The 69,263-nt window shown below is 48.9% G+C and overlaps 4 protein-coding genes across 6 annotated transcripts; 1 reads left to right on the top strand and 3 right to left on the bottom strand.

The window, feature by feature from the left end:
- Nucleotides 1-10,701: 10,701 nt before the first annotated feature.
- Nucleotides 10,702-11,930, bottom strand: LPAR5 (lysophosphatidic acid receptor 5). The gene has a single exon (XM_010567553.1). The coding sequence runs from the start codon at nt 11,812-11,814 to the stop codon at nt 10,702-10,704; it is 1,113 nt and encodes a 370-aa protein (XP_010565855.1). The 5' UTR covers nt 11,815-11,930.
- A 10,635-nt stretch (nt 11,931-22,565) lies between these two features.
- LOC104831758 (protein Wnt-4-like) lies at nt 22,566-24,783 on the top strand. The gene is made up of 4 exons (XM_010567554.1): nt 22,566-22,797; nt 23,252-23,383; nt 23,539-23,681; nt 24,316-24,783. Exons 1-4 carry the CDS (start codon nt 22,674-22,676, stop codon nt 24,781-24,783), a joined length of 867 nt encoding a protein of 288 aa, XP_010565856.1. The 5' UTR covers nt 22,566-22,673.
- Nucleotides 24,784-25,768: 985 nt separating this feature from the next.
- Nucleotides 25,769-40,972, bottom strand: ACRBP (acrosin binding protein). Its single transcript, XM_010567555.1, has 10 exons — nt 40,948-40,972; nt 39,712-39,924; nt 36,324-36,418; nt 36,092-36,205; nt 35,558-35,964; nt 27,233-27,365; nt 26,830-27,009; nt 26,584-26,751; nt 26,425-26,511; nt 25,769-25,882 (listed from the first exon to the last, which is right to left on the bottom strand). The coding sequence occupies exons 1-10, from the start codon at nt 40,970-40,972 to the stop codon at nt 25,769-25,771; spliced, it is 1,536 nt and encodes a 511-aa protein (XP_010565857.1).
- Nucleotides 40,973-49,982: 9,010 nt separating this feature from the next.
- ING4 (inhibitor of growth family, member 4) lies at nt 49,983-66,036 on the bottom strand. Of its 3 annotated transcripts, XM_010567556.1 has the most exons (9): nt 65,972-66,014; nt 59,919-60,185; nt 53,158-53,229; nt 52,796-52,962; nt 52,492-52,606; nt 52,061-52,169; nt 51,585-51,732; nt 51,116-51,177; nt 49,983-50,895 (listed from the first exon to the last, which is right to left on the bottom strand). In XM_010567556.1, the coding sequence occupies exons 2-9, from the start codon at nt 59,956-59,958 to the stop codon at nt 50,856-50,858; spliced, it is 753 nt and encodes a 250-aa protein (XP_010565858.1). In that variant the 5' UTR covers nt 59,959-60,185; nt 65,972-66,014; the 3' UTR covers nt 49,983-50,855. The 3 variants fall into 3 exon arrangements, 2 of the variants coding, with proteins under 2 accessions (XP_010565858.1, XP_010565859.1); XM_010567557.1 differs by lacking the exon at nt 59,919-60,185 and having other exon boundaries at nt 65,972-66,036; XR_774331.1 differs by lacking the exons at nt 59,919-60,185; nt 65,972-66,014 and having other exon boundaries at nt 50,031-50,628; nt 50,722-50,895; nt 53,158-54,103.
- Nucleotides 66,037-69,263: the final 3,227 nt, after the last annotated feature.

Genomic DNA, 69,263 nt, shown 5'->3' on the forward strand with positions numbered 1-69,263 from the left:
GGTGACACTGCTAACAGACCAACCGTCATCTGAAAAACTCCAGGTTTCAGGTTTGCCCTTCTCTCTTTCCGAAGAAATATTGCAGGCTTTGTGCGTGAAGTAGCTGTTTCCAGCTATCGGGCCTCATTCCTCCATCCGCCTCGCAATTCAGACAAAAGCTTCTGAGAAGGCATGACCTACGGCAAAGCAAGTGCTGTATTCCTGCCTTATTCTGAAGCTGCTAGGGACAGCGATGTGACTGATCCCAGAGTGGCGAGTTCAAGCTGCAGATCTTTGCAAGGAGAAAGTTACCAGCAGAGCTGGAATTAGACTGTCTGGGCATTCCTGCTGTAAACCATTCCGTTGCTTATAACTTTTACGATTGGAGTTGAAATTTTCCATTCTGGCTGTCTGCCTACACCTGATTCTTTATAATTTTTTTTTTCTTTTTAAATATGGCTTCAGCCTGAACATTTCATCTACTCAGGCAAAAAAAAAAACCAGAGAAAAACATTTTGGTTTAGACTGTTAAAGTGTATGTTAAAATGAACAGCCCTTTACTATGAACAACTCCATGAATGAACATCCTCATCCGCTCCCTTTCCAGACTCCTTGGTAATATCACAGAGACTGAACCAAATGAATGAAGACTCATCTGTTTTGAAGTCTTTGGTTAACAAATCCTACACTTTTTTTTTTTTCTTGGGGGGGGGGAAGTTAGCAGACGAGATAGAAACCTCTTGATGTAAAAAAGGGCAAGGTGCTCCCAAGGTCGGTGCTGTACCTCTTCCTAATTCCTACACGCTCTGCCTGCTTCCCCTTACCATTACCATACCTGCCCTCCACACTGGCTTATTGCCCAGGCTGGAAGGGGTTTCACCAGAACTGCTGATGGGGCAGGTGACCGGGATGCCAGAGCTGGATGGGGTCCATCCAAAATCTGCTGGAGGCTGTGACTCTTCTCCGTTACCCATCCTCTTCAAAAAATGTGATGCCACAGGGGATAAAGTGGGACAAGCTGAGAGGGACTGAGCCCTACAAGGTGTGCCATTCCCGGACATGTTTCTGTCTCTCCAGCAACACCTGATATGTTTGCTGACAGATGCAGTCACCTAGACTTGAAGTAGAAACAAGGATGGCTTTAAGAACCGCCCCCAGAGCTGCACATAGGAACAATGTCTGACGTTAAAGTTGGTCTTCAAGTCTTTCTGTTATAATCTTCTTTAAACTGGTTCTTTCGTCAACAGCTGAATAAAATCCACCAGCCAGCCAAAACAAGGATATTGTACCTTACCAAGTTTCCATGCAGGAGTTGTGTGTAGAGCCAAGTGGAATCTCTCTTTCTGTAATTTGACCCCTTTTATGGATGCTCAGGCTTTTTTTTTTTTTTCTTTCTTCCACTTCACCCTTCCGAAAAGCCGTGGGAGCAACAAAATATAAGAAAGAGATGCTGACTTTCCTTGACCATCTCTCTCTTCAAAACTGTAGCCTGGGAATCACTCCCCAAGCTATTTGGGGAAGGAACTTGAGCTGGATTTGATGCAGGTTTGGTGCAGGATGAGGAGTATTAACTGGCACTCGTGAGCTACATGAGACGGGGAAGCTGCAAGCTCCAGGTGGCTGCAGGTTCAGGCACAAGCAAAGCCCCATCCCAGACTCCAAAAGCATCCATCACTGTGGCATGTGTCCAAAGAGCCGAGACAAAAGGCCGTTCTGGACATTTTCCCTGCCATCCAAGCACAGAGACGGTGCTATGAAATCCTGTGTTATTGGTAGGTTCGCTGTGCTGCCGGTGTCTCAAAGTGTTCCTCTGGTGGGTAGGAGCACAAGCATCTTCTCCGGTAGGTCTCAGAGCCTTTCTTGTTCACTTCAGGCTTTGTTGCAGTGCAGTGCCTGACGTCTCACGGGCAACCCTGGCAATCTGAACTATAAAGCAGGACAACTACCCTCCACAGCACTCAGCTGCTAACGAGAACTCTGCACGGGGAAGAGCTGTCTGCCAGACTCTGAGACCCCCACCCACCACCCCACTCAGCCTGACAGGCAGGAAAAGTGATACAAAGCTCAGACGGATCAAACCTTCAGCGCTGAGGAGGTTATTTCTCAGGACCACTAACGCCATCTCCACGCTAAACCCATGCCACTAGGAAAGACCTTTTTTTTAAAATTGTTTTTTAAATTGGTGAAGGCTACCCCCTATAGAGGGCTACAGAAGTCACCCCGACAGAAAGAGAAGTGGTGGAAAAGGCAGGCACAATCAGCTTCATCTCATGTTTTGGTGTCCCTGGGAAGTTGCTCTCCCAGCTGAATTATGGTTTTGGTGCAAAGTGCCTCAGGTTTTTGGAAGAGAGTAGTTTTTCTTAGTACTTTCAGACTGCATGTCTAGAAAATGACATGAGGAAGGACAGCATGGAGGGAACAGAGTAGCACAGGGTCAGGTTTGAAGAAAGCAAAATGGAGAATTCTGTGTACGACAGGGCCTTCTCAAGCTTCAAAAATAGCTCAAGTGATGAGCCTGACCATTTCCCTCTGAAGCATTGATGTCACCCTGCCTGTGGCAATGATCTACTTATCAGATTGATGATATATTGCTACTGGCAGTTACTCTGAAACAGCTAAAGTCAATAAATACCATTTCTAAATTAAGTAGCCAGAGAATTTTCCTATTGCTTCTCCTATATTTAATTCTTCCTTGTCCAGTAAGTCACGGTGTCTCACCCACTGGCTTTCCTTTCCCTCGCCATTAGAAAGTACAAAGTGCAGAATGACAGAATGACCCGTGTCACCTTTCTGTCTGTCTTACTCTTTTACTTTCTAAATTTCTCATTCATATTACCTCTGAACTAAGATGGCATTTCCCCCTCATTGCTTATAGCCGTGGGCTCTTTGGCCAGGTAATAAACTTCATGCAACCAGCTGCTAAATCTCACTGGTATTTTTCTATCACTGTGTTTCTTCCCAATTCCCCACATTGCTTCCCTCCTCCGGAGGCAGGTCCTTTCGGAGCACCAAGCGTGTGTGTTGGTGGTTCAGGTTCCACTCCAGATGCGCACATAAGGCAACCAGATCACGAAGACAACCTCCGATTCCCAGGCCAACAACTAATGCCTCGCTACCCATTGCAACGCACCCCAAACCCGAGCCAGCCTGTGGCAGCGCCGGTCCTTTCCCTGCTTACAAATTGTCACCAATAATTTCGGCAAGCGCTAATGAAGCACCCTTACTGTGGCTGCAGGAGTCTCTCGCATGTCTCCCGGATTAAGGTCGCCCATAGCACCCAGATTCAGGTCTCCCATAGCATCCCCCCGCCCCGGCCGCCCCTGCAGCTCCGCAGCCTGCCGGGCACACGGCGATGCTTTCAGCAGCTGCACAGCAGCGACTGCTGTCCCTAAGCCATAGCAGCATGTTTCCCCAACACTTCTTTTTTTTTTTTAACCTCCCTGTCCCCTCTGAATAGGCCCTAACCAGGGGATTTGAGTGCTGCAATCATGCAAATCGTCCCACCGGGTTTTTTGTAATGCTAATTATATCAAATGCATGCTCGTCAATGAGAACGCCTAATTCCCCTTGCTCATTATCTAGATGTTGCACACTGATATAGAAGCATCTGAAAAAATTCATCTCCTCGCAACACAGCATTTGTGAACCCCTTGCCGCCACCTTCGCCGCCCCTGCCTCTGCCCCAGAGCCCCCAGGTGATACTGGGCATCAGCACATGCACCAAATTGTCTCCCAAAGTCACCAATCCTTTGCCCCTTCTTGCAAAGGCTCTCGGCTTGAGACTTTGGCCTTTGATTCGCAGAATTGCTTAGGTCTTGTATTTGTGACTGAAATCAGTCGGAGCGACACAAAGAATGTATATGTGCTATATAGCACTCTGAAAAGTGACATCCAAAGTAATTCAGAACATACATTTTAGCTGCTGTTTCCTGCCTATAAAACAGTAATAATACCATATCGGCTTATGGGCCTCTTGTGAAAGAAGTTAATTCAAATTTATGAAGCTGTTGGATGCAGGGATGATAAATACTACAGAAAAGCATGAGAAGATCAGTAGCCCCGTTTGCAGAATGGAGTTCAGCTATGTGCATGCAGTAAATAGCTGATGGATTTGTATACTGCATGTGGGGGAAAAAAAAAAAAGAAGAAAAATAGCAAATAGCTACTTTTTTTTTCTCTTTCTGAGTGGTGTTCTTCCTACGCGGGGAACAAAGAAGGGACTTCGTGGGGAAAACAATCTGTCATTGCGTAACCAAGGACAACCGTGACACCTATGCACAAGGAGCCCACAAGGAGAAAACTAAGTCTGGCATTTCTGAACCCAAAGTGCAGGGCTTCGAAACCTTTTTTTTTGGGGGGGGGGTTGTTTTCATTTATGGCAGCGCTCCCTAAATGCGCGAGTTCAGCATTTGCCAGGCTCTGATCAGGTAAAACCCTCACGGAAGACGCTGGCCTGCGTGATGGGCGAGATGACTTTCAGATCCTTTTACTGGTGTTGCTTCTCTCTTCTTCACCTCGTACTGGGGTGCTGCTGTCCTGACGGCAAAATTGACTCCCCTTCTCCCCCCGCTCCCGGGCAAGAAGCACTCGCACCCTTACTTCCTTCTGGTTTACAGCTTCTTCCCTTTATTACCAATTTTTTTTTTTTTTTAAATTGCTTTTCCCCAAAGGCTGAGAGGACAGAGCAAGAATCAGAGCCGTGCCCTGCTGCACGACAGCGCAGGGCAATTAGCCTCGATGGCCGCAATCCTGGCCACGCCCCCCCCGGCTGGCAGCCACTACCCCCCCCGGGGGACACTGGGGGCCCCCCCCGACCCCAGCCCGCCCGGGGTACCCGCTCCCCCCCTCCCAGTAAAACCAGTTCCTGCGCCCTCAGGGTCCCCGCTCCCTCACGGCTACATCTCGGAGGGGGCCGGTGCTGCGGGGAGCTGCCCCCCCCCGATCCTCCTTCCCCTTCGGCCGTCTAACGGGAGCCCCCCCCCAATTTTCTCGCCGCCCCCCCCGGTTGGGCCCCGAGTCCCGCAGCCGCCGCCGGGGGCCGCTGTCGGCCGCGGAGAACGCGAGTGGGGCGGGAGCGGCGGGGCGGGGGGAGCCGTGTTTCTCTATAGATTGGTTTGGATTTGGACACTCTTTTGTTGTTTCAGATTAAAAAAAAACAACAGCGAACCAACCCGGATCAGAAAGCCAGCGGTAACGTTGGTCACAACGACGTTTTTCGCCGCAAAACGTGCTTTTGGGGGAAAGCGCTCCCCTCGGTTCGGCTCGCCCCGGCTAACGGCTGGCGGGGGGGTTTTGCCCACGCAGGGACTCCTGGAGGGCGAGGGGTAAGAGACCGCCACCCTGCAGGGATCCCTCTGAACCCGGGACAGCCTGTTCCAGGTTTGGTCCTGTCATCTCTGTCCGTTCCCGATGCGGCGACAGGTTGCTTTATAGCCCAGTGATGTCTGTACTGGTTTTCTCCTTTTTTTTTAACCCCCCATCTTTTTCTTCTTTTTTTTTTTTTTTTTTCCAGACAGAGTCAGAAAAGGTCTTTCATCATCACTTTGTGGTGAAAAGTTTGATCCTTTCCCTCCACCCCTTCCCCTCCCGGAGAAAAGTACTTTCTTGTTCCCTTGTATTTCAGGGAGTGAAGCGGAGAGTGACTGCCTGCGCTGCAGGCGGTGGTATTTGCAGGGCAGGGACGTTTTATAGCTGGCATGGAAGACTAGATCGCCGCTGCCTTGTCACTGTTACTAGCTGAGTGAACTAGGTTAAAGCAGTGATAGCTATGTCTGGCTCCCAAATATCCTCAAAGAAAATCAGCAGCATAGCAGGTTCTTCAGTGATATGACGCTATTTCTTCTTATTTTGCTTGGGAGCCCTTAGAGACCGCTATCTCGCCGTGCAAGATGCTACGCAAGCCAAACAAAAAATGATCCACGCCCAAAGATCTCTTCGAGTGTAAGAGCAGAGACAACGGATGACATGGAAATGTAGGAAACCCTGAGATGATTTTGGTCAGCAGGTCGTACAGCGGTATCAGCGCAGCAGCAGCCTGGCCTCTGCCGAGATTCTGTTAGCATTGCAGAACACACGAGTTCGAAAGAAAGGCTTCAAAATCAACTCATGAAACGCAAAGCTGAGACTGACCGCTCTCGGTCACAGGATCAAGGACTCGGGCTGCAGCTGGAAGGCAGGCAGGGTACACAAAGTATATATAATCCAAGCGAGAACAGCTCTAAGAGGGAATGATAATGAAGAAGCTGGAAAAATGCTTGGGATATCCGATCAGCATCTAAACCACAAGGTCAGAGAATCATACAATTATTTAGGTTGGAAGGACCTCTGGAGGACATATGTTTCAACTCCCAGCAACTGGGGGGGAGAGGGAATAATCTCCCAAGCTCAAAGCAGGCACAGCTTAAGTTGCTCAGGGTGTTTGTAATCCAAAAGACATGTTTTGTTGGAGGGATACATCAAGCGGTGGGAGGCATACACCCAGTATGTGGTGGAAGGAATACAGACAGTAATAAAAAGAATTTGAAGGTTAAGTCTGGCTTGCTCTGGGACTTCTGAAACAACTTTTCAAGCTGACTTAGAGAACACAGAGCGTCAGTGGGTTTCTAGAAAGTGTAAAATACATTTAAGATCACGATTAATAGTTGTAACAATATGTTTCGATATCATCCAAATAAGGCACCATTTCCAGAAGTGACTGGCACGTCTGTTCTGGAAGCCAAAAGACTTGAAATCCTAATGTATTTATGCATTTTTGCAGATACCTTGTCTGAGCCATATAGAATAAGCATTCTGTGCTCCTTTGCCATCTCTCTGACCTTTCACTTGTTTAGTCTTACTTGATAGGAAGACATTTGTTTGATGTTCACATCTGAGAGTGACACAAGTGCAGGGAAGCAGCAAATGGCATCTTTTACCCCTGACATGCTTAGGAATACTAATTCAAGAATAATCGCAGTAGGACGTAGAGGGTCAATTATAGAAGTTGAAAAGGCTTTGCTCAGCTTATATTCTCATTTAACTTTCCTTTCTTGAATACCATTGCTTTACGTAGTTTGTTCCTGTTGTTTTAAACACAGGCTTTAAAGTGGTTCCGTTTTGTAGCAGTTGGTATTGTTGGACACCATCATACCCTAGGACTTTCAGATTTGTTTGTTTGGCTTTTTTTTATACATACTTGTTAAACAGAAGCTATAAAGCAAGATAGGGTGAGTGACTCATTTCACTGAGAGACAGTACATGCATGTTCTCTTCTTTATCACCGCGTGATGGAATAAAAAATTCAGGCTAAGAAAGGCAAAAACGCAGAAGCAGAAGACCTAGCAAACACTGATTCTCTCTGGCAGACATGAAAAATATCCAAAATCCCCTCCAGAATCTAAAGCGATTAAATTTGACTAGAATCCTCAAAAATGAAACAAAACCAATGCAAGCTGAAACAGACTGAAAACCCAAAGGACAAAATGCAACAGCCCGCACTGGGCACACCATTGCCTATATATAACAATTAAGGAAAGCCTTCAGAAACCCAAAGTCAGGAACTTTTCTGCTGTGTGTGGCATGACCAATAGCCCCCATTATTGTTAAACTGGTTGATGTGATTCATTAAGAGATGAGCTTTTCAGTTATTTATAATTTTGTCAAAATATTTGAGCTAAAATTTTCTCTGCTGGAGGTGGAATATTTATAAAATGTTCCAGGTAAAAATAGTTCTGCTATTTTCAGGAATTAAACTATAAGAAAAGATGATGTTTTCTGATGTTCTTTTTGAGAAGTTGTGTTTTGGCGGGGGGGGGGGGGGGAGGAGTAGCCTCTTCCGAAAGAGTGGCGTCCGCCACCTGACATTTCATTCATGCCTGCCAAGAGAAGACGGAGCCAGACTCTGCTCGCAGTGGTCCCTGGGAAAGCACAGGAGGCAACAGCCAGCACTTGCAACAAGGGAAATTCCTGCAGAGCATTAGGAAAAGCCTCTCCCCAGGGCATGTTTCAGCACCGGCTGTGCTGTGCGTGCCCCGAGAGACGCTGAGGAATCTCCATCCTTGGAGGTGCTCAGCACACACCTGGATGAGGCCCTGGCCAACCTGAACTAGCTCGGGGTCCTGGGTGCATCCTCCCCGCTCCTGGGGCTTTGGCTGTGTGAGCTCGGGGCCAGGTCAGAGACAGGGCAGTTGAGGCTGCCCCTTCCCTCTGGTGACTTTGGGGAGAGTTTTCAGAAAGCTCTGCTGGAGCCTCAGCCAGGGCTGATCCCCTGCCCCAGGAGCTGCTTTTAAGCTGGTGCTCTGGCCCTTGCCTCCTGCCTGAGCAGTCTTGCCCGTGCCTGGCCGTGCACTGTGTCGATCTAGACCCACGGACAACCTTCCTGGCTTGACCCGAGACCTGCCTTGTCACGACGGACTCATCTGGCAATCACCGGACTGTTGCTCACCCGGTTACTGCCTCCAGACCTGACCCTGATGCTGACTTGACTTCTTAGATTAACCTTGGACCTGCCTCGTCACCACAGGCTTGTCTGGCAATCTAGATTCTCGGCTGAACCCGGCTGTCATCACTCTACCAACCACATCTACCCCTTGCTGGGGAAGCCCTTTCCTCTGCCTTATCACCACGGTTGGCTCTTGGCTGCCGTTCCTTTGGGGAGCAGCCAGCCCTCACGGACCCCAGCAGCCTGCTGTGAGCAGGGAGTTGGGGTAGAGACCTCCAGAGGTCCCTTCCCACCCAAATCTTTCTGGAAATTTATGACAGTGCTCTAGCCAAGTTAAAAGGAAAGAAAAATTCAACTTCTCTGGGCAGGGAGGAAAACATAGCGGTGAAGGCTCTCGGTGCTCAGGTGCATGGCGTATTAGATCTGGGGAAGGGAGAAAGGACCAGAGGAACAGGGACAAGGAAAGGGGTCTAGGTAATAGGAAGGTGGAGGACGATGTGGAAACGGACAGCAGTGCAGCTGCTGTAATATCGCTCCACTACCCCATAAATCCTGGAACAAAAGGGTAACATCAGACCCTAGCAGAAGGTACGCACACAGCTCTGCTTCCTCTGCAGCTGCACTATGTCACAAATGACTCACATTCACATGGCAGTCCTGAATTTTCGAAACAGAAATACCTACTGCCCCGCAAGCCCTCCTCCACCTTTCTCACTGCATGTCTCAGACACAATTAAATGTCCTTCCTCTGCAGACATATTTCAAGGCTGGTCTGCTGGTGATGCACGGGCCGAGAAAGGGGACAGAGCTGGACTACCTGGGGTGTGTGTCTCCCAAGGCAGCCTGTGACGCAAGGATCTCTCTGTGGAGAGGCTCATCATCTTCTACAGGTCTTCTCAAAGACCTGCTTCTACAGTAGTAGAGATCTGCAAGGGAGACTGGAAAGATGGATTTAAAACCCCATATCACCTAAACTGTATTGTAACACTAAACCACAATGCATTGCAATCCATTTATTCCCGCAGCAGTGATGAGGTAGGGACTTGAAATAAGATTCATTGCTCTTTTAGAAATCTAAGAACCAGGCCTTTACTCTGAACAGCATTTCTTGTCACTTTCCCTTACCATTCTTTTAACGTTTTCCAAAAAATTCAAATACACCCTAATGGACCCACTCTGGGATAGCCCGAGTCCTGCTGGAAGCCACAGAGGGGCTGTTTTGCAGTGCAAGTGGAAAGGCAACCCTTGGTCACTAGCAGGAGAGCATAACTGGGGGTTCTGGCACTGCCGCTGTACAGCTCGATCTCTTGCTGCTGGGGAGATTTATAGGGCTTTCCCATACAGTGTGGGCTGAAAAAGCATGTACAAACAGTGCAAGCAAATATATTTCACTGCAGCCTCATTCTGTGACATCATTTCTTTTTAACAGTGCGAATCACTCAGACCTGAAATCAATCACCCTAAGGCCAAGCGACAAGGAAGGCCAAAGCACTAGTGTTAATGGGAGCTTCAGAAATGACGACAGTGTTGGTATCTTGTCTTTTTTCTGGGGCCATTACGAATGTCGGGTGTATTTTTAAGTACGCTAGCGTTTCCCAAGACGTTTGGCTTTAGGTAAATGTATAGCCATTGTATGGCATGTGTGTGCACAGCTGCACAAGCGCATTTGACATACCTCCTAAAGGTTGTTTTGCTAAGGTCTGTGACTTACTATACAACTAGGAACCTCTTTTCTGCAGGAGTACTAAACACTCAGCTATTCTCCTTGACCCCAACAAGGGTTGCTAAATACTTAAACTCTTTTGGAAAACTAAGACACTTATTTAGGCGCCCCAAGCTGGACTTAAGACCCAAATCAAAGCACCTAGTTAAAAAAACAACAAAGTTGCCCTCAGTCATTATGACTAAATTCATTCTGTCCGCAGCGAGTACCCATAGCTGTGTTCCGATTATCCCCAGAACTGCTTCACGCTGCAGTGCGGCCAGGAGGTGCTCAGGCAGGGTGGGCTTGCTATAGGAATCTATGCTGACCAGAGCTGGATGCACTAGGTTTGCTTCAAGTCCTTGTTCCCCACTATGTTTCCTGTACCAAAAGAGTCAGGTGAGACCACGTCACCAAGACATCTCCGTTTATTCAAAACAACCTTTCATCTTTCAGCTTTGTATCATCACGTTCACCCACGTACAGTCTGCTGCGCTCCCTCAAACAGTTTGCTAAGTTACCCTGAGCTGTTTCCCACAGTCTTGCTGTAATTATTGAATGGGTGACTCTGCAACTCTGCAACGGTGTGACCTTTCTGTGGTTATATTTCCGAGTCCTCGATAGGGCCATTCAAAAATACTGCAGTAGGAAGCGATGGCAAAGATTCATTGGGACAGATGAAGTCCCCCAGTGGGAACTGTTTCACTTTTGAGACAGCGTGGCCTCGGGCTGACTTATTGTGCACAACCTGCTTCTTAAGCATCCCTATCTCTGAGTCCCAGGCTTGTCCCCGCCGCAGTTTCTTAAAGGTGTTACGGAAACCCTCAGTACTGAAGTAGTAGATCAAGGGGTCCAGCGTGCAGTTCATGCTGGCCAACAGCATTGTTATAATTAATACTTGGCGCACGGAGACCTGTGTTTCTTGCTCAGCCTTCACCACCCGGGCCTTTATCATCCCATAAACTGCCAGGGTAGTGTTGTAGGGCACAAAGCAAATGATGAAGATGACCAGATTGACCAAAAGGAGACGGATGGTCTTCTGCTGTCGCAGGGTCTTCGTCTGGCTGTCCTGGCAGAGCTGCTGAAAGATCCGAATCGAGCAGTATGTCACAGAGCTGAGAGGCAGGAGAAAACCCAAAATTTCAGCCAGGACGACGAGGGGAAAGAGGTTATTCTGCCACATGTTGTCACTAAAGCTTTCAAAGCACAGATAAGCGGTCTGGTTCTGCAGCTCGCAGTGGTTTTGCTTGTGGACTATGGCTGTGGGGATGGAGCCCATGAAGATCACAACCCAGACGATCAGGCAAAGGAGCTTGGCCACCTTGGGGCGCCGCAGATGCCGCCAGCGAAGCGGGTGGACAATGGCAACGTAGCGATCCAGGTTGATGCACATGAGGAAGAGGCAGCTACCATACATGTTGATCTGGAAGACAGAGCCAGAGACCTGGCACAAGGTGTTACCAAAAGGCCAGTGGTGGTTGGAATAGTAGTAGAGTCGCAGCGGCAGAGGGAGCGTGAAGGTGAGGTCGCTCACGGCCAGGTTGACCATGTAGATCATCACTACAGACTTCAGGCGCAGGTAGCGGATGAATATCCATAGGGCCATCACGTTCAGCATCAAACCTGTAATGAATATCAGGATGTAGCCGGGCAGGAGGAGGTAGTGGTGAAAGCTGTAATCCTTGCATGTCCGAGACATATTGGAAGCTGACATGCCCAGCGGGAATCAGGGGAGGGTCTTGCTGAGATGGTTGAGCCTGCTGGTGGGCTAAGGAGGCACAGAGAAAAGCACTGAGAGAAGTCATTCCCCTCTAAGAAGCGACAGGCAGGTCATTCCCCTCATTTGCAGCTGGGAGGTGGATGGGCACATCTCTCTCTTGACTGGTGCTGCTTTGGATTGCTGGTCCGTGGTCATCTGGCAGGGGTGGTGATGTAGTCACCTAGAGTCAGCTTCTGCCGCTGGTTCAGCAATTCTTTCTGGTGGTTATGGGGAAGCTGATGCGATGGAGGGTCATTGCCAGTTGTCAGCACAATTCCTGGTCAGAGTGGAAGACCAAGACAGAAGAGTTTAAGTTAGAGAAGGAAATCTCTTGAAGTATTAAAATCCCACCATGGTGGCTTCTGCAGCAAGAGCTCACAAAAAACCCACAAGACTAAGAAAAATGGACAGTAGAAAAGTGAGTAATTATATGGCAGAAGAAGCCAGAGCACAGAGGAGGTAATTGTTGTACAGAATCATTTATTGCTCAGCCCCAGAAAATGAACGTTGCTTTGATCACTGCTGGAAGCACATGTATACAAGAAAGGGACAGCACAAGAGCACACAGGGGAAGTAGTCAAGCCAGCTCCAGAAAAAGAAAGAGAAAGAGAGAGAGAGAGAGAAAGAAAAAGAAGAGAGCAAGCGTTTTGAGGGAAAAATGCTGACTGGAACGAACTTTAAATAAAAACTGCATAGTATTGTTTTATATGAGAGAAACAGGACTTTGTACATCCATTGCAGATAAAAAGAATTATACTACAGTTAGACTTGACTCCACCCTAGCTCCTTTTCCTAGGTGAAACAACCCACACATACCCGAGTCCCAGCTAGTTGGAATTCCTTACTTTTCTTACATTCATACAGTTCCTTTAGTGTTCTCACCTGCATGGGACCAGTGGTATTTATTTGGATTGCATGTCCTCAGATCGTTTTCCCACTTACAACACCGTAAAGCATGTCGCAGCCCATGTCCCACAAACACCGAGCAGCACAGCCAGGTAAGGGAGCGCACAGTAAAGAAGGAAGGGCCATGGGATTCGTGTGGACAAACACACCTGTGACTCCAAAGTAGCGTGAGGCTGGTAACCCCTTTAGATACTAACGGTAGCACTGTCCTGCCAAACGCTGATCAACTGGAATGAGTCCAGTGGAAGGCCACCAAAATGGTCTGGGGGCTGGAGCACTTGCCCCAAGAGGAGATGCTGAGAGAACTGGTCTTGTTCTGCTGGAGAAGAGAAGGCTCCAGGGGATATAAGAGCAGCCTCCCTGTATTACGTTTGCATGGCAATATTTTGGTAGTGGCGGGGCTGCAGGGGTGGCTTCTCTAAGATGCCAGAAGCTTCCCCTGTGTCCGATGGAGCCAATGCCAGCCAGCTCCAAGATGGACCCGCTGCTGGCCAACGCTGAGCCCATCAGTGATGGTGGTAGCACCTCTGGGAGAACAGATTTAAGAAGGGGGATAAAACCTGCTGTGCAATAGCAGCTGGAAGAGAAAGGAGTGAGAATATGTGAAAGAAATCCCTGTGCAGACACCAAGGTCAGTGATGAAGGAGGAGGAGGAGGTGTGCCGGAGGAGGCTGATGCCCCTTCAGCCCGTGGTGAGACAGCAGGCTGTCCCCCTGCAGCTCATGGAGGTCCACAGTGGAGCAGATCTCCACCTGCAGCCTGTGGAGGAGCCCATGCTGAAGCAGGTGGGTGCCCGAAGAAGGCTGTGACCCCGTGGGAAGCCCACGCTGGAGTAGGTTTGCTGGCAGGACTTGTGACCCCATGGGGAACCCATGCTGGAGCAGTCTGTGCCTGAAGGACTGCAGCCCGGGGAAGGACCCACGCTGGAGAAGTTTGTGGAGGACTCTGTCCTGTGGGAGGGACCCCACGCTGGAGCAGGGCAAGAGTATGAGGAGGAAGGAGAGGCAGAGAGAATCTGTGACAAACTGACCGCAACTCCCATTGCCCATCACTCTGCAGTGCTGGTGGGGAGGAGGTAGAGAATTTGGGGGTAAAGTTGAGCCTGGGAAGAAAGGAGGCTTGGGAGGAAGGTGTTTTAAGATTTGGTTTTATTTCTCATTATCCTACTCTAATTTGATTGGTAATGAATTATGCTAATTTCCCCAAGCTGAGTCAGTTTTGCCTATAACGATAATTGGTGAGTGATCTCTCCCTGTCCTTATCTCGACCCATGAGCCTCTTGTTGTACTTTTCTCCCCCCGTCCTGTTGAGGAGGGGGAGGGATAGAGCGGCTTGGTGGGCACCTGGCGTCCAGCCAAGGTCAACCCACCACACTCCCCATACCTGCAAGGTGGCTACTGGAAGAGGACAGAGTTAGCTCTTCACAGTGAGGCATGGCAGGGGGACAGGAGGCACTTGGCATAAATTGAAGTAATGGAGACTCAGTCTGGATATAGGGAAAAACGTTTGCACCATCGGGCATTGCAACAGGTTTTCTAGAGAGGTTGTGGAGTCTCCATCTTTGGAAGTTTTCAAGACCAGACTCTGTAAAGTCCAGAGTAACCTCATCTGATCTGCTAGTTGACACTACTTTGAGTGGGAGGTTGGGCTAGAGACTGCCTTAATTATGCTGTGATCCTAAAATTAGACATCTGCTCTCAAAGCTGTCACGGTGGAGCAGGGGTTGGGAAGTCTGACACAGTTCCCCACAGCTGTTTGCAGGGGTTAGATAGACACTCCCTCACAGAGCCCACGTAGATTGTGATTTACTTCAAAAGGAAAGTAGAATTATCTGTCTAGAGGAAATCTTTATGTAAGGTTGATATTACTGTAAGAGGAAGCTACTCAGCAACTTGACAGGCATGACAAGCGTGTCAGATCTCCTGGATGGCATTGTGGGGCAATGTACAGATCTAGAGGGAGGATCTATTAAAGACAGAAGCGTGTGCTGACCTCACGGGTAGGAAAAGATTAATTCTGGCAACAATACGTTAAACAATGAAAGTGGAAGTCTAATACGAGAGCAGATAGCTATCAATTTGCCCATTCTTTCCTGGTGTTGGGCAGGTCCACCACCAAGACAGGTTTCTTAGAGGAACTTCTACTTGTTTGTCAAGCTGTTCTGAGTGGATTTCACCCTTCTTGGTGGATGAAAACTTTGTGTGAAGACTTGCATAAGTTTAAAATATAAGATAATCCAGCAAGACAAGACAAAAGTGCAAGAATGTTGTTGGTTTCAAGTGAAAAGATTAAATGCCTCAAAAAATCTCTAAGAGGATATGCCAGCTTTTGCTAGACCCAAAACCCTGCAATGACTGCAGGCTGGACCAGTGAGACCTTTGTCTTGACCGAGGCAAAGTGAGTGAGACTGAGACTCTGTGAGAGACCACGACCTGCTCTAACATGTGTGCCTAGACCAGCCAGGTGTCAGGTGAAGGTGACTTGTCTCCACAGACAAGCTATTTTTATCAAAAGGTATTCAATAAACACCTCTAGAGAATATAATACGTAAGCACAGTCCACACTGTGTGAGATCAGTGGTCTATCTACAATTCGTATTCCATCTCAAATCATGGATGGTGAAGGGATAATGTAAGAACAGCGCAATCATGTAGTGATGCTCCCTCAAGTTCTCTTCCTGCTTCCAGCCTATTTTAGCCCAGGGATTTCCCAAGCCAGAGGTGACCTATTTGTATTCAGTAGTCCTCGGGGAACTTTTCCTTCATGACTTTTTCCAGTTGCTTTTTGAGTTGATGTACAATTTACCATCTACAACATCTGTGCCAGGAGTGTCAATGAGTTCCACAGCTTAATCACATCTCAGGTGGAGAACCACTTCCTTGTACTAATTTTTGAATCACCACCTGCTAGATTCAGTTCAGTGCTGGAAGACAAAGTGGAAAAAACATACCTGTTCACCTTCATCTTATCACTGATGACTTTACAAACATCTATCATATTCCCCCTCAGTAACCTTTTTTTTTTTTGAGGCTAAAAGGTCCTTGTCTTCATAGTTGTTCCTCACAGAGGAGCTGTTCTGTACTTTTGAATGTCCTTATTGCCCTCCCCAGCACCTTTCCACTTCTGCTACAGCCTTTGTGAGCCCTGCAGTGGGGTGCTCAAAACCCACATGATATTGATAATGTGGATGCACTGAGCTGAGTAGACATAGATCTCATTTGCAAGAGGTAATGGTCAGTTCAGTTTGATTTTTCTCATTACTGCTAGATGAAATTTCAGCTGTTATTTTAAGGCCAGTCACTCACACTTCTCTTAATCTCTGCAGTTCTTCACAACCAACCCTCGTCTTTTCTAACTTGAATAATTTTGTCTCCAACAGATTTGTTATTTTATTATTCATCCCTCATGAATAAGTCAAACAGTCCAAGCCCCAACACTGGTGTCTTATAACTCCACTGGGAAAACCAACCATCTACCCACATTCTCTGTCTTGTCTTTTAGGCACCTTTTATCCAGGTAGACACCTTTTCGCTGAATTTCTTTAAGCACCATTGGTGCAAGCCCTTTTGAAAGCCTTTTGGAAATCAACATGGGCCACTGTTCACATGCTTGTTGACTCCTTCAAAGAAGGACTGAGAGACACAGCATCCCTTTATAAAAGCCATGATGACTCTTCCCCAGTAATTAGATGTGACTGCATGCCAATTGATTTTTTCCTTTATTATAGCTTCTACTAATTTCTTCAGCACAGACATCAAGCTCCCTGGTCTGAAATCCCCCAAGAGCCTTTTCTCAAATTGTGTCTGCTAGTGAGCCTTTAAAAGCAGTTTTAAGCTGCCATAAAGAGAGTTTCTGCTGTGGAAATCTCCCAGGCTTTCCTGCCATCAACATCAGTGCAAGAAATCTGTTTAGTTTTTTGCCCATCATCACCTTTTCATTTTTTCTGAGTGGTCTTTCCTGACATACTAGCCCTTCAACCTTTGAGACATCAAACAGCAGACTTCTAAACTGGCAGCAAAGATCACTGGGAGTGGAAAATAGATTGGGGTTTTTTGAGGGGAATTTTTTTTTTGGCGGGGGGTGAGTGGATGGAAACACAGAAGTAAGAATCTGCTAACAGTGGTGTTATTGAAGCTAAGCTGATAGTCTCAAATTTGATGTAACAGATACTGTAATCAAGACCTCAGAGATCTGTAACGAGATGAGTACATGCACGGTCCTTGGAAGCTGTGGGAACGGAGCGTTTCTCTGCAGAGCTCTGAAGGTACTGTTTTGACTGTCCCTCGCTGTAGAGGGAAGCTACGGGTAAAGCAGGCTGGTAGCAGGGAGACAGAAGAGCTGAAACTGGTTAGATTATCCTTGTTGGTTAATGCCTGAGAGCCACAAGCCATGTTCTTTGTGGCTGCCTCTAAAAGAACTTCAAGTACTCGTTGTTCTACGCGAAAGCCGCTGAGAGGTCTCAAGTTATCAGCTGCGTAAGGAGGCAGGGGTACCACAGCTGAATCGTCATCCTCCTCGTGATGAGATGCTCTCTTGAAATCCTGAAGGAACTTTCTGGTTTGTGACTGACCTTATGTGGCCCAGGAGGTGGAGGAAGCATCTTTTTACCTCTCAATGAAGACCAATATGAGCCCCTGAAGGCCATCTGCCCAGACCATGGCCTTTTCCCCAGCAGGGACAGAAAAGAGCAATTCGAACTCTGTACTTTTGAACACCCTTATTGCCCTAGGTGGACAGATGCTACCTAGGCAGATGCTTCTTTCTGGTTTTCAGTTGGAAAATGGATTTGTTGCTAGTATTCTTGCTCTGGGAGGGGGGAATGACATAGACATGACACGTGCACGTGCACGCACACACACACACACACGCTATGAGCACCCGCTGCAGGGATGAGGAGCTGCAGAAACTAGAAGGAAAGGAAAACACCCAAGGAAAACACAGCAGTGAGGGAGGAAGAGGTGCTGGTATAGGTGTGCGACAGGGGCAACATCAGCTCCCGTTGATGTCTGAGGGGAGAGGAGAACATGATGCTGGAGGACGGGCAGACAACCCCAAAAAAACCTAGCTGAAAAGAATGCACCATCCTCCCCTCCCACCCACCCCCCTCCTGTGACCACCCCACTCCCCCAAGCGCTCGGGAATTGCCCAGGTCCCTGGCTGGTGTAGGGTGCCGGACTGAGATGAGCCCAAGGTGGGCACCTCTTGCCAGAGGCAACAAAAGAGCTGCTAGGCAGGGAGGCCCCACGGGACATGCAAAACCCACGGGGATTTTGATTTTTTTCTTTTGGGGGGTGGGAAACCCTAGCTGAACTTGCATACAGGGGCTGGAACAGGCAGGCGTGCCCTGAGATTAGATGTGTGCCTGGCATCTCGTTGCCCGGTCCTGGGCGTCTTCTCTCCTGACGCTATCTCACCAATAGGCACTGACTCCGAGCACCGTAAAAATGACGAAGGAGCACAGCGTGGTGGGATACAGGCTTATGCACGGGGTTGAGAAATGAGGTGGAAAAAGACAGCTAGAGAAATCTTGCTGAGTATGCCGCAGGGTCAGTGTTTCCAAGAGCGACTTATTTAAACTCTGGAGCGCTTTGGGACTGCACTGGGGATGCAGACAGAGAATGTGGCATTGGGGTGCAGAGCAGTGCAGCTGAAAAAGCAAACTGCGTGAGCTCGCTTAGTAAATCTGAAACTAAGAGGAAATAACATGAGGAGACCAAACCTCAAAAAACCTACTCAACTTTGCTTTAGAGATAGAAGGTATATTTTTTCATAAATGTGGATGCTTTTTACCTGCTGTAGGTGATATTTAAGCCCCACTTTTCACCTTTTTTATAACCAATTAGGTTATTGTGATGATTAGAACCTTGAAGACATTAATTCAAGACTTAGGATGGCTTGTTTTTAACGATAGATACATGACATCGAAGCTGAGACCTTTGTATTTAACTCGTGGGATCTGATCACACTGCTGCTGCCTACTGCCTAGAGGTGTCACCCCCCTTCATCTCCTGAGGGCCTCATGGAAGAGGACTTCCATCGTGGGCGCCTTGGCAAGTAAGTTCTGCAGGCTGCCTGTGCTTCTAGTATCACAGGATCCCCAAGAAAGCCTCCATTTGAACAAATACTGAGATTTACCTTGCACCTTGAGGTTCACTGGGCAACTGAAGAGGCGTAGAAGGTTCCCCCCAGTGCCCCGTGGTCAGGTCTGGCAGCACATGTGCAGCAGCTCAGGGGACCAGTGCCCAGTGTGCCCAGACCATCCAGCTCCCCAGATGTTTCCATCTTGCTTACCTCTCTGCTGGTGAGGAGCCAAGGGCGCACGAGGGCTCGCTGGCTAGCAATCGCCGTCACTGCGGAGGTCTCGATCCAGGCACCGCAACTGCAAGGAGCTTGAATCAAAACAGAACGAGGCGGGCTTTTTGGCTACTTGTTCATCCAAATCACAGCTGTCCCCTACCGCACCATGGCTGGTTCAATGTCTGCCGTGCCGCGGTTCATCCCCCCTCCTTTCTCACTTCCTGATGTGCTTCTGGCTGGCCACAAAGCATGAACTTTGCTATCCAGAGCTGATAAGCTAAAACACATCCTATGCAAGCAAATGTAATCATGAAAGAAGCAACACCCAGGTGTCCTTGCAACTGAAGGAGACCTGCCCTGGGTCATAGTGCCAAATTCTCGCTCATTTTTGCTCCCATGCTAACTCGGCCAACCCCAGGACTGACAGGGGAAAAATTAGAACATCCCCTCCCCAAAATATTGCCAAACAAGAGGTAGAAGTTAAATAGAGGAAGTGAGAGCAAAGTTGGTTTAATCACCAGCCAGTGCAAAGGCTCGGAGTCCTGTCAGTCCCCCCATGGGCTTGGGCACTTTGGGGCTGAGCTCCTGCCCGGGGTCCCAGCTGTGCACTGCTGGCACGTGGCAGGGACCCAAAAAGAACCGAGCTCTGAAGAGGTGCCAGCGCCTGCGGCAGGCAAAGGCATGTTTGCCACAAATGTCAATCCCTGTCGTTCAGTGCTCCAGGAGGCACGATGTTGAGAAAGTACAAGGGCTGATTTAGCAGGACATCTGCAACCTAGCACTGCCAAGTAGAGTTGGGAAGGGATCTGCCCTTCTGCAGAGCCCATCTGGCACTCTGCTGCTTCAAGTCCTGTTTCTGCTTTGCCAGTCCCAGCACACCTGGAAGAAGATGCGGGTCATGGGGACACTCCGAATCCTGCTGTTGTCCTTCCCCGGGACCAGCTGCCCCGAGAAGAAGGTGCCGTGCCTGTGGGCTCCCTCTTTCTCCGCCATCCTTGCCCGGCTCCTCCATCTGCTGGCTGTTGCTGCTGGTGTTTGACTTTCTCACTCCCTGCCTGCCTTGTTCTGCCATCACTGCCTTCTCATTCAGGGAGTGACATGCCAAGGGATATATGTTCCCGCTGCTCATAAATCCTCGGAGGGTACAATAGCACCCGAACTACTGATCTCACCCTGCTGCTTTTTAGTGCCTCTCTTTTTTTAACCAGACCCTCTTTCTCACTTCCTAGTTGCTGGGTTTTTTGTTCTCACAGCTTTTTGTCTTTCTTCAGTTCCCATCAAGGCTCTGGTACTGATTAAGGCTTGCAGATATACCGGGGGCGGGGTGTCCTTCTTCCTTTGCAAAAGGAGTCTCTGACAGCCCCTGTGGGAAATTTCACCCCGCCTGCAGCCTTCGCCCCCCGCACCCCTGTGCACACACCTGGCTGAGCCTGGCAGCCCTGGCTTTACCGTGTGTGTCAGAAAAGGAGGACACGGTGGCACTTAGCCCGGGCAACGAGCCCGCGCTGCCCCACAGCATCCCTCACCCAGCCGGGTTGACTCACCTCGCTCGGTCTCGGTGCATCAGCCCGTGAATTCTGTCTCCCCCCGCCCGGGTGGGTTCACACCTCTGCCCCTCGCTGTCTCTTGGAGGCTCAGCTTGTGGGGGAAGAGCAGCACAACCCCCGGCATTTCTTCACCGCTCTCTGAGTCGACAGCAGGTAAGACCAGATTACCGGGGTGTGTGTCGGAGGCTACACCCTGATGCTGCAGATCCCAACACGCCTGCCGCCCCGGAGTGCTGGCTCCAGAAAGCAGGAGCAAGGACCCAACAGAACGAGGGATGCGGGTAGCTGGGAAGGCAAGGAGAAGGGTGGAAAGCGTGCTACAACAGAGGGGCTGCTCAGGTTTGAAAGGATGATTGATAAACCCCAATATTCTCCAGCTCACTCCATGCAGGGAAATGTGGAAAAGCACAGCAAAGGGGTGAATCCACATGCAGGGCCGTGGTGGAAGAACCATAGCAGGGCCAGAGCAGCCGTGTTTCACTTTCTGAATGATTCAGACAGGAGAAGGAGAAACTTCCAGGCTGCGTGAGAAGTTTCTCCTTCCAGGGCAGTGGGGACAGCTGACACTTCCTAGGCCTGCTGGGGGAACGGCAGGCTTTCCTCCCAGGACATTTCAGCTCCCCAGCCACACAACTCACATTTTCCTGGACTCCCAGGGGCTCTTAGGAAAGGGCTGGCCACTGAGAAGAGGGGCAGCTTAGGAGAGCTTAGTTATGCCTGCTTAGGAGAAGGACAAGGACTGTCCCTCTTGCCGTGGGGAAGAAAATGAGGGGGGTGAAGGGAGACCTGCCAGGGAAAGAGTTAAGAGAGCCGGGGAGCAGCCGGGTTGCGTCTGTTTGCCGTAGCTATGTGGGCTGCAGGGTAGAAAAGAAGAATCTCCAGCCTGGAGGAGGCAGATGAGGGAGGGTCCTCAAGGACGGCGGCTGGGGATGAGGGAGGCGGCAGGTCTTCCCCTCTCTGCTCCCCTGAGCTATCACCGCAGGGAAACTCTCCGGCTCCCCAAAGGGCTTGGTGAAAAGTGATGAGGAGTTGATGGTTCTGCTTGGTGCTGCCAAGTTTTTCTTGTGTGGAAGGATCTGTTTACAGCTGACTGGGTCTTGGGCTGCTCTCTGCTGCTGAAGTGACTTGACTGGGGAAGAAGGCAACCAGATCGTCTGCTGACAGGACTGCAGAGACCGGGGGGTCTGACACTGATGCTGTCCCCAGCCATGTGAGGTCATTCCAACGGATTCCCGCCCCACAGCCCCAGTTCAGAGCTCTCCCACGATGCTGCCCCAGCTGTAGGTGGGGAACAGCGCCGGCGTGGATGCCCTCACAGGGCCAACCTGGCAGGTTTCTGCAGGACGCTGTGTCTCCGATGCTGGCAGGCACACCGTGGTCATTGCCCAGGGCAGGGGCTACGCGTGCTTTGCAGTGCCGGACCGGAGCTGCCGGGAGAGCAACTGTCAGGCAGAGGCAGTGGGACATCGCAGGAGGGGATTCAGGCGGCTGCCGCACCGTGGCTGAACGTGGAGTTTTGCCAGGGACGGGATGGAGATGGTGTGGCTGTACGTGGTGCTGGTCCCAACGCAGCACGTCCTTGCCGTGACCTGGCTGTGAGTATGTTTTGCACTTGTACTGTCTGGATTGGAAAGTCACCTGGGGTGGTGTTGCCTCCCAAGAAAACAGACAGATCTGTGAGAAAAGGGTGGAAGGGGGAACCTGGGCAACTTGAAGGCAGCACATTAGAAGGGGCATCTCTGGGAGCGTGAAGGGAGAGGGACGGCGAAGCTGAAGAGGCGCAGACCGGGATGGGGAGCAGGAATGTCCAATTCGGCACAGACAGGAGGCGGCACATCCCCTTCCCTGCCCTGTTTCTGCGCTAAAATAAGGCTATAGAGGGCTAGCCCCCTGTAGACACGGCCCTGGCTCTAGCCCAGCTGCAACTGAATCTCTCCCCTGCCCCACAGGTACCTGGCCAAGCAGCCTTCTCTGCGGGCGGTCCTCCGGGACCCCAGTGCCTGCGAGGGTCTGCCGGGGCTGGTAGAAGAGCAGGTCCGCGTTTGCCGGCGGCAGGTGGGAGCCATGGACGCGGTGAAGCGAGGTGCGGAGCTGGCCGTCGAGGAGTGCCAGCACCAGTTTCAGTCTCGCCGGTGGAACTGCTCCATGCTGCAGGGGCTGCAGGTCTTCGGCAAGGTCGCCATCCAAGGTCAGCGAGGGGGAGGTGGCGCAGGCAGAGTTGGCGTGGGGTCCCTTCGGTATGCCCACGGGGTCCCCTTGACGCATCAGCCTTTCCTAGACTAGAGTGCAAGTGCCACACTGGGACCAGCCCGAGAGTGGCCAGTGCCTTCCTCCACATGCTAACAAAGCTGTCAAAACAGAGCAAACTGAACCAAATGCACATGCTGCTGCAAATATTAATATTCTGGCTAAACTTCTTCCTCATTTGGCCAGGCTTGGCTCTTTGGTCCCGTCTGGACCATTCTGGGTACCATCTCTGCATACTGATAGATCTTCCCCTCCACCCTGCCACCAGCCCAGCCCTTTGGAGCAGCAGCTCAAATCAAACCTTATTCTCTGAAGCTACAGTCCCTTTTTGTTGCAGGCCAGGGAAAAAGGATTTGCCTATGCCCCCAAAACAGCCATTTCTCACCCCGCTGCAGGCACGCGGGAGTCTGCTTTCATCCACGCCATCTCCGCCGCCGGCGTCGCCTTTGCTGTGACTCATGCCTGCAGCCGTGGGGAGCTGGAGAAGTGTGGCTGTGACCGCAAGATCCGAGGAGTCAGCGCCGAAGGTGAAGGAGGAGGCTGGTGGCAGGGAGGGGATGGCAGAGGAGAAGATCCATGGAGAAGACCCTCAGCAGGGGAGGAGACACCTCCCTTCTCCTCAGCCCTTTGGGAGCTCCTGCCAGGGCTTCTCCTTCATCTCATGGCCGCTTTCCCTCTGCAGGTTTCCAATGGTCGGGCTGCTCTGATAACCTGTCTTACGGGATTGCCTTTTCTCAAGCCTTCGTAGACAACCCGGAGAGGAGCCACGGCATCTCCTCCAGCCGAGTGCTCATGAACCTGCACAACAATGAGGCTGGGAGGAAGGTAAGTGCAGGAACAAGGGCTGGGAAGCAAGCCTGGCTTCAGGAGCTTCTCTCTGGCTAGGCAGACCTCAGTCCAGCCCCTTTACCCTGAGGAGCAGCCCGGAGGGGTCCCAGCCTCCCCTACCCACCTCTGTGCAGAGTCCCTTTCCTCACTGAGCCCAGCTGGGATTTACATCCTTTGGCCTTTTCTGCAAAGGAAATAAAATTTCCCTGCTCTGCTCTAAACGGCTTCCCTGCCCCTCCAGTCCCTCCTTTGCAAAGACACCATCCTCTGCAGGGGCCATTGTCAGATCTGGTCCCTTCCTTGAGCATCCTCTGGCTCTGGGCAGATCTGTTCCACTCCCCACCACCCCGTGGGTCAGAGCAGATCCCCGTCTCTTCCCCTGCCTCAGGGATTTCTCTTACAGATGCAAGCCAGCCTGTTTCCCACAGAGTGAATCCCCTTCTGTTTCATACTGGCCTGGCTTAAAAAGACTTTTTTTGCTCCCTTCCCTTCCCTTCCCTGGGGCTGATCCCATCCTCCAGCCCCACAGGAGGTGTGGAGGGGCAACGGCAGCTGCTGGGGGGCCCGCAGGCATGGAAGTTGTAGGGCAGGGTGTCCCGGGTCCGGCTGGCAGCTGCCTCCTGTTCCCCAGGCTCTCCTGGCCCACATGAAGGTGGAGTGCAAGTGCCACGGCGTGTCGGGCTCCTGCGAGGTGCGCACGTGCTGGAAGGTCATGCCTCCCTTCCGCAAGGTAGGCAACGTCCTCAAGGAGAAGTTCGAGGGGGCGACGGAGGTTCACCCCAAACAGGTCGGTTCCCGCAAGCTCCTGGTGCCCAAGAGCTCTCGCTTCAAGCCCTACACGGCTCACGACCTGGTCTACCTGTTGGCCAGCCCAGACTTCTGCAACCGGGACCCCCAGCGCGGGGTCTTCGGCACTTCTGGCCGCCAGTGCAACCGGACATCCCCGGCCATGGACGGCTGCGAGCTCCTGTGCTGTGGCAGGGGCTTCCACACCGCCCAGGAGGAGGTGGTGGAGCGGTGCAGCTGCAAATTTCGCTGGTGCTGCTCCGTCAAGTGCAAGCAGTGCCGGCACCTCGTGGAGACGCACAGTTGCCGCTGAGGGGGACCGTGCCAGGGCGGTGGGAGGCTGCCGGGGGGACTGCGAGGTCACAGGGAGAGGACGGTCCAGGGAAAGACACGGGGAAGCAGGGGAAGGTGTGGGGGATACACACAGCCTGAGAAGGAGCGGAGGAGATGTGGGTTTTGCTGCCCTGGCTCCGGGGGTGCCATCGGCTCCTCTGTGCTCCCCACCCAGCACGCTCTCGCCAGCCTCACTGGGCTTTTTGTGGTTTGAATTGTTTTTCCGGATGGAAGGTTGGAGGACACAGGCCAAATAAACCCTTAAACTTTAGAAATAAACCAGCTGCAACGGAAAGCAGAGTGCGTACGTTAGGTCCTTCCTCACACGCTGCGTTTGGGACCTGGAGGGTACCTGGCTCTGCTCCCTGCCGTGGGATGGAAGGGGACGAGGCCACCCTGGAGTCCTTGTGCTCGGGGGACACATGGGCTGCAGCGAGTGAGAAACACCAGGGTGCGGAGCAGGGGGGCATGGGGACCCACCTCGGACACGAGGGGGGTTACTGAGGGGTCTAATGGAACGACGGCATCAGAGAGAAGGGAGCAAATCAGCTTTGTGGGCCGAATGGCCTCTTTATACATTAAGACTCATCCTTGGGAGAACTACAGAAGGGCGAGAAGATGGCTGGGAATTTCAGACAAGGACGCTTGGGCCAGTGGCTCTAAATCCAGATTCCCAGGGCTGATGCCTTCTCTGGTGTTCAGCTGCTCCTTTGGCTGCAGAAAATGTTTTCAGGAGGAGTTCCAGCAGGTGCCACAGTGAAATGCTGTTGAGCCAGGCTCCCCTCACGCTGCCGCCAGTGCAGAGCGGGTGCTCGGAAGGTGAGATCTGGCCACGATGAGCTGGCTGGCCAGCAAGGGGTCTGGGAAGAGCTGTCCAAGTCTATCCAGGTTCTCTGCCCCACCACAGCCCCAGAGAGCCTGCTTGGGAGCCCTGTGCTTCCCGCGCATCCGCCTGGTACTGTGCATCACCCCTTGGTGAGGCTGAGGAACCTCTGACGCCAGAGCCGCACCTCCTCCTCTCCCTCCTCCTCACTCAGCACCCGGTACGTCTCCTTTCTGTGGCAGCCGCGGCGAGACACCTACAAGGGGAGACTGAGTTCACAGGACTGATACCGCTGCCCATCCTTCCCCCCCGAGGACGGAGGACTCCCATGACGGCCGGCATCTGGAGGCTGGGATGATGGGGCACCAGAAGGAAGAGGGGAGAACCTGCTGTGAAGTGGGAGGGAGAGGATGATAGCTGACCTGTGTGTTTCCTAAGACACGTGCTAGTCCTCTGTCCTGCTCTGGTGTTTTTGGTTTCTGTTACCACCCAGTGGATGCAGGGATATACAGGGATACCCCGATGGGCGAGAGGCTCCCCGCAGCTCCTCTGCCTCAATGTTAGTGGCTGTCTCCGCTGCCATCTCTTACAAATCCCACCGCCTCAATTACATGCCAGCTGTGCTTGGGTCACTATTTGTCACCTCCCCACCCTGCCCCCCATAAACCACATCCAATTCTGTCCTACCGGAGGGAAAAGCAGTGGGCCAGCGAGTCCTGCAGGGACTCGGGGCTGGCTGTGGAGCAACCAGCCACGCAGGAGAAGGCTGTGTAAAGGGCAGTGCGGGCTGCTCCTCACCCTCTGGTTGTAGAGGCTCTGCTGGAGACACTGGTGGCTCTTGAACACGCAGTAGTTGGGGTGCTGAAGTCTGTCTGAGTCGCATATCTGTGGAGACGGGAATGAAGGCCGGAGAAAGGAAAGGAGAAGGAGGGGTGGGAGCATCCACTGGGCACCCACCTGGCTTGGGGCATCTCCATCCTGGAAGGCAGCGTACTCTGCCTCCAGCCAGAGGGTCACACGAGGGTCCTCACAGCCGTGGGTGGCAATCCGGCTGCACCAGTACTCCATCCTCAGCCCTCTGAAAACCTCCATGCCATAGTACCCCGAGGTCTCTGGGGAGCTGGTCTGCAAAGGGTTGGGATAAAGAGAGCCGTGCTTCTTCCTCCCTTTCCCCACCACCCAGTCCATCCTCCTCCTCGGTACCTCGTTGCCCGCAGCCCGGTGCTGGGCTGAGATCTGGGGGTTGATGTAGGCGGTGAAGCTGCCTGTCCGGCAGTGAACGCGGTTCAGGTTTCTGATGTTCAGACACTGCTCCCTCTTGAGCGAGCAGAAAGCGCAGTCAGGGCACAGGTCTGCGTGATGCCGCCCAAGGCTGTCGCACACCTGGGGTGGATGCAGCGGGGACGTCAGGGGCGAAGAAGGAGACCGAGGAGCTCCCATATCCCTGGCTTGGAGCTTGCCTCCCTGGTCACCCAGGTAAGCTTCTCCTGGGAGGGAGCACCCGAAAGGACAGCGCTGACGAGCTCTGGCCGCTGGAGCATTGTGGTCAGCACTGCAGGGAGCCCTGCACACACTGGGGATCAAAGGTGGGCGCCGGCGTCTTTACCGAATCTCCGAACCCAAGGACTCTTTCTTCCACCTCCTTCCAGGCCTGGGTGACCACCGACGAGAGGCAGTTTCCCTCCAGTATTGCGTAGCACAGGATTATCACTGCCTCGTCCTTCTTCAGGGCTAAAAGGCTGGCAAAGAAAGGGACAGAGAAAGTCAAGTCTCATCTCTTGTCACAAGCTGGAGATAGACCTTTAGTTAAAAACTGAAAGGGGCAAAAACAACCCCAAAGCATAGCAAAAAAAACCCCTTCCCAAAGAGACCTTGGACTCTTGGCCAAACTGCACGGAGGAACGGGGGCATCTGCAGAGTCTGTACGTGCCGGTGTAACATGGAGGCTACGGGTTGTGCGTGCATTCAGGAGCACGTGAGAGGGACTGGACGAGGAGCACAGCGTGAGGAATGGTCCCAGGGGCCCTGCAGCAGCTGCTGCTGCCTAGTTTTGTCCATCTGAGTGCACAGCAAGGAGATGTTTGTTAGAGGTCTGCTGAGTGTGGACCATGGGGCAGCCCCGTTTGGGTCTGGAGCATGTAACTTATGAAACCTCCCTCCTGCTTGAGCCAATGTATTTGACAGAAAGGGGAAAAAATCGGTAACAATGAGTTAACTGTTCATCCAAACCGGCACGGGGAGCTAGAGGTAGAAAATTTAAGGACAGCGGGGTAAGGACAATAAGAATATTTTGCATCTCTTAGGAACAGTAGAAATTGTAGACGTGGTACAGAACTGTTATTAGACAGGGATGGTGGCAATTATCAGCAATGATGCAGAAGAGGTAAAAATGCTCATTAAATATTTGTCTTCCGTGTCTGGAAACAAAACCCGTGATAAATAAACAAACTTTGATCCGGTAGAAATTAAGAAGAAGATAAGAGCAGCAATTGCTTATGTTAAAATGCTCTTAAAATCCACGCATGGGCTAACCGGTATGGACTTTTCCTAAGAGTAGCTGAAACTTCTTGGAGACCTTCAGATTAGCATTAAAAAGGTAAAAAAGAGGTGGAGAACCAGAAGGAAGTTCATGAAGATGAGATTTCTTAAGGCCTGGAAAACTTCCACCTAGAGCGAGAAGCTAAAAAAGCTTTACTTAGCTGAGCAAAGACACAGTGGGTGGCCGCTCAGTCCGCCAGTATTTTTACCAAGGTGAGGATCAGCTGGAAGTCTCTCTTCGTCAGCAGGCTTTTGGTGACTAGAATTTGGGGTGAGATCCATTCAAACCAGAAATTATCTACATGTTCCTGACACGAAGGGTATTTAGCATGGGAGCAGCCGATGGGGTGGTTTCTCCTCAGCTTGGAGACTCCAAAAAGTTATCCCAGATTTCTCTCAGGAGAAGGGTTTGTAGCTCAGCCACACAATAGCGTTTTTCCCTCCGGGCTCACCAGGCATGGCTTCCCGTCCCGTGCTGAGCAGGAAAGCCAGGGTGAGTCATTGGAGCAATTGCCAGGCCTGAAGGCTAAAAGAGATCAACCTCCCCACTCTTGTGATTACACGGTGTGCGAAGAAATCAAGCTGTAAGGAATGTTTGGTGTTCACAGATCTGTGGACGCGTGAGAATCATACACCCGCCGTATGTACAGGATCATGCGGATGCTTGGCATTGGCACTGGGTTTGGATGTGCGCTCACGTAGGACAACATGGGTGAGCGTTAGGGCTGCTGATAGAAAGTTTTGTGCACCTCCTTAATAGATCCCTGGGCCCATGGATGAAGGAGCTTGCAGCAGGTCAGACACAAGTGATCCTGTACCCAAACAGTTCACACTAACCAGCAGCAAATGAGCATGTCAAGATCTCTGAAGGTATCTCTCTCGCTTAGATACTGCAAGAGAACCTGGGAAACCTTAGTCACAGAAAATATGAGTACTAGATTTTTTTTTAAAGGCATTACAGTCAAACTTGTCTTATCACAGCGCAGCAGATGCTGCTCTAGCCTGCATCAGGGCAAGCAAAGATGTTCCTTCACCACACTGCCTGTACTGCGCTGTGGACAGGCTGCAAATCATATTCTGTGAGTGCAGACGTCTGAACAAATTACTGTGGTGCCGACCCACAGCACATAACCACATCCACTGAAAAACTGAGGACAGCTGAAAACCTGGAAATCTACGTATTGCAAGCCTGTGGGTCTCTTACTGCAATGCACCACAGTGTCACCAACCTGGTTAGAGGTTCATGGAGGGAAGGTCCAAGTTCAGAGAAGACAAAAGAATGTGAACTGAGGACAGCAGTGACAGACACCAACTCTTTCAGGCAAAACTGGAAAGAATTAAAATGTGCCAGTAAAAAGAACAGAAACAAAGCCCACCTACCCTGCAGAAAGCACTTCCAGAAGCTGTAAGAACCCTCATGTCCACTCTTCCATCCCATGGCTCCACATAATCCTTTTTATTTGTTTTTTTTGTTTGTTTCCTCTGTAAACATTCAGACCATTTAGGATACCAAGAACAGGAAATTTTAAATTTAGAGCAAAAAGTCTGTGCTCATCCCACTCGAAAATCTTCTCTAAGGTTGTTTGATTCAACCCTCTAGCATTTTTCTGTGACTGGGAGCTGGACACCGCTGAGAGAAGAACCTGTGACAGCCCCCAAGGCACACCTAGCATTTCTCTTCCGTAAAGGATTGCTTTTTGTGTGGGGATTACCTAACACGGACGATTTCTCTCTCAAGCAGTTCTAGCCCAGGAGAACAAGTGTTCGGTCCACTTTGCTGACAAATCTGTGACAGCCGAAGGGAGTTCTTGTCACCACTCAGATGTTTGACTGCCTAGGCACAGTTGGATCTTTGCCTTCAAGAGTTGGTAAACTGGCTGGGTCACCTTGATGGGACTCACAGATTTCAATTAATGACCCTGATATTATTCTCCAAACTTATCTGAAAAAATGTATCCACAGATATGTCATTATTGGCTAGTGTTCCACTACTTGCTTGTTATTCCAGTGGCACATTGTGATTTGATTGCTTCTTCATCACACCAGGATGATCAAGCCAGTAAAGTGAGAGGCACATTAACAGTAATTAAAAATGATATGAATAGCTCTGGTGTTTTCATCACTGAGGTAGAAAAAAGAAGAAAACTGTCCAGCTTGCTGTACTTTTTTAAAAATAGCAAATAAATAACAACCTGAGGTTTAGAAAGCAACTGCTAATAAATGGGTTTAACAGCCTTTGCTTTCTTCAACACATGTACTGGTCCAACAAGTGCAGCCTGAACAAGATGCAAATAGAGGATTACAGGCAAAAAAGGCAGTAAAAGGGAACTTTTCTAAAAAGAGTACTTTCATAAGTAGCAATAAAACATCTGCTGAGTGTTAATGACCTACTTGTTCCAAACAGACACGAAGTCAGATGTGGGCAGGAGCCTCTGCTGCACCACAAACTTCAGAATTACAGACCACGTTAGATACGATCGGGTTATGCGGATCAAAAAAACCTCGCATCCCTACCAACGCTTTGCTGTCGGCCGTGTGTGCGGATGCGCACGAACCGTGTCCCTGACATCCGCTCACTCACCCAGGAAACCACCGGTTGTGCCATCAGCCTGAGGGTACCGAGAAATTCTGTTGTGCTCTCTGCCACATTCATTTCCTCCTCTATCTCGGCTCTCCATCTCTGCTGTGAGGCTTTCTGGCCTCACAGCTGCAAATTTATGACTTGGTTTACCACCTCTGGGTAAGATATACTTACATCATCCCCAAGGGACAGCGAGATCCTGAAAGCAGCTGGGAAGTGTCAGGGGAACGGGTCCCATCCTGCACCCCCAGACCCAGGGATGGGTCCTGGGCTGCTCCCTCGCTTGCGGGCACTTGCAATCCAGCACGCCGTGTCCCTGGTTCCTCTCCCAGTGATTCCCAGCCTCCTGGCACCGCTCTTGGGTGCATCCAGCCACTCTCCCACTGCTGCTGCCTTAGGGCAGTGCTTGGGCTTGTGTCCCATCACGGAGGTGTTACAGGCAAATGGTACAGACTGGTGCTGGGCCCCTGCACTCGTTGACACGCTGCTGAGCTGTCTGTGGGCGTGCAGAAGTTTCACTGTGCACCAGGGAAAGTGATGGGTCTGTCTAAAGCGATTTCCTAGTGCAAATCCCTCCCTCTGCACATTAATGTCCTAACTGCTGCCCTGGAAAAAGCCTAACAGGTACTGGGAGGCAATGTTTCAAAGGGAATGTGAAAAAATATAATTAAGAAGAATCTGTGGGCCAAGATCAGTAATTGCTCAAAGGCAAAAGGAGAAAACTTCAGATAAAAGCCTATCTTGCTCTTTCATCTCAAGCCATGGAGCGACACACATAGAGCCTACTCCAGTGGTGTCTCTGAGGCGTGCTGGTTAACAACATCCACCTCTCCCTCGACGTAATGACGAGGATTTGGGCCATTAACTTTCAGCTGCTGAACCTCCCAGATATTGGCTGGCTGTGTGAGGTGGAGTGAATACCTGAGGCAGGCAGAAAGGAAGATAAGGAGCAAACAGCAGCTCTCCAGCACTTTGTAACTTCTGATTTAGGGGGGTTGCCACAGGAAACTAAAACCACTAAGGGAAAAGCCACTCTTAACAGCTTCAGAAAGAACAAGTGATCTCAGCCCAGCAGCTAAGCACCACGCAGCCACTCGCTCACTCCCCCCCCACAGTGGGATGGGGGAGCGAATCAGAAGCCCCCCCCCCGCCCCGGATTAAGATAAGAAAGGTTTAATAACTAAAAAGTAAAATAAAATATAGCAATAATAATAAAAAATATAATAATAATAGTAATGAAAAGGAATATAACAACAACAACAAAAAAGAGATAGAAATAAACCCCAATAAAAGACCAGTGATGCACAATGCAATTGCTCACCACCCACTGACCGATGCCCAAGCAGCAACCTGCCCCTCCTGGCCAACTCCCCCCAGTTTATATACCGAGCATGACGTTCTATGGCATGGAATATCCCTTTGGCTAGTTCGGGTCAGCTGTGCTGGCCATGCTCCCTCCCAGTTGCTTGTACACCTGCTTGTTGGCAGAGCATGGGGAACTGAAAAATCCTTAACTTAGGTAAGCGCTACTTAGCAACAACTAAAACATCAGTGTGTTATCAACATTATTCTCACACTAAATCCAAAACACACTGTCCCAGCTACTAAGAAGAAAATTAACTCTATCCCAGCCGAAACCAGGACAGCATGCCAAGAAGGCAGGCAGGCTGGCTCGGTGCCTGGACAGATCAAACCCAGCGGGTAACCCAAGGCAGGAGCTATTGGGAGAACGAGAACCTAACACCTGCCCAAGGGCTCGGGGCGCACAGACGGTGCAAAAAACTGTATTTTGTAAATATATCTCTCCTGCTGACCCGCATGATATTGCAGCCTTTTACCTCTGCCCCCCCCGGGACACTGAAAGACTCCTGCTTTGAGAGTCCCAAAAGTCTGGGAGCGTGTGAACTTCTAGCCTGGTGGCAAGAAGACAACCCGCCTTGTCACGGCCCCCCTTTCACAGCTAGCTGCGCATGGTAGTGACATGGAGACACTAAATTGGGTCCTGGCCTCACTGAAAGTCCAAAAGATACCTCTACATAATCCCCAAGTGACAGCTAGTTCCTGAAACCAGCTAAGAAATGTCAGGGGAGCGAGTCCCATCCCTCACCACCAGACACAGGGTAAAAAAGGTAATTACGAAGGGGTAGGGAGAATTCAAAAAGAGGTTTGTTTTTTTTTTTTTTTTCTGGGGACAGCATTTTTAACAAAGGGCCTGATCTTAAAATTAAAGCTGCCGGTGATGAAGGACGTAAGCACCACGAGGACCGTCTGGAGGAGTAAAGCAGGAGGAGGAGGAGGGTGCAGCCGCTGGGAGGGCTCGGCTCAGCCTTGCTGGGAAGCTGGGCTCGTGTGAACCACGAGCATCCACGCGTGAATAGCGACGGGATGGGATCTGTATCCAGGATAGCCGTGACGCCGAAAGGGGTGTAGGGGTCATAGCGGACAAACGACGCAACAGCGGGAAGCCCTGGGAAAAAGGGCAAATGCAATTCTCGTGTGCAAACAGAAGAGCAGGGAAGGGAAGGGAGGCTGACCTCCTTCTGTGTACCCAACTGCTGAAACCCATCGCTGAATGGTGCACGCAGAGCTGGAGTGTGTGGATGTTTTAAAGGGACACCGAAAATTGCCGCAGAAAATGAGAGTTGTGCAGGCTTTATAATGTAAGAGCTACAGAGTTCTCTTTAGCATATTGCGAGACTGAATCGTGGTATATAGGTAACTTAAGAAGAAACACTGGGAAATAAATGGCTCTTTAATTGTGGGGCAGAAGGCACAATAAGGACTAAAAATTGAAAATAAGTGCAATAAGAGACATTTTTTCCCCCCCATAATGATTCACTGCTAGCAGAAATACCACAAAAGCGTGCTGCAAATTCTTCACCTTGTTATATTACTGCCTTTGTCCTGTCTCTCTCTAAAGGTCACAGCTAGCTTCGTCAGGTACTATGGAAGCTGGTAGAGCTGCCACAAGCAGGGGTGAGCGAGAAGGGACGGATGTCCTGCTGGACGTAAGACCTAGGGAAGACACGCAGCCCTGGATTCCGTGCCCGTCACGACCGCGCGCACCTTGTGTTAAACCAGACGCTGAACGGTACCTGTGCACACCGACCAGTGCCACCCAGCACTGCTCCTCTTGCTGGAATGGAAATGCCTCAGAGCATTTTGCCCCTCATGTTCTGAAGTCCCTTGGAGAGGAGGCGGGATGTGGCGAGCAGCAAAGCTGACAGGCGCGGTCTATCTCGCCTTTTTATCCTCACTTGAGTTTAAGCTTTGCTTAGCATGATTGATGGGGCTCGGCTGCCAGGTTACAGGCACAGAGTCAGCATTAGTGTCTTTGAGAAACTCTGCAGCAGAATAGCGAGTGTCATCTGCAATCACAGCAGTCCCTCAATAATCCCAATATAACTAAATCAGAGCAAGGCTCAATTTCAGAGGCAGGGAAAACGAATAGATCCTCAATGAAACAAAATTTTGCCTTAGAGTACATGCACCAGGAAAAAATTTGCCAGGCAGTAAAAGCCTCCTACAATATTAGGAAGGAGGATGACATAAGTTACAGCCTTGCAAGAGAACAGTTATAGCTTTTAACAACATGATGCAATTCATTTTTACATGCAGAAGTGGGATCTCTGGCTCGACTGTATAGTACGCAGCGTTTTTGATAGAAACCACAGATGTGCAATCATGCACAAAACCTGTGTGCTTACAAGAACAGCACTAGCCAGCAACAGAGCAAAGCCAAAATGACTTCTCCATGAAAACCACAGCTAGACAGCATATTTTTGGCTCTTGGCAAGCAAAACAATCTTCGCACCTCAGTCAAAGCAAGCGGTCCCCAGTCACAAAGTCCTAAAGGATCAAAAAGTAGATTTGAGTGAAAACATACCATCCTTTTGCAGGCCTAATTCTGTTTGGGCTCACCAACCCCAGCTGCCTGAGGACAGAGGTGAATGGATCCTGGCAGATCAGCTGAGAAGAGCTCAAGATGCTCGACAAGCCCCTAAAGCATCCCTAGGCCAGAGGAACTAAGGCAGGCGTGTGAAAGGATTGCAGCAAGCCGGACTGTCGCAGGGCCCTGTGCTGAACAGGCACGCAGCTGCTTTCAAAGCCAGAACGGGGAACCAGCAACCCCCTGGGAAGAGCAACGCACGGATCCGGAGTGCAGAGAGGTGCACGTGCTCGAGGAGACGGAGTGGTCCAGCACAGCCAGGAGCAAGGCTCTGCGTTCCCGGCTCTGTTTCCTAGCCCAGGGCTGCTTTTGCTCTACCTGGGTGAGATTGGAGCACTCCTCGGAGTGCTCCTCAGGTCAGACTATTTTAGGAACCGTCTGCTTCACATTGCATGCAGAGAGGAGAGGAGCACGGCGGGACACGCATTTACTCCAGCGTCCCAAGGACCTGTGTTCCGAAGGAAGGTATTTCTGCAGGTCATCCAGATTCCTGGGAGACACGAGTTGGGAGGAGGATGAGCGGAGCGGTGACGGCACACTGCAGATGGCCGCAGCGTGGGGATACACGTGCGTGGGATAAAGCCCTGCCTATGGCTAAAGCCCAGCCTAAATGCACTTTGCTCAGGACACAGGGACAGTAACATGGTCAGGCGCCAGCGGTGCTGGGTGACACTCTCCCTGCTCTCTCTGTGCTGGGCCAGGGGGTGTCTGAGGGGCTCCCCAGGTACATTCCTGCTCCGTATGGGACGGCTTGCTCCAGAAAGCCTCCCTGCACTCGCCAGCTGCTCGGGGCAGGGACACGGATGCCACGGGGCTACCAGCCGGTGCGCGTGAGGACAGCCCCGCACCGGTCTTCCCCTCACCTGCCGGGGGGGGCCGTATCCTGCACCCCCTCCTCGGTGCTCCCTGACGTGCTCCCTGGGTCTGACTTGCTGCTGGAGTCCGGAGAAGAGCCCTCGGTGCCCAAGGACGTCTCCAAGGAGAGGGCCAAGCGGATCAGCTGCCAGACGCTGTTCCGCAGGCGTTGCTCCCAGGTTTGCTCCTCCTGGGCAGGGAATCCCAGCCTGGGAGGAGAGGAGGCAGGGACAGCCGGCACCGGCAGGGTCGGTGGGAGCACAGGCAGCCCCCTGCCCTGCGGGGGTCTCGGCACCCCCGGGGTGGGCAGGGGGAGATTCTTCGGCACCGGTTTCTGACCCGACAGTGCGTAGGAGTACTTCAGGAGAGCATCCACGTTGGCGCGCAGCAGGGCATCGGCGGGCAAGAGAGAAGCCTGCCCCGGAGCTGGGGAGAGAGTGGGACGGGGGGGCTGAGGCCAGCCAGAAAGCTGCTGGGGGGGGGACGAGTAGCTACGGGAGATCAGCAGGCAAGCAGGGGCACCCAGCGCAGCTCGGTGCAGCCGTACCTTCTTCCATAGGGGGGCTTTTGCCCCTTGTCCAGAAGACCACAACGTGGGGCTGCTCCGTCGGGAGGAGAAGGTTTTTCGGAGGAGATGAACTCGGACACGGGATTCGCTGAGCAGAGGAGAGAGGGAGAAACATGAGTCCCGCTGTGTTACCTTCCCTTCCTCCTCACTGCCTCCATCTCCCAAGAGATACTTCCCCCCTCCCTGTCCCAAATCCTGCTCCCCACCTTGGCGTAGAACTGGCGTTTGAAGCAGCGGTACTGGGCGAACTGGCAGAAGGTCTGAAACCACGGTGCCTCTGGGAAGTCAGAGCAGACTGGCCCTGGAGAGGGGTGAGGGAAAGACGCAAGATGGGGCCAGGCCGCAAGTTTTGGCATCTGCCCCCTTGGCCCAGGTGCAACAAGAGTCGGGGACCTCTCCGATGGCTGTTTTCAGAGCGGCTTGTGGTTGAAGGGAAAGTCAAAGCTGTCTGTCCCCAGGAGGAGATCACAGCCTTGTGCTGTTACAGCTCCCGATCTCAGGCGCCACGTGTACTTTCCCTCCAAACCACCCAGGGTTTCAGTTCATTCTTCTGCCCTTTTTCACACAGTTATCTTCCCTTTTAGAGACTCAAACTTCTGGTTTCTAGGATCTGATGAGGACTCTGTTATTAGTCCTTGAAGGGTTTAAAAAAAAAAAAAGTGACATGGTGGGTTAAAAAGATGACCAGACTGGACCTGGGAACACCAGAGGGGACAACCTCTTCAGGGCAAAATAGTTTGACACTGATTCCAGCTGTGCAGGGGATGGAGGAAAGTCCACAGGGCTGAGATGCTGCTGGCAAAGCCTGTGCCCACACACACGTGCACCATAGTCCTGACCAGCGCTGCTGACACTACTGGCTCAAAAGCTGCAGCTCCTCCTGCAGCGATCGCAGGATAGCCAAAGCCATGCAGGGAAGCCAAAAACCCTGGGAGATTTGGGGAGAGGTGTAATCTCATGCTCCCTCTGCTCTGTGAGTGCCTGGCCCAGCTAGCACAGCCAGCTCTTTGCGCACACCAGATGGGTCAAGTGCTGGCTGAGATGGAGGGGGTTAGCAGTGAAATCGCACTGCTCTCCTGTTAGTTGCTTGTACACCTTCTTTTACGCTGTATGCGCTTCTCTTGTGCTGAGCATGTGGATTCACCAGCAAAAGCAGAATTTCAGATATCTACCAGGATCCCAGCCCAGAAAAATGCCCAACTTATAGGGAACACACCAGTTCCCCACCCTGTCCTTTGGTGATGCCCTGTGAAATCCGTCCAGAATGTGGGGGACGGGGACTCGGCCAGCGCAACGCCCGTGCTCGCAGACGAGGAGCCGCAGAGTTACACTCCATCGCGCAGCCACTACTTGCAAAGGAGCGTTGCTGCCGTTGGGCAGGGGAGGAATCCCAACCGTTTGCCAACGCCACTGTAAGCGTGGCTCTCCCGGGCCATTTTGGGGTGGGGGGAGAAGAAAAGAACATTTTCATTCCAACATCTGGGAAGCGAAGGAAAACTTGGCGCAGATGAAGTTTCCTGTGAGCTGTCTTTGCTGGTGTCTTGATTTCCACCACGGCTCAGCTCTCCCACAGCCTGCTGAACACCGATGGCATGGCCTGACGAGCAGCTTGCCTCCTGCAGCGCTGATCCCCGTCTCCTCTTTTCTCTCAGCGCATCTCCCCTATGGAAATACTCGTCTGTCTCTGAGTCCTCTGACCTTCCTGCCAAGGGGAGCCCTTCCCAGCACTAGCTGCTTAGTTTGATCAGTATGATCTTTCGCCTCTTTCCTCTGCTCCTCCTGCCCATGTGTTTGTTGCAAACAGCTACAGCTTTGGCTGGGTGTCAGGAGGGCACCCCTTTGGGCTTTGTGGCCAGCTCCATCCACAGGAGCTCCCAGCATGGAGAGGGGCAGGCAATTAATTGACAATTGCATCATCACTAAAAGATGGAGGCAGCCAAGATATTTGCATATGCTCATCAGGAAGCATCCTCCTGACTTTCATCTTCCACAACAAAGAGTGTGGAAAGGCTACGTGTAGGCTTCCCTTGTTTAAAACACAAGGTAACTGCTTTCCTCAGCACCACACCTGAAGAGGCACAATTAATGCTCGTGCATATTTGGACGTAGACAGCACTGCCATTTGTCTATGAGGACAGTAGAGGCAAAACATGGGAGGGTACGTGCTGTGCCACGTCCGCTCGGCCTCTCAGCCTGGCCGCAGCATCTGCCAAAATAGCCCCAAAACTGGAAAAAAAGGAACACAGAGGCAAATAAAGTCTGCCGGATGTGTCTGTCAGGCTGAGGGATGGAGGAGAAGAAGGCAAAGAGGGCATCCTGCAAAACTGTCCCATCTCCTGCCATTCCCAGATGCTCCTGCTCTTGGCAGCAGCAGTGGGAGAGTGGTGGGATATGGCAGAGAGCAGTGCCAGGGCACTGGGCATCACTGGGAGAGGAAGCGGGGACAGCCCCTGGGGGCACCTAGTGCCAGGCCATGGTGGATTGCAGGTGCCCGCGAGCGAGGGAGCAGCCCAGGACCCGTCCCTGGGTCTGGTGATGTTGGGTGGGACCCGTTCCCCTGACACAGCTGCAGAAACAAGCAAGAAATAGTTGCCCTCAAGCTGCAGTCCAAATAAGCAGAGTTGGCTGATCATTCAGTTCATTGACGTTCATAGCTAAATATAAAGACATATTTTTTTATGAGAAAATTGTTCCTATTTTTTTTCCTCTGAAGAAAAATACAACAGAAGTAGTCCCAAGTTTTTCAGCTGCGCAGATATAATTATGCCACTTAAATTCTCTGATGCAGGGGTGCAGGGAAAGTATGACTGCAGAGATTTAAAGGGTGCTGTTGCTATGGCGCTTTCTGAACTGGGATGTTTCTTGGCTCCTGAAATGTTAAACACTTAAAAAAGCAGCTTATCAGCTCAAGCTTTCTTAAAGGCCCATGAGAGCCCGTGAGCCAAGTTTCTGCATTAAACCCCAGATCAAGCTGGAAGGAGCCAGTCGGGTCGTAAGATGAACTGTTAGGAAGAGATTATGAGCTTCAGCGAGCTTCAGAAAACTGTGGCTATTTTTTTTCCCCCTGCCACCCCACCAAGGGAGATGCGGAGAAAGTGAAGAGCTCAGTGAAGGGCCACCGACGTGGCCACGGCTTTCAGCCCGTGACCCGTGAAGAGAGGCCGGGGCAGCTGCGCTCGCTCGGCTGGGTGAAGAGGAGATGGGGAGGTGAGTTAATGGCAGCCCGCGAGGACCTGAAGGAAAGCTAAAAGATGACAATGTCAAACTCTTCTTGGTGGTGCCGGACAGCGCAAGAGGGGAAAAAATGGCAAATTCCTGCGTGGGAGGTTAGGGCTGGCCATTAGGAAAAGCTTTTTTCTCCAGGAAAGTGGTGCAGCGCTGGAAGGGGTGCCCAGAGAGGCTGCAAAACCAAACTCCCTTGCACAAAGCCACGGTGCTCTAGCGCCGGGACCGTCCCGCTCCAAGCCGAACTTTGGGCTCGAGACCCCAAAACAACCCATCCCGCCACCAGTCCTGCCGTCCTGTGGCATTTTGGGGCCGAGAAACGGCCGGCACGGCTCCAGCTGGAGCGATGCCCGCCCCTGATGCCCCTACCTCCGGGGACGCGGCCGTGGTTCTCCTCCTGGTCCCGCTGCAGGACGGCGGGGCTGAGGCAGCCGCGCGCCTGGCGCAGCCGGCAGGACAGTTCTGCCTTCCAGGGGGGCTGCAGGCTGGCAAAGAAGAGCTGGTACTCCCCGTCTGACAGGGGGCTGCCCGGAGCGGGAGGCACCGGCGGGGCAGCAGAGGACATCAGCAAGGTCAGCAGCCCTGGGGGAGAAGGCAGAGAACGCTTAACCCTCCTTAACGGGAGCAAGCGGCGGGTGGAAGTGAAGGAGAAGCTGGTGGGGCACGGGGATGAGCTGGCCTGAGGTCTCCCTCCATCGCCCCTGCTTGCAGGGCCCTGGGGGAACCGGGAGCTCTGGGGCAAAAGGGGGGGAAAAGAATGAAAAGGCAGGGAGAAAATAAGAAGAGAAAAAAAGAGAAAAAAGAGAAAAAAAGAGAAAAAAAAGAGAAAAAAGAGAAAAAAAAGAGAAAAAAGAGAAAAAAAAGAGAAAAAAGAGAAAAAAAGAGGAAAAAAGAGAAAAAAGAGGAAAAAAGAGAAAAAAGAGGAAAAAAGAGGAAAAAAGAAAAAAGAGAAAAAAGAAAAAAGAGAAAAAAGAAAAAAGAAAAAAGAAAAAAGAAAAAAGAGAAAAAAGGAAAATAAGAAGAAAATAAAAAAGGACAAAGAAAGAAGAGAAAAAGAAAAAAGAAAATAAGAAGAAAATAAAAAAGGACAAAGAAAAAGGTAAAGAAAGAAAAAATAAAAAGAAGAAAAAATTAAAATTCAAAAAGAAAAAATTCAAAAACAAAAAGAAGAAAAAAGAAAAAATGTAAAAAGAAAAGGAAAAATAAGAAAAAAGAAGAAAAAATAAAAAAGAAAGAAGAAAAAAGAGGAAAAAAGAAAAAGAAGAAAAAATTAAAAGTTGGGGGATTTTTTTGTGGGTTGAGTGACAGTTGTTTGGGCTTGGTTTGGTTTGGGGGAGGGGTTTTTTTTTTTTTTTTTAATAGTTGTTTGGGGGATTTTTTGTTTTTTTTTTCCCCCAAACCCCAGCCTTACCCACCTGGTAGGCCCCTCTGCCCACCCCTGCGAGCCGTCCCCTCCACCACGCTGGGGGCTGTGCCCCTCCACAGGGACGTCCCTCCATCCCCTCCATCCAGGCCCCCTCCTCTCCAGCCTCCCCCCCCCGTGCTCAGCAGCCCCTGAGGTAGCCCCGGGAGGGCGGTTAGTGGCCAGGGGCTGGTGTCTCTCACCCATCAGGCAGGGCAACCTCCCCATGTCCGCCCTCGGGCCCAGCAGGGCAGCCCTGGCGGGGCGGAATGGGCAGGGGATGGCATCACAGTCGGGGTGCCGGGGGGGGCGGGGGAGGGGAGCCGAGGCACGGGCTCGCCAGGGAAGGTGGGTGCCCCGCGAGGAAGGAAGAAGCCGGGGCCGTGGGAACAAGGCAAGCAGGAGGAGCGGGAGCCGACCTGCTTTTTGGTTTGTTTTTTTTTTTTTAGCCCCCTGCTCCGGGACATCGTGGTGGCTGGCAATAACCCACAACAGCGTTTGACGCCTTGTCAGGCTACTCCCGGGCTGAGGGTACCCCAAAAGCGGTACCTTGCACCCCAGAGCGTTTTTGTGCTCGTCTATGGGGGAAAGGGGATAAAAATCTGTTCCACCCGCAGGGGATCGAGGTGCACCCCACATCTCCCCAGGGAGCATCCCAGCACCAGCTTGCTTCAGGACGTGGTGGGAAGCTGGTTTGATCTCACCTGGGCAGCCGTGCCGCTTTCTGAGCGCCCAGCGAGTCTCGGGAGCACCGGGTGGTCGTCTTCTGCCTCTGGCACGGGTGTCCCGAGTGCCTCTCTCTGCGTGGTAAAGCCTTCCCAGGAAAAACCGGGAATGGTGCCGGCAAAAGAGGCTTTGGGACCACCAGCACAGAGGTGCCCAGAGCCCCACAGGGCTGATTTTGAGGGAGACCCCCCACACCCACGTGCCCGTGCCCGGTTCTTACTACAGAGACCGAAGCGGGGGGTACGCGCGCACCCCACGGATCGCAGCCGACGCGGGGCTTCCCACGGCTGGGCACTTTCTGAATGCAAGAGGGAAAGACACGACCGTAACCATCACGGGCAAGCAGCTGTCAGGGTGGTTGGAAAGAAAACGCTTGGCACAGCAGCTCCCAGAACTGCAGCCATAAGCAAAACGCAGGGTGGCATAGCGGCTTCGCGCACCCGCCGCATCACCCCGCAGCCTCCGCTCGGCTGCGGAACGACACCCTTGCAGAACCGAAAGAGGAGCCGCAGGCAAAGCGGGCAAAGTTATCAACAGCGTAGCAGGATGCTGCTGAAGAGGTGTCGCTTCTGTCCCGAATCCCGGGAGATTCGATCAGCTCTGCCGTACGCAACCGCTGCAGAGCGCGCTGCGGATGCGCCGGCTGCGATTGCGAGGCTGACGCGTCGCCTGAGCGGCCGTACGGGCTGTCAGGGTGAAAGCTCAAATCGCTCCAGCCATGCGGTCTGTTAAAAAGGTGTCGGGCGACAGCACGTAGCTCTGCCAGTCCTTACAGGAGACAAGCTGTAGTTTGCTCTAAGATGTCTTGTTGGAAGGTGAGGTTTCTGAGAAGCTTGAAGCCTGAGCATTTAACAGCACTGAATTTTAGCTTTTTTTTTTTGCAGCTTCTTAGAAAGATAGCGAGCAGGAGACATTTTCCAGCTAGCTCTTGCCACTCACATTAAAACACACAACGCTGCTGGGGCTTGCAAATTTTAGCCAATTCCTAGTCTTCCATTGCTTAGCTTGAGACGCGTTGCGACGCATTGCTTATTAGCTGATTTTAGACAACTCCAGGGCCTTCAGCTCCCAACTCGGTTAATCCCCTCTGCTCCCCAGTGACCGCGGAGCCCAGGCTGATTTCTGTCATCCCGACTTGAGCAGCTTCCCGGGGGAACTCAGTGCTGACCTCAGTGGCCGATGGAGATGCATGACCTACGAGAGCATACTGACGTGGCACATCACGCAGTGGTATTAATGTCTGGCAGGTGCTGGCTACACGGCCTGCGTCTACGTGTGCCAGCAAGAGATTTATGGGACACGAAAACAGGAAACAAGAATGAACGGACCAGAGTCCCCAAACATACAGAGACCTCAAACACAAGGTAGGAGACGAAGGAGCTGTCAAAGAAGTCATCCTCGGCTGATGCTCTAGTAGCAACGCCTGTGGGAAGCTGCTGTATATTTGGAAAGAAGGCGGTTAGTGATGTGAGGACAGGTTGGCTGCTTAGCACTTACCATGCACTGTGACATACCCTGGATTTGGTTCAGGTTGTCAAAAATCCTTCAGGGAACTCTTACGGTCCGCAAGCGTGTTGAGAAGCCAGCTCGTCTGCAGCCTGCAGCCGGCAGGGTCGGGAGACTGAGGGCGCGGGAGACACTGCTGTGCTGTTCAGGCAGGTTTGTGCCAGGTGGCCATGGGGCACCTGTGTTGTGAGTTTCCACAAAAAAGAAGTCATCTTTGGGAAAGGGATGAGGACAGCAGGAGCAGTAGTTCGGACAGGAGGCATCAGTGCGGCAAGCAGCGGGGGGAGTCTACTCCCTGCTGCTGCATCAAGCAATTACGGTGGTCAGTAACGCGCAGCACAGGGGTGAAGTTAATTCCAGTATTCTGATTTCTGAGGGGTAACTTGGCACCTTTAAGGCTGTACCCCTGATGAAGCATTACAAGCTGTACAATTTTTGCAATGAAGCAGATTTGCAACCTTGTTTTCGGAGCCGCCAGAAAATGGCGTTTCCCGCAGAGGGTGTTCGCGGGCTGATGTACGCAGCTGTAACCCTCGGGCCTACAGCGTGCCTGGCGCCAGCAGTAGGGATGTGTAACAGCAGGATAACAACTTGCTGCTGTTACAAGGAAAGGAGCTGCGTTTTCCATGTTGCTATCCGATTGCCACGTCGATTCTGAGCTTCGGAAGAGCCTGTCTGGTTTGTGAGGGACCACCCTTTGGCAGGCAAGCTCCTCTTCTGAGTTAGTCTTGTTGTTGTCCTCAAAATCTCCGTTATTTCTCAGTATTTTCCACTCTCCGTGTTCCACGCTCACAAACACAACCAGCAAACCCGAAGACCGGCTGCCATCTGGTACTAATGGAAGAGTGGGCAGCCCAGCCAAGAAGCCATCAGAGCCATCGCACAGCAGCCAAGGAGAGGTCCTCTTCCAGTGCAGCTCTACGTCGTCCATGAAGCAGAAGCCACTTGGAGAGCCCAACGCCGAACACCTCCATCCTGGCAGCTATGGCCCTGTGGGAAGGGCTGTGGGTACCAGCCGCTCAGAGCAGAGCTGAGGTCTCCACCTCCACAGACAAAAGCATTAGCGAGCGTTCTGATTTAAACCAAAATGATATGAATTGCTGACTTTAATCACAGGTTAAATAATCTTCATTCTGCAGTTGTACTTTATTTTGGTAGGTTTACTGCCACTGGCTGAGAGCTATGCGAATATGCTGATAAATATAGACTTTACATTAAAATTGGCAGTCGTTTTAACTTGGTGGATATGTTAATCTATTCACATTTATACAAGCACTGTACAGTTATGCATTAATTCAGATACTTCATTTACATTTTATTTTGTTAGGAAGTAGTGAATGAAGCATTTTTTGCTTGTCATTTAGAAAATGGAATATTTAATTGATTGCAAAAACAGCATTTAAAGGTGGTTTCTTGAATTAATAATACAACCTAAAATGAAGTGGATTCATAAAAGCCATGCTTGCATGAACTGCTCTAGTCTTTTTAGGCAGGTTTGTTTAGTGCAAGAACAATCTGATTTAACCACAAAGTTATCCCTAGTGCAAGCAGGGGCTAGGACTACAGAGCTCCAGAGAGGTCTCTTCCAGCCTGAGTCTTTCTGTGGTAAGTAAATGGGTTCTTCCAATGACTGGGTCCTTCAGGCTTTCGGAACGAGGAAATCTCATGCTCTCACTTCTTTTTCTTGCTGCTTGTCAATGTGTAAAAAATACTTCCAGCCTTTTCTCCTCCCAGCCTGGCTTTCAGCTTTGAACGAGTTCTCCCTTCGATGGCAGCAACCCAAACCTCTGAAATTAAATTGTACATCTGCAAAAACAGACCGAAGTGGGCAATTTGCTGAACGCTTTTTTCACACCAGGCTTTAGGAACTTAGTGTTTGTCACAGGTTTGTCTGTCCTTAAGACTGGGGCAAAAATGCCTTTTTTAAACTAACAAACACATTTGTTTTATGCATTCAGAAGAATAAACATAAATTAGCATAAATTAATCAAGATGTTTGACTATTTTTATAAATGAAATGCATTTTATTTGATAGAAACAGCTATATTTCTTCTGATACTGTAACTGCTAGGCAACGGAGTTGGAGAAACTTCCTTCAGTTGTCTTTGGAAAGAAAGATAGGACATTTTGTTTCTTTCTATTAGTCTTTAACGCTTTTAATGCTGCAGTCGTCCTTGCCCACTGTCGCTGCTTTAGAGCAGTCAAGGATAGCACGCTCCCCAGATGTTGCCACTCAGCTTGTCAACATCTCCACAGTTTGTCCTCCTGGTTCACGTGGCAGGGAAAAAGTAGAGCCATGGTTGATTATACGAAGGACAACGACTCAGAAACTGTCAAACCAGCCAGGTCTGCGTCGTGCAGGGCCCTCAGTCGAAGCTCGCTCAGAAGTTTGGATAATCACACTGCTTTAAACGATCTGCCGACGAGCGCTTGGTACACGACCGGTGTGCCTTGCCCTGCTCCAGGAGACGTGAAGTATTAGAATTCCTGTTGCCAATTTGCAGAAGGCTGTTCACCGTAGCTGCGTCGTGGTCTGCTCTCAGTGACCTCAACGTCCTGCTGTGTGTCACTTAGCCAAGCGAACGACTAGATACCCTCCGTATCCCTCCTTGCTGGGACTTGGAAGAAGTGCCACCCGTTTCTCTGAAGATGTCAAAGGGGAGCAATCCTGCTGTCACCTCTAACTACCACTTCTCGACAATGTGTATCTGCGTATCTGCAATGAGAAACATCCTGGGAGGACCTGGTCTTATTTTCAGCCAGTATGAGCAAGTTATCTCTTGGAAATGTTTTTCTTCTCCGCTGCCAACTTGAGATCTCTGGATGGATTTGGCCAGCATTTGAATCGAGCCTTCAGATCTTCAGCAACATCACCCTTCACCTGGAGCCACGCAACCACTGCTTCTTATACTCGCTTGTCTCTGCTACAGAGCGTCTTGCTACCCAGCATATATCTGACCTGATTTAGGACAGAGAGCAGCCCTGCTTTGAAGGGCAAGCTGAACCAGATGACCTCCAGGCGTCCCTTCCAATCAGTGTTTCCGATTCTAAGATATAGATATTTAATATGCAGTAATTGTCTCCTAAGATTTGATCCCAAATAATCTAAGTGACTATCACCGAAACACACTCTACAATTGAGCCTCAAATAGTCTGCTTAAGCACAGAAGCCTTACATGAACTCTTTAACAGACAGTAAGAGACCATCTACCACACAGCTCTGAGGGTATAGTTAGGTAAATAATACCTTAAGAGCGCTTAATGAAAGGCTGACCGCTGCTGAGCTATGGGGCTGGTTTAATTGCTTGCTATGTTTGTAACAGATGAAGAAGGTTGTCCCACTGGTGGAAGGCGACGGTCGTTCCTGGGACGGTTTCTCCGCACATCACACAGCGGACACGGTGGTGGCAGAGCCCGGGCAACCGGCGCTGAGCGCATCTGGTCGCTGGAAAAGGGAATCCTTTGCTGAGCAACCTCATCGATCACACTTGCCCAGCTAGCTAGGAGTGATGCCCGCAGTTGAGGCAATCACAGCTGGACAAGATAAACCGGTCATTTACATGCATGACCAATTATTATTAATAAATGGGCTGAAAGAGGCCGGCAGAAGTCTTCTCTCTTGTCGTGCTGTACGGCTCCAGCTTCCTGAAACTCAGACTTGACTTTACTCATCAACTAGGTTATTTCCAGTCACTCTAAAAGGGCAATTTCTCCAGCTCCATTTTAGAAAGTGTTTATGTTGCACTGACAGCTGTGCCGGGAAATCTGCAAGCTAGCCAGTTCTTTAAAGAAGTTCATGATTACTTTAACTTAGTGTATCCCCCCCTTTAAGCACTTTAATTCTAGGAGAAGTAAAATTTTCAGATCCCATTACCACTACAGTAATACAGGTAACTATTAACAGTGATCTTTAAAAAAAAAAAAAAAAGTAATTTTTGACTGACCTTTTTCTGCTGCTTCCAGTCAAACTGATTTTATTTTGTTGCCCTGGATTTCTTGCTTGGTTTAGAGAGAAGCAATTTACTTCTCTGCTGTTTCAGTATTTCACATCTGGACTGCTACGGCAGCCTTCCTGACATCGTTAAGGACCAGCACAGAGCTGGCTTTTTTCCAGCCTTGTCCAGAGCCTGACAGAGAGCAGACCACAAGACGCCTTCGGGTGGCTTTCACAGGACGACAAACACCGTTTACTGAAGACTGCTGATCAAAAAAGCCTTCGCCCCAATAGATGCTATTTAAAATCCTCCTTACTGTTTGCCTAGGAAGTACATCATCCCCATATGACACCAGCACCAACACAGAATAAATATTTACAGAACACTTCCCCCTCCTCTCATTACAAACAATTCTGCTATCTGCAGTTGGTAATGGACATGTGCCATGCTCAATTATATCAAAAACAAAAGGCATTCTAAAAAAAGCTGCTTATGTTTCTAGCCTTGTCGCTTATAGGCTTTGTTCCCACTGGCTTCATTTTTGTACTTTGTGATTTCTAGCTTCTACTGTTTCTTTTATTTTCCCCCTTTGGTGATTAAATATTGCACAGTTACTGTCCTTATTCCCGCTCTTCCAAGGTTAGTTTTTAATGTCCTTTCATTTGCATTTATACTTGTAAGCCATTTAAAAATCCTCAGGTTTTATCCATATTTTTGTCTAAGTTCCCTCTTCCTTTTCAGATCCCATTATCACTACAGTGATACAGGTAACTATTAAGAGTGATCTTTTAAAAAAAACCCAAAAACCCCTCCCCAAAACCCAAGTGTTTTTTAACTTTGACTTAAGTCAGTTTTACATACATTTTTAAAGACCCAGAATGCAGACAGTTTTTGCTGTCCAGTAAGCATGAAACACCAAGTCAGCTTACTAAACACATTTCTTATGGATAAACTCAGTTTAAAAAAAAACCCAAACAACTATCTGTTCACTATTCACTTACCTCAAACTGGGCTAGTCCTGCTTAAACTTGTTAGAACCACTTATACCAAGCCTTTCCTGTAACAGGGATTAAGGACCATTAATTTGCTATTTGTACACCGACGGAATGATGGCAAAAAGATCCAAGTCAGAGCATTCCCTCAGCTGCAGCGAATGTCCCCGGCGCACTCCACACTGCTGGCTGAAGACCCCTTCGTCGGACAGAAGCAGGACGCAATGGCAGAACGGCGGGTAAGCGGAGATGCCCACCTCGTGCTCCCCGCCGTTACCTCGCACTGCATCGGAACCCGCCGAGGTGTTCCTCGTGTGTTTTGCATAACCTCGTCAGACTGTTCTAATTCTTGGTGTGCCAAGAGGCACAACGGTAACCCTGCGGCCAAGCTTTAGTCTAAAACCAGGAGTATTCCGGTCTCCCTCCCCTTCTCAGCATCCTACGCTGACCGCAGAAGACCCGAGACTTGTGTTTCCCAAACCAGAGCTACCCTGAACAGAGTCACTGCTCCACAGTAAGCAGCACCTGAACAGTAACAGGCCGTCTTCTTTCCTGGTTTGGTGTACAACACACCCCCGCCCGCTCACAGTTCTTTCACATTACACCACATGCATTTATAAGCTACTTATTATCCTTCATCAGCAGTAGCTTCATTACAGGGCCAGCACTTCAAACGCCTCTCTAGCCCACAGTTCCTAGAAAGCTTGCTGCCAGTGGTGGTCGGGACAATCCAGTGTCCTATCCCATCAAAACCAAACCACTTAAAGGAGCATTTGCATCCTTCGTCGCTTTGCCCAAAGCCCATTTTCAAGTTCAGACCACCTCCTCCGTTTGTCCTGTTAGCTGAGCACCCAGCTGCCATCTGGATAAACCCCAGCTGAAGAAATTTGTTCTCCTGCCACAGCCTTCTCACCCACTGGATGATGGCACAGCATCTCCCATTACGAAGACTGTACCACACACACACAACCGACACCTTCCAGGATTTACTTCCTCTCTGTGTAAGGAGGGAAGCCCCAGGAAAATGGTTTAAGACAATCTGGGGATTGAGATTCAGACCGTGGCAGTGGTACCACAAACCATGCAAACCACAGCCTGGGTAAGAACTTACCTCTATTTTTTTTCTGTGCAAAATGGGAAGCCGAGCACCCCTTCTCGAAGCAAAAGCAAAGGCTGACTCAATGCTAGCTCACTTGGAACAGAAGACTTAACACCAGCTTCTAAGCTGATGGCTTTGACAGGGTCAAAGCCTGTACAATTACAACGTGAGAGTAGCATTGCTCTTTACTACAGAGTCCTCTGAAGGGTTTTAATAATGAAGCCCTAGAAGAGCTTTGGCTTCAGGACTGCAAAAACAAAAATGCTCCATTGATCCTCATACAAGTCACTCGTGTGAGGAAAACATTCCAAGTTTCAGGTGAAAAGCTTAAACCCTCCTGAATAGCAGAGAACAAGCAGGAAGAAGAGACTCAAGCTCATTAATCTCCAGGCCATGCCAATGGAATTGATGAAGGGGAGCTTCAGTATGGATCATCTCCTCACAGTTACCTGCAGACACTACAAAGAGAGACACATCTTCAGTAACTGTTTTGGAGCCTAAGATTATCTTAGTAACAGCAGCTGGAGCTTCTGGCAACAAGGTGATCCAAGGTGAAAGTGACCCACTGGGAAGCAAGTTATCAGGATAGCTGGAAAACCTATCCACATTCTTGGATGCATGTGGTTTGTCCTGGCGGCCGATTTTCTCAGCTGAGCTGCCCAACAGCCACAGTGAGGGCTGGTCTTCTATAACTTCCACCTCTCCTCATTTAAGAGAAGACAACAGATGTAGTAAACGATCCAATGAAAATGTGAATAGATGTCCACTCTCTTGTGGGGGCACAACTGAAGGGGCAGATATTTTTCACAGCCACTAGAAAGCTTAGTAACCTTTTGCAAGTATGTTAGGTACACTTTCAAGTCTGACTTAGGCAGAACGTCACTTACTAACACTGCTCAAAACTGCTACAAGAAAAAGCTGTACTGCATTCACCATTTAGAATAAAAGCAGAGCCGAGAGAGAAAGAATAACTAAAGAGACCAATTGCCGCAGTTTACTTTGGCGGTGACAGCAAGGCAAACAGAGTATTTGTTTCAATGAACTTTATTTAATTCCGTATTATACAAGCGGGATCTGAATCCCCAAACTTCCCATCGTCAACATAATGGAGAAGCACCACCGCACAAAAGGAAGGCAGAATTTTGGAGCTGGAAGACAGGCTAGATCAAGCCATTTCTCCCCATATGGTCAGAAATTCTTCCTCCTTCATACAATGTGCTTCCCAGACCAGCAGGTTTACCCCAGGAATAAGAGAGACAAAGCTAGCTCTAAACACTCCCTCCTCCTCCTCTCCCCAACAAAAGAGGCCACTCAATGACAGCAGTGGAATGGTTAAAGATAGGGAGTACATTAGGATTTCAGTCTCTCAACCAGCCCACTAGATTAAGAAGTGGCCTGGTTACTCCCTCTCTCCTGAACAAGATCCAGGAAAATCAAAGACCTAAAATGCTGAAGACTTACCTCCTTTCCTTCCCCCATCCCATAGCCTTGTTCTCTAAGCAGAGAGTAGGCAATGAACTCTGAGGAGGCTGAGGGAAAGCCAAGGAAAATCAGGGGCTACCTGAATCCCTGGGAATCTGGTGGCTACCCTGGTGCCCTCATTCATTCCCTTTGAGGTTCAGAGACCTGTTTGGAATAGTACACAGAGAGGGCCTCCCTTAGGGATTCGGAAGCAACCAGGGACACAGAACACACAGGAACCGCTGTGAGGGTACACACCATTCCAGGGATGGCCCAAACCACAAACAGGGCAAGACTCCCCCCAGCCAAGGCCCCAAGGGCTGGGGGAGCTGGGACGAGGCCCTGGCAGGGGGAAGAGAGCTCCTGCAGCAGTACTGAGGGCTCACGGGATTTTACTTCTTCTTCCTCTCCTGGGAACAGCGAGGGCAGAACCTGGTAGAAAGGGAAGCAAAAAGCCAGCATTTAGGGCATGACATGAACCTCGAACATACAGTCCCAACGGACCTTTTCCAAGGTCCCAGACAAAGCCTTAATTCAAATTTTCTTTTTTAAGAGGTCTTCTAAGTGCGTATATACAGTACTCTCCCTTCTGCCACCCAGGACCTCCCTTTTCCAAAGACCAATGGGCCCTCCAGGTTGCTTGTTCACTCACCATTTTCCTCTTGGTTTTGTTGTCAGACCCACGCAGGCAAAATGAAACCATTCAATGGAACACTGTTGGGATGGAGAGCAGTCAGTTGAAGAGCAGCTTTCTTTTGAAATCATTGCTTCTGCGCTACCAGAGTTTCCCAACATTTGATCACAAACTCCTAAATCCCTAGCAGCAATCAGGGAATGCAGACTCACACCCAGCCTACACATTGTTAGCAAGGAGAACTCCCCTCCTCCCTTGCTAACTGTAGGGTCAAGAAAACAACCTGTCATTTTAAGGAAACCCCTGAAGAACGATGCACTTAACAGGCCCTAGCAAGCCACCCCTCTGCCCTTCCAAACTATCGGAGGTAAGCCGCCTTCTTGTCACTGCTTGCTATATCAGGCCCCACCCACGCAGGACAAGACTTTCCGTACAAAGGCTCCCTCCACTCCCTTCTCCCCCATTTCCATCAAGTGCAGGCTCTTACATCTGGGTTGTCGCAGCCAATCATCTCCCCATAGGAGACCTGGTGGCAGAGGCAGTAAGTAGGCTCATTGGGGTCCACGGGCATATCCAATACATCCGAAGGGTGCACGTTTCCAAAGGTGACCGAGGGCATCCCATACTCTGTGCTACTGCAGGACAGGAATAAAGTAGGTCAGCAAAATAACTGGCTTCAAGTCCCTTCGTGTCTCCCAAGACAATGCCCTTGTTTGCCAGAGACAGCCACTTCTCTTTTTTTTAAGCACATACACCCCACTGAAGTGACCTGCTTTCCCCTTCATGCCACACTCCCCTGAAAGAATTAAAAGGTTTCCTTCCCCTTGCTTCCCAAGAAGGGACAGGGGGAACACCATCTAGGCTGCGTGGGGATCAGATCCTTCGCAGGGAAGTCCGGCTAGGCCTCCCTTGGTCTGATTTGTAGTGCTGCTCCTCATTCCCACAAATCTCGTAAACACTTACGTGCGGACAAGCTTCAGCTTCTTTTGGGCAGTTTTTGGCGCTTCCTCATCAGAGTTCTTCCCTTTCGAACGAGCACGGGCAGCTTTCTTCTCTTTTTGGGCTCGGCCCTCTGGTAAGAAGAGAAAAAGGTGTTGCATCTGCCACCCCATCAAAACAGACACCTGATAGTAGCAACCTCTCCAGCACTAAAATACACTCCTACTTCGGAGTGTATATTGGCTTTGGGCTGTGCACCCCATCTTAATTTTATCTAGCGGCCTTGAATATGCTCACACAAGAAGAGCCCAGGTCACCATCTTTTTACCTGTCCTTCAGATTCCAGCGTAACAGTCTTTGATCTGTACCACTCCAGTGCCTGCCTTCATCCCCACCACTTCCACAGTCACTTGGCTGCCTCCTGTATCAATCTGCAGCCCAGTGGTGGTACTCACTCTTCTTGCCCTTGCTGGAAGAACTGTCATAGTCACTCGACTCTATCTGCTTCTCCTTCAGGTCTGCTTCAAAGCGAGCGAGGTCTGTGTCCAGCCGACGGATGTGCTTATCAACCTGCAAAGATGACAGTGACCAGGAGTTACCACAGAACAGAGCCCAAGAGGGCAAAGAGGAGAGGGCACGGGGCTTGCGTGCTGAGAAGCAAGAGTGGATAGGGCCTAAAAAGAGGGATCGGGGCCTTCCAAAACTGGGGGCTTTAGTACAGCCTTTCATGCGATAAGCACTAGACACTTCCCTTCATACCATCTCGTAGGTCTGCATAGCCAGCTGAACCTTGTCGTCGCCAAACTCCTTGCATTTCCCATAGGCCTCCTGGATTTGCTTGAGAAGCCCCAGTTTCTCCTCCGAAGACAAAGTCCGCGCATTGCTGATATACTCCGTGGCCAACTTATCGATCTCTGACTTGAGGTCTGAAACAAGTTTACCATTAAATACATAAACACACACACATATACACACACACTACAGTGCCCTCCATTAAGAGAGACTGAAGGATCAGAGCTTCCTCCCCTGCCCCGAGATCCCCGTGATAAAGGCAAAGGAAAGAAAAGCTGGTCAAGCTGCATCCTTCCTGTCTCGTCAACAAAACCATCTCTAATCCTCACCTTCCGTCCTCTGATCCAGATCTCGCATGAGCTGGAAGTTTCTCTGCAATTCAAATGGCAAGTTCTCAATACCTGCAGGGAAAGGAGGATACATGGAGAAGTCAGGCTCCTGTCCACAATCCCAAGGCAGGAACAAAGCTAACCGGTAACACCACTCCAGCGATTCCCAACGCCCTTTCCTGGTGCACATCAACGTGCTTCCATTTCTTGTCAACTCCAAAGGAGACAGACTATAAAAACGTGATATATTTAATCCAGAAGCATAGTTCTATAATACATACTAGTTAACAGAAAACTGCTGCCATGCAGAAAGGCCTACATTAAGAAAGCAGAAAACCAAAATTTGTAATAAAGTCAGTCATTATAATACGACATATCCATCCAAGAACTCCATTCAGTAATGAAAAAATAGTACAACAGCTGGTAAATAATGCCATTTAGTTATTTCTACACAAGGATGTAAAAATTAAATTTGATCAAATGCTAATTCACTGAAAAGTTAGTCTGTTTTAGTGCATCCATTTTACATATAAAGGACAGGAGACACTTTGTGCAGAGCCAAAGAGCAAGTCTGAGACAGGACGGCGAGCAGTCAACAGCAGTCTTAACCCCCGTCACGTGTTCCTTGTTCTGCCTTCTGCACCATAATCTCAGTGGGGTCTGGCCAACACCTGGAAGGATGCTATACATCATGAATAATAAACGTTTGTGGGGCTCTGAATGAGCAATGTGAAGTTGATAGTCAATTAATTTTCAATGCACTATGCTAGTCACCCCCTAGGCATCACCAGATGCTCAACTGACAAAGCTGATAAAAACAATTCTCATTTTTCCATGCCTGTCTAATCAAACTGAGATCTAGTGTCACTGCATTAACCTGAAGTCCACCTTTATACCTTATAAAAAAATATATCTCTCTTGCAGGTTTAAAAAAAAGGGTGGGGAGAAAAGCTCTTCAGAAACATACCATAAGTATGTCTGCTTCCTGAACCCACTCTCCAACACACAGGGTGTGTAAATGAAGGTGTGCCTACTCAAAATCAAAACTAACACATCGGTCCTGGCAGCAGCCTCTCTTTTCAGAGCCACATGTTTCTACAGCAGAGACATTTCCCTGAAAAGCAACCAGCCGGCAGGGAAGGCCTGTGTGCAAGAGGCAGCTTTTAACAAGTACTACACATGGGCCATGAAATTAATTCCTACAAGAAGTAAAAACAACTGTGGGCCTTACTGTGCTCCGATGCTGTTCCTTTAACTTATTTTTTTGCACAAACAGAATATAGGAAGTTACATACAGAATCCTTATAAGTAACCAAGCTATTGCTTCAATAGATTTCTGTTGCTGTTTCTAATTTAAATATCTGAGAAATGCTCAGATGGTAGGTGTCCTTGAGTACCTAGATACATAATCACACAGCACACACACATCACCCCCCTGCATTCAAGGACAGTTAACAGTGCAAAATCAAATTCTCAAAAAATTAGTAAGCGGCAAAATTAAGGCTGTCTGCACATTCCTGAATTTGATACTTCCATGTTTGTCCAGCATGAGGGACTTCACACAAGGTTCAAGCAGCCGACTACCAGATTACATCCCTACAGTTCAAAAAGCATGTCAGAAGACAACCGGGACACATTGCTGAAAATTATCGTTGCTTACAAAGGGAACTTAAGGCAGGGATGAAATCCAGCTTGGGAATCTCAGGACCATGCCTTTTTCCTTCCTGCAATCCCCAGCCTTGTCAAATCCAAACCTTTCAATTTATACAGCAAATGAAACACAGGTCATACTGCAGCACGCTACTTTTCATTCCTCTCCAAAGCATTGCCTGCAGAAGATAAGACAGGTATCCTCCAGAGGAAAACAGTATCTGTTCTTGCACTGCACACAATATGTCAAATTTACACTGAGTTTACTAATCCTGGAAGATCTCGACTTCTAAATTCTTGACTTTGTAGTTTTAAAAAAAGATTAACGTAATTTCTTTTTATCTTCTAAAAAGGAAAGTCGGTAAAAGCACAAAATCCACTGGGTACAGTCAGTTTTGCCTCAGCAGGGCTAGAAACCTTTAGATAGAGCGAGTACCTGAGCTAGCACAAAAAACAGTAGGATGCTATTCTCCAGGCAGAACAACCCCACACGAGGTTACGGCCACATTTCATAGCGATGTTCTCGCAGCAGGAGAAACTCGGGTGGGAGTTTGCTTCTGCTACAGAACCTGAAAGGGACTGTGCTCTAGTTTTTACAGCCGTTACTGTAAAAATCTGCCACTACCGCTAATGCCAGCACGTGCCCTGGTCTGGAAAGCCTCTCTCTTCCCTTTGCCTCTACGTGCCTGGTCTCACCTTTTCAGCCCGTGCCATCTATCCTTCGGAAAGTCTCTCTTCCCAGTGCCTCCTCCCCTCAATGCCAGCCCCTCAGCCAGGTCAGCAGCTCCCCTGCCTCGTTACCTGCCTCCGCATGTGCGGAGCTCCCTGCTCCCGGCAGCGCAGGGAGAAGCATTATCCAGCTCTGGCGCTGGCCTAGCAGATGCTCAGCACAGACACAATCGGCAAATTGTTTACCAGTCAAGCACGTATAAGCAATGATCTTCCAGAGGCTCATTAGCTGGGCAGGTTTCCACCGGGACTGACGAGACAAGCCCCTGTCATTTGAATTCCTTCCCTGCTAAAACCAGCAAAATAATTTCTTAAAACCCCAGCAAAACGTTTCACTCTGCAAATCTATTATCGGACCAACATTCTCCAATTGCTTCATTAATAAATTGGAAGAAAACGAAACAAGTGACAGTACAATGACTTTATAATCAGAACTGTTATAAAGATGCTTTATCTATTCAACTGAAAGTGGAAAGAAGCTGAGTACACCATTACAAATTATGACCCAGAGAGAGTTTGGCAAGAATACATAACAGATAAAGCTGCAGCTAAGCAAATTTTAACTGAGCAACCAACTATTTGTATGGTATGTAGTTTAATCTAATTACGGAGAAGTTTTCTACTATCTGCAGCTTAACTCAAAAACTCTGGTGTACCCTTAAACAAAAGTGATGCTTTGGATCACAGAATTTATCGCAGTAGTCAGAACGCTTGCTGAAATTGCTTGGCCTGTGCTATGCTGGCTATCAGACATCATCACCCTAAGAGTCCCATTAAAAAAAAAGAAATAAAAAAAAATAATCTAAGATTTAAGTTTCCATTTCCTCATTCCTACTAACACAACACACTTTCCCTCAGTCTTTCTAAAAATGTTCATGTTATTTATGTAACTTCGTTTCCTCCTGAATTTCTCTTTTTTCCTTTATACTTCACTTGCTCTTCTTACTGTAAGATGCACCTAAACTTTCACAACTAAATGCTATCTGTTGTAAAATACCCAAATAATTCTCAGATTCTGAAATGGACCATAGTAAAGAAAAAACACCCTAGAGGCATCCTCGAACACTAGAGAAGAGGGAGTGAATGGCAGTCACTCTGTCCCAGACAGGCAATAGTCTGACCGAAAAACAAAGAAAAAGCAAGGGCCTCTTTTGACACAAATGGCATAGCAGAAAGAGAGGAAGAGGAGGATGGTGAAGATGTACAGTGAAGAAAGTGGTAGCAAGGTCAGCAGCTTGGCCCAAAGTGTGGGCTGGCATTAATACAACTGTGTCCATCTGCACAGATCCACTCAGAGCCATGTGCAGCCCCACCGTGCCCCATTCGTTCCTGTCACAGTACCATCACCCGAAAATCATCGGCACAGGTCTCTCATTAAGTTTTTCCCACCCCTTCCTTTTCTTACCTTGTTTTCATTTCTTATCACAAGTTAAAAGTCTACCTACCTTCGTCTTTCCTTTTCTCAATTCTTATCCCTTCTTCTTTCATCTCTTTTATTCTCCTCTTCCCTTTTAATTCCTTCCCACAACCATGCCATCTTATCCCTTAAGAACCACGCACTCTCACTCTCCAAAAGTCAGAATCCATCACCACCCTTCTTCCCCTCCAATTATTATTTTATTTCTTTCTTTTTAGAAACACATGTGGGGTGCCAAATGTAGGCAACTGACATCTAAACTTCAGCTACTGTAACAATGTCCAAATTCCTAGAAAGAGATCCATTGCACCAAGTACCATACAAACACACGCTGCCTTTCCTGAGAAAACTGTTCACCTACCATGTTCAGGTGCATGTTTAAATTTATTAAAAAAAAAAGTGAAAATACATTTTGAAACTTAACCATGGTTGCTTTATTGAATGGTACAGATTTCAGCAAACACTTTAAACATCACATTGCTGAAGGTAATTAAAAAAAAAAATCCTCCTTGTGCCAGGGACTGCCACGATCAGAGGGTAAGTTCCTTGCTCCCTGAGATAGGAAATTGGCTGGGATCTTACAGAGGAAGTGCATAGGACTTTTTGGTACTCTGTGATTCTCATAATTCTGTAGCATTTGAAGTATACTGCAGGACAACTGACATACAGCAGTCTTCAGGAGCTTCCTTATTAGGGGGAAGGATGTCTTTTATAACCCTCCATCCCTCCTTTTAGAGGGTATAACCCTTTTAAACTACTGCTTCTACTCAGTCCTTTCTTCTCAGATAATTATTTATCTTCCTACACAGTTTATTGAAATTGGTGCATGAGCATAATATATACCTTTCTCTCTATTCCTATATGGCTCAGCCCTACTGCATTATATGCATCCTAACCTGTAACATTATCCTCACAACAGCTCTGTAAGGGATAATACTACCTACATTTTTACAAATGGGGTACTCGGGTGCGTGGTAGGCTGATTTAGCCGCAGGCAGGCATCCAGAAATTCTGTGCCCACGTCATATACCCCAAGCCCTGGACCAGCGCACTGCACACTAGTCCACCCAGGCACATCTACTTCAGGTACTGTCCAAAGAAACAGACATCAGTCAGCAATGAAAGTCAATGTAACAGCCACAGAAACCTAATACTCCCCCAAAGAGTGGACCCTTTTCTTGGGGAGGGAGGGCTCTTTTTGTCTTCTTATTACATTAGTTCAGTGCTACAGCATCCACAGCCAAGATAGTAGGCAATGTTGCTAAGTCTCAGAAAAGGGATCTTTATTGCTGCATTAAAGATCAACCCTGATTTCAGAAGCTTGGAGGACTTGTGTCCTGGTTTCAGCTGGGATAGAGTTAATTTTCTTCTTAGTAGCTGGTACAGTGTGTTTTGGATTTAGTATGAGATGAATGTTGATAACACACTGATGTTTTCAGTTGTTGCTAAGTACTGTTTATACCAAGTCAAGGATTTTTCAGCTTCTCATGCCCAGCCAGCAAGAAGGCTGGAGGGGCACAAGAAGTTGGGAGGGGACACAGCCGGGACAGCTGACCCAAACTGGCCAGAGGAATATTCCATACCACGTGATGTCATGCCCAGTATATAAACTGGGGGGAGCTGGCTGGGGGGGGGGGGGGCACATCGCTGCTCAGGGACTAACTGGGCATCGGTTGGTGAGTGGTGAGCAATTGCATCACGCATCACTTGTTTTGTATATTCCAATTCTTTTATTCTTGTCATATTATTATTATCATCATTATCATTATTTTCTTCCTTTCTGTCCTATTAAACTGTCTTTATTTTTTGATTTTCTCCCCCATCCCACTGGGTGGGTGGGGAGTGAGCGAGCAGCTGCGTGGCGCTTAGTTGCTGGCTGGGGTTAAACCATGACAGCTTGGAAGACAGACATATCAAATGATACTCGCACCACTCCAGGCATTTTGAGCCAGTCACAGGTCTTCAAAGGCAGGGACCACCACCAAAGAGATCACAGGGCTGTTTGCCAAAAAGGTCACATCAGATTTGCTGTTGGGCAAGTGAAGAAATGTGGAGAAAATGCAGTATGCTTTGTCTTGTAAAGCCATCTTGTATCAACTCTGATAAAAATACTGGTCAACAACAGAATCAATTCTAAATGAACTGGTCATTAATAATAATAAATGTATTAGCTTAGTGTGGGCTGTGCCAGCAGCTATCACACAGGAACAAATGATGCCTATGAATCACCAAATTCTCTCCCCTGCATGAGATCTGTTGTAATTTTCCACAGATCACGTGTGCTGCATCACAGATGCAACTAATCCAAAGTCCCAGTGAGGTGAAAGGCATCTTTCGCTACACTAAAATGGCACTGAATATAGAAATAATTTTTTAAGAGATTTGCGTATCTGAAGTATGACGTGAGAAACTTTAGAGGCAAGAACGGGAGGGTATGGCTGCATGCTACATTGGGGACAGGATAAGAGTAATCATGGTAGGTAAAGTGAGAGATAAAAGAACTGCTGAGGAATGTGGAATGCAGCCAGGACTGAGAAGGAATCATGGGCTAGCCTACAGCAAGTTCTGACATCACACCCATGCCCTCTCAGAGTATTAAGATGTCAATACACATCATACCCTCATTTGATGAAGCTATACAGAGGAAAATCCAGACAGATGTAGCTATTCTGAAAGAACAATCCTATTTTACTGGGTTAGCTAATGTTATCAAGGAATGAAAGGACATTCCCATGTCAGTTGTAGGAGAAAGATGACTTTCAAGAGGGCATATGCTGCTTCTGTTGCTCTTTGCTTATGCTGGCATAAGTTTTCTAGTATTGACAAACCCTCAACTGGTGCAGCTCTATGCGCCTACTGACATATGCAAATAGAAGGAGAAAAGGAAACTTCATGCCTCCCTAATCAGTATAAAAAAGGGGAAAAACCCAAAAGAAAACAACTACACAGTACCATGTTAACTTACCAGCTGAAGTCTCCTCATCTAAGTCTGCTGTCTCCATCATCCTCTTCACTGAGGCAGATATGTCCTAGTGTCTGCTCCTGGAACGGGTCCTGACTGGTGGCTTCCAAGACAATGGAATTAATATCAAGCAGCCATCTGAGTAGACAGGCCAGTGACATCCTTCTACCTCTCAAGATCACCAAGGTTACTAGCTCTCTGCTGATGAGTCTCCCAAGCGTTTAGGTCTAATTTAGACCAAATGTTGGCAGAATCTAGTTCCTCAGAGGTCTGGGGTGGGGGAAGATGGAAACACTTTTTATTGTTTTGTTACCATTCCTTGCCAACATTTTATGCTGACATTTATTCAGTAACAGACCAGTGTAACCACATGGAAATCCGAACTTCCTTCTAGTATGGCACACACTTCCCAAATGGAACAACGTGTGCTCCCCGTTCGGCAAGACAAATAAAGCAACAGCTTCATCAGTCCAGGCAGGAACATACACGGTGGACAGTGACAGCAAGCACCAGCAGGGAAGGTGCTGTCTGATTGCTTTGGAAAGCACACCCGCAAACATGACCCTTCCATTCACCTCAGCCAGCTGAGCAATGGGGCAGACATGTCCTCACCAGTAAAGCATAGGTAGGTGAGCAGAGAGGCCATTTCATAATAAATTCAGGCACCAGACAGTTGAGAAGAGGCACATGCCTTGGTTCTGTTGCCATAAAAGATAAATTTGCATGTTGTCACTAAGTATACTTACTTTATTCTGATACCCACTAGGTGGGTAAACAGGGAAGCACTGACGGTAGAAAATACACGTGGTTGCCCAGCAGTTCCCTCTACTATAAAGACAATCCCTACACTCATGGCATATTCACATATAAACAGAGACTTGTAGAAAACTATTTGGGACTGTTTTCTGAATATGTGTACTTCAATGATGCCTATTGCAAAGAAGCTCTGCAATCCTCTTGAAAATTCCAAACATGAAGAAGACTCAGTGTTTGCATCTCATCTGCTGGAAAATCTGTATTAGTCACCCTTCCTTTCTCCCCCTCAAAGCCTCCACTACAGTATTTCTAACCCAGTACAAGTGCAAATACTGAGCCAAGCACAGTAACTCAAGTTTGAGCAAGCACAAACTCCTCTAATGAGTCTTCATGCACATTCAATGTTCTCATCGCAAAACACTATGTTTTCTTCCTTCTTATTCTTCCCCCATTCCTTACTACATCTCTAACTCCTTTGCACCTGTAGTTTTTCCCCTACTAAAGCTGCATGGCTTTCTTGGCATGAGGGAAAGCACTTCAGCATCTTGCTCTCTCCCCTCAGAAGCAGGCATAAAATGGCTGAGAGACCAGGAGGAGGACAATATTTGAAGATATGGAAATCTTTTCATGCTTAACTTCAGCCACTGGACAGAACTGAGGAAAGAGCCATGCTCAAAGTAGAACACTTGGGAAGAAGAGAACTGGAACAAGAAATATTCCTCTTCTTCCCCTTCCCCGAATCCTTTGGCTCAGTAGTCATCGAAGGGGCAGCTTCAGTTGGACGAAAGAAGGAAGGTGATCAGTAGACAAGATATGGAGTTCCTCTGTCAGGACGTTCAGCACAGAAGGAATGTGCGTATTTTTCTGCTGCAAAAACATCTGCTAGGAGCATAACACATTTCAGACAGATATGCTTTCCAGTTAACAGCTTAGAGCAAAGGCAAGGGCATGTCTAATCTTAGGTCTAAACCCAGTTTCAAATTACAGCAAGGACTTGAAAGCTACTGAAATACCAGACCTAAGAAGCTGCCCATCACCTCTTACTAGAGAACTGCTGTTAACTTGGCTACTCCACAAAAATCTCCTGGAAAAGAACTTTAGATGTCCGAAGCAGAGGACTCAAAATTCATGAAGCAAAACAACTGAAGCTATATGCATAGCTTTGTCAGACTGATCGTGCATTTTAACACATAGTTTTTAATTACCTAACCGCATGAGATTTTGATACAACGCGTTTCTCATTCCCAGTGACTGAGCAGTGATTCAAAGTTTTATTTTCTTCTCTTTGCTCAATACAGAGTCACACATAATGACCCAAAACCCGATCTGAAAAATTGACTTGGTAATCAGCTTTTCAGGGTGTTCATTACTGTGACATTAGAATGCTTTTTCACAATGCTGCTGTGGAGTAGCCCACTTCCCTTACCAATAAAATGAAGGTCAAGAGATTTACTGAGGCAAAGAGATTAAAGCCAAGAAGACCAGCTAATTACAAACACATCTCTTGAAATGTCTAAAAATGCTACATAGCCTGACTTTTCAGAATTATCTGTTCAAAGCAGACTTCCTTTGCAGCTATGAGCATTCTGCACATCTGCTCCTCTGACTACAAATTTTTACTCATTATTTGAGGAAAGTGCAATCCGTGCAAGGAGAACCTGTAAAAAGTGTGACCCCCAAAATAAACAGAAACATCAAATTCACTTTGTCAGAGTGGTATTCAACTGCCTCAAACATGAGGCCACCTTTTTTCTTCCTACAATCTTCACTTAATTCATTATATACCTTCCTTTCTTCAAAGACATGAAGAGGTCCTACAAACAACTGCCCTCTTTCATCACACACTCCTCATTCATTCCCTGAGCAGATCCAGCCAGTAAACCATATGAAAGAGAATCTCTGTGGGAGGAAGAAAAAAATTTCAACTGAAAACCGTGTCTGCATTAGCACTATAATATGAAAAGAATTCCATGCCAAGAAGTAAATGTAAATATTAGACATTTTTAAAAGAGCTGACCAAAGGTTCTGGACTATTTATTTGTATAAATTTTCAGGAAGTTTTGGAACATTAGTGAACTACTTCAAAAATGAACTGGATGTTTTTAAAATACTGAAATAATGTTAAAAAAAAAAGCAGGGGGGAGGAAGGAGCGAGGGGAAAACTGAATGCTGGCAGACAGGCATGAAAAGAAATGGAATAGCTGATCTGAGATAACCTCAAAGAATTAAATGAGGGTGAAAATATAGATTAAATGTTAAACTTGCCAGACCGGACATTTTTTGGTAAGAGTATACACTTCATTAGTGAAAATAATTTTTTGAAGTGATTAAACTACAACTTGCACCAAATACTCGGTGTAGTATCAGAAAGTATCTTGTGTAACAAGCTAGAATAAGGAAAAAGCAAACACGAGATATATTAAAAGTACTTTAACGGCTACATAAGGCTTTAGAATGCAATATAGAGAACTATTAGCAGTGGCTGCACTACTCATGCAAATCGAACAGAAGCCGTTCTCGATCCAACAAAAGAAAAGTTAGTCACTTCGAAGTGAGATGCAGACTGGAAGAATGAGAGCAGAAGGAACAGACCACTGGGACAGCAAGAAACAACCTGATGGCAAACTGATACTCTCCACCAGGTCTTACAGAGTGTAATACATTTAGGAATGAGCAATATAAGTGATGGATAAAGGATGCTGGACCATATTTCTAAGAAACAGAAAGACTGTATCATATCAGTATCATGGTAGAGAGTTACCTGAATATGAGCTCCCAACTGAAATGCAATGGCAAACAGGGATAAGGGCACACCCAACAGAAGAACGGTAACCTGACTTCTTTAGTTAGTACCACGAAGAAGACTGGTTACTAAAGGACTGTATGCATTTTCAGAGAGTCAGAAGTTCAAGTAGGATGTCAAAAGATTAGAGCAGGCTTAGAGAAGAACAATATGGGTAATGAGAAAACTGAAAAATATGTTATCACAGGCCCTTTTTTTTTTTTTTTTTTGCTAAGTTACCAGAAAGAAGGTTAAGATTTAATCAAACAGAGGGAAGAAACTTTTAATAAGGGAACACTTCAACATGGCAGGTAAGAGGTATTATAGGTGCAATGACTAAATATTGGAACTGTGAAAATTAACCACAGACAAAAGTCACAAAACCAAGACAGGAAAGCTTATCAGCAAACTAACTTACTGAAGACTGAGATGGATGCTCTTTGACTGTAAGTATTACAATTCATATGATGTGCTTTTCTGAAAGAAACTCTAGATTAAGCACAGCAACTGTCTTACAATTAGCTAACAAAGGGAAGTAATGTTGCATATACTATACAGGACACCAGACAAAATTGAAGAAGGCTGTAAGAGCTCTCAGAGTATGCAAAAAAGGCTAAACCATTGCAGCCAAGATTGCTTTGTTCTTCCTAACAACTTTGTAGCCAAATTTAAGTACTTTTAGATTGTGCACATTACTGTTTTTTAAGCAAGATACCTTAAAAATGACAGTCTACACCACCATATTAATATCTACCTTCAACAGGATGAGAATGTCTAATTGGACCACACACCTCAGCTGAGAGAGAAAATAAAGAGTTTGTCATTTTCTCTGCACACTTGTACTAGAGGGGAACAGAGGAGTTTCATTGATTTTAGCTGACAGTAACGACAAATCCAGAAGTGTTTGACTTTGGTGGGAGCACTCTCTAGCCACCAAGCTCTTCTACAGCTTCCTTTCTCTCCAACTTAGTATCTACCATACCTTTGCACACTCAGTACTGCATCTCTCATCTTTGCCTACCATCTGCAAATCCCAGTCTTTCACTCCTTCATCGTCACACTGCAGCTCTTACTCAAAATACACTTGTGCTCTCCCAGTAGGAAAACCCTGCATCCTTCCCCATGCACTTACTCCTTGTCCATCTGCTTCTTTCTCCTCTTGTCTAGCCCCCGTCCTCCCAACTCTTGGCCATCTTTGCTGAGGAGCCTCAGTCAACTGCAGTCTCCCACAACGGAATGAGAAGAGCAGAACATACATCTTTGCTCAGCAATCGTTGCTCCTCTCTAACAACCTGCCTCCTCATCCAACTCTTCTTCCTGGCTTCTGCATCGTCCTTCCTCACAGCTCCTAGATCCTTGCCAGTTCACTTCCAGCTTCTTTCCAGCTTTTGCTGAAATTTATTACTGTTCTTGAACTTTGTTAACTTAATTCACAAGAGGTTTCCTTTCCTACTGACAAAAGGAGCACGGCAGACACGAGGAATGAGACCCCTTGCCTCCATATCAACACCTTATCAGCTCTGTGCTGGAGGAAACCTAGTGCAGAAAAACTGAAGAACCAAGCTCCAATGTTTCCAAGCATATGCAAACAGAGACCAAGAGATTTAACTCGGCCAGGTATAGTGAAGTAAAAGACATGTTACCAGAACTACCACGCTTTAAACACACCACCCCATCAACATGCTCCCCTGCGTCTAGTGCTGACACCAGATCAGAAGGAATACAGGAAGAGAGCATTCACAAAAGAACAGGTTACTACATCTTTACTCATTAGTACATTCTTTCAAAAACAACCCCTCGTGATTAGTCTACTTGGCTGTTTTAAGCACGCAGGGGTAAAACACGCATTGAAAGTCTTATCCCCGAAGGGCAGAGTTTGACCAAGTTATAAGCACCTTAAGGCAGGCCGATATCATAGGAGGGCTCCGATAACGTTACCAGCTCTGTTAGTATTTACAGAGCTCTTCTTCGACCAGCAAAACAGGACCGCAATTGTAAAATGACAGCAAAGGAAGCTATCAAAACCGCCTCCCTACAGATACAAAAAGTCATCTTCGGCTTTATTTCACTAGCCCCGCCGTTCATCCCGGGAAAGCCACCGACAGCCAAGCTGCCGCTCCCCAAAGGCGGCTGGACCAGCACCGGCCTCCTTCTCCCGGGGACAACCGGCCGGGAGCCGGGCTCCCGGCAGGAGATCCCACGGCGGAGGGTCAGCCCGTTACCGGTGCTCCGCCGCAGACCGCCGCCGTTTCTAAACGGCCCCGAGACGCCTTCTACGCGGCGGACGGGGCCTCCCAGCACGGCCCCAGGACCGGGCGGCGACGGGACCCCTCACGGCTGGGCCGGGGGACAAGCGGGCAAGGCTGCCGCCCGAGAGGCTGGGAACAGGCCGCGGGTTCCCCAGGGACCGGTAGGCCCCGGGGCAGAACTCGGTCCCCGCGGGGACCCGCCCCGAGCCGCCGTCGGTCGGTCGGTCCGTCCGTGACCGCGCCGGCCCCCCGTCCCCGTCGGCTCTTACTATCCAGGTAGTGCTCCAGGTACATCCCCGCCGCCATCTTGGGCCCCGCACACACGGGCGCTTCCGGCGGGAGCCGGAAGTGGCCCTGCCAGGCTGCGGAAGCCGCTTCCGCCCGCCTTCCCGCTTCCTGCCGCCATTTTGGGCTCTGAGGGGGCGGTCCGCGTCCTCGGAGAAGGACGGCGGCGGGCAGGGCGGTTTCTTCTCCTGCCAGCCCGCCGCCTCAGGTCCCTCAGCGGCACCGGCCCCCGGGCTGACGGAGGGAGGGTGCCCTGCGGGATAGACGCGGCCCGTTTCGCTGCTGGTTGCGGGGACGAGGCGGCTGGAGGAGGGCCTCGGCCGCAGGGCACGGGGGGAGCAGGCCCCGGGGCTGCTTGGGTCCGAGTCCCTGAGCTGCGGGAGAGCTAAATACCTGCTGCCTTCATCTCCGCGCCAAAAGAAACGGGCTTCGTCTCTGCTGGCTTCACAGAATTTTCAGAAGCCTGGCTGGGCGCTCCTGCCAGATAGTTTGAGTGAAGAAGTGCTCTTTAGTTTGTTATGGCACCGTATCTTTCCCTTCACCCTATAATTTGCCAGCAACGAGTAGCTGCTGCTGTGCTACACGCTGCCTTTACTGTAAAACGGTTGTGGCACAAACTTAACATAGTTAACAAACCAACAAAGCAATGAAGTTAAACATGGGACTGTGCTCTCTTTTCTCCATCTTGCCAGACTCTCTTTTGTGACCGTATACCACAAGTCACCTCGAGGTTAAGAGATCCTCTTCCTACAAAGTTCAGGAGCCCTTCCCCAGACTGTCCTTTGCTAGCAATTGCACCTGACGTGGTATGGTATTGTGCTAGGTCAAGAGAGTGAGGTCACCTGTGTGATTACAAAGGAACTGAGACAAAATTACCTTATTTTTGTTGATCCTTATGGTCTATAATAATATTCAGGATCATTGATTCAAGAGGTCAGCATTAATTTAGCGTCCTATACTGTTGAGGAGACACTGGGTTGGTTTGGCAAATGTTACACTTCATCCACCTTTCCCCTGCCCACTCACCTACCTTGTTCTGTTTTTTCCTGATAGACTGTATAGTAACAGTCATTGCTCAGGACTGCGTGCTGGTAGATTCTGGGCACGAGGAAAAGTGATCAGAGTTGTTTCTCCTCTTCCTCCCAAAGATCTTCCAAGACACCATGCCTTTATTCATATAGCTACACTCGGATTAAGTCTTCCAGCAGCCTGCAGTGTTTTCCAGTCCTATTCCTATAGTAATTTAAGTTATTTATGACATATTTTTAATTATTCAAAACACATTTCTTATTCTTTTCAGTTCCTATGTGAAGCAGCTGGCTTCAGTTAGCTGAACATTATTGTTAAGCCTCAGTTTGTTTTTAAAGTACTTCAAAATTCTTGTATAAATCACCTTATACTCTTAATTAAGGGGAAGGATGTGGCTGTTACAAAAAAAAAATTAAAAAAAAAAAAAAAATCTGCTCCCTGTACCCTGTCACAGTATTAATCCAGAATCCCCCAAATGCATCCTGCTTGGAGCTACCAGGCTGAATGGAGCTGATGTTAAGAAACAGGCATCCTTAGAGATCGCCAATTTGGTTAACAGACCACCTGGGAATCCTACCTTATCCTCCAAGCCCAGGGTAGGGAGATGTCAAACTACTAGACCACTGAGATGGAAACACAAGCTCCCTCTGGACTTGTTGCCACTGCTGATACAAAAGACAGTCAAAAGAGGAGACACTTGCCCAAAATCTAAATGGTAAACCTTATTAAAGTGTACAATTGTATCTTCATTAACTGCCACTGTGAAGTTGGAAAACAAAGGGGAGAGGCAGTTTTGTGTACCTGTGTTGACTCACGGCAGTAGCAACTCTTCCAATCCAGCAAAAACCACTCCTGAGCTTGATCTAGAAAAGTTTGCTGTCTCTATTTTTGCTTTCTTTAGAAAGCCAAGGCACTGAGGTTTATGGAGAAGTGCATCACTCTGGGTTCCAGAAGCATCCTCACCTGCAGATGGAGTGTTACCTTGGTAGTTATTTGGTGAGAGGTGTAATATTTTTCAGAGTAAACACTTCTGCAAGTAAAGTCCTAGCATGGGCGCAGATGATTTTACAGGAAGATGCTTCCCCAACTGGAATATGCTCTAGAGGTACATGACTGCTTCTGTCTATCCCCCACCCAGCCTCATACATTGATACTCTGGTAACTATTGTAGTAACAAAGCCACATATGGTAACCCCAATGGTTATCACACACCACCCGCCCACCCCGGAGTTTGCTACTTCCATTACATCCTATTGTTAAACTGGTAAATACCTCCTAGTTAGATGAAGGACCTGACTGATGAGTGGGCGTACTGCCCAGAAGGCCTACACATCTTGCAAAGGGAAGCTAAAGAGCCTACTGAAGTAGTCTAGAGTAGTGGTTCTCAACCTTTATTGATCTACAGATGCCTGTGTATTTTCCCTTGGAAATGTAAACATCTGCATAACCAAATTTAAGCCTCCAGCTTTTCAGTTACCTTACAGTTACCTCTTAAAAGTTGTCCAAGGACCACAAGGTGAAGGCCAGTGCTTGAGAGGGATCCTTATGCATACCTCAGCAGGAGGCCTACAACTTCAGAGTCTTGTTTGGTTCCCTTTTTGCTGTAGAGGTACACATTCAGCTCTTCTCACTCCTTAACATTCTCGGTTCAGAGGTCCCTGCTTTGCATTTCCTTCTCTTCAGGAAAGACTAGATGTACCCACACTCCATTCTCTCAAACATCAAACAATTGATCTGCAGCACTTGCCCCCCCAGTTAATCAGCTTTACAAATGAAAGAGGATGCCAAAGGCCCCCGATTATAGCTGTGTCCGCGTTCCAAAAACATACCCTAATTCAGCAGCAAAACTAGGCATAGACTCTAGTTCTTTGGTGTCATGATTTCTTTTCTTGCAGGTTTTTTTTTTTTTCATTCATTACATAGACACTACATGAAATCGAAATGTTTGTTGGACCAAGTTACTACATCTCTCTAGTATTTTGGTGTTCTACTATACAGAAACAAGAAACCATGCACACAAATTTAATCTGTTGTACCTGAAATGACGATTGAACAGGTACCTATCTTGTAGTTAAGGAAGTGTACAGAGCAATTTCATTCTATGTTCTGAAACTGCACTAGTAAACTTGGGCAGCTTTCAGGTACATTACCTGCAAAATATTAGAAGAAAATCCTAAACATGATATATATCCTTTAGTTGATATAAAGATGATAAAATAATCAATAAAAATATAGAAGACAAGCAGA

This window comes from Haliaeetus leucocephalus, unplaced genomic scaffold (genome assembly GCF_000737465.1).
Source record: "Haliaeetus leucocephalus isolate CR32 unplaced genomic scaffold, Haliaeetus_leucocephalus-4.0 Scaffold228, whole genome shotgun sequence".
In the NCBI taxonomy this organism is placed as follows: Eukaryota; Metazoa; Chordata; class Aves; order Accipitriformes; family Accipitridae; genus Haliaeetus; species Haliaeetus leucocephalus.

What these genes read in the sequence shown, in the direction of transcription:
- ING4 (XM_010567556.1), bottom strand. Translation starts at nt 59,958, where the DNA reads ATGATGGAGACAGCAGACTTAGATGAGGAGACTTCAGCTG. An exon ending in AGATGAGGAGACTTCAGCTG is followed by an intron (nt 53,230 to 59,918) that starts GTAAGTTAACAT and finishes CTTTCCCTGCAG; the next exon opens with GTATTGAGAACTTGCCATTT. An exon ending in TCTGGATCAGAGGACGGAAG is followed by an intron (nt 52,963 to 53,157) that starts GTGAGGATTAGA and finishes AACTTGTTTCAG; the next exon opens with ACCTCAAGTCAGAGATCGAT.
- ACRBP (XM_010567555.1), bottom strand. Translation starts at nt 40,972, where the DNA reads ATGGGGAGGTTGCCCTGCCTGATGG. An exon ending in AACGCCAGTTCTACGCCAAG is followed by an intron (nt 36,206 to 36,323) that starts GTGGGGAGCAGG and finishes TCCTCTGCTCAG; the next exon opens with CGAATCCCGTGTCCGAGTTC. An exon ending in ATGGAGATGCCCCAAGCCAG is followed by an intron (nt 26,512 to 26,583) that starts GTGGGTGCCCAG and finishes CCGTCTCCACAG; the next exon opens with ATATGCGACTCAGACAGACT.
- LOC104831758 (XM_010567554.1), top strand. Translation starts at nt 22,674, where the DNA reads ATGGACGCGGTGAAGCGAGGTGCGGAGCTGGCCGTCGAGGAGTGCCAG. An exon ending in CGGCAAGGTCGCCATCCAAG is followed by an intron (nt 22,798 to 23,251) that starts GTCAGCGAGGGG and finishes ACCCCGCTGCAG; the next exon opens with GCACGCGGGAGTCTGCTTTC. An exon ending in CCGAGGAGTCAGCGCCGAAG is followed by an intron (nt 23,384 to 23,538) that starts GTGAAGGAGGAG and finishes TTCCCTCTGCAG; the next exon opens with GTTTCCAATGGTCGGGCTGC.
- LPAR5 (XM_010567553.1), bottom strand. Translation starts at nt 11,814, where the DNA reads ATGTCAGCTTCCAATATGTCTCGGACATGCAAGGATTACAGCTTTCAC.